Below are 72089 nucleotides of genomic sequence, written 5' to 3'. Positions count from 1 at the left end.
ATTGAATTTCAGTCAGAGGGAGCATTTCCTCTCAGAACAAAACACCAATTTAAGAAAAAATCAAAAGCAAGAATGTTATGAATTTGGCTCTGAGACATAATTTAGAATGGAATAATAAATGAGGGGAGAGAGAGAGAGATGTATATATATATTTGTCAGTGGTCAGGTTTGATATACAACAATGCTTTATTTAGTGTGAAGAAATCACGAGCATACACGTGGCCAGTTTGAGAATTAATAATAGCTAGCACCCAAGGCACATCACGGCTCGGCTGCGTGTGTGTCTGGGCAATGTGTTAATAATGTAGGAGAAAATGAGACTTCATCTCAAAGTTGCCACCTGAAAGAAATAATCTGCCGCTTGTTTGTTGTGATTTTGACTTCATGACACAGAAAAAAAGCAACACTAACATCTGTTAATCATTAAATAACTACCTATTGGTGATGGAAGGCATGTTTTTTTGGCCTGAGGAGTGTGTGTGTGTGTGTGTGTGTGTGTGTGTGTGTGTGTGTGTGTGTGTGTGCGTGCGTGCGTGCGTGCGTTGTGTGGTTATTTGTCAAATTCACATCCTAAGTAGAAGCACAAATGAAGCCTTAAAACAGACAGGGAAGTGGAGTAACTCGAGCAAACCAGTGTCAAACGTATCACTTGTCTTTTGAACCAATGTTACATACACAACTTGTCAATATTGTGCTTACATGGTGCATCTTATTTGAATACAATTGGTAAGTTACAAAAAAAATTTTAACCAATACATGCACAACGCAGAGACAATGCAGAGCATAGGGTGGCTCAATAGTGGCCCAGAAGTCTTTTTTTGCCCTTGGGCCCCTTAAGGGGTAATTCTAGCCCTGATCCCATTAGAGTTCTTTTCTTCACAACCTGTCCAATATAAGTCCAATATTAAGTGGCCCGGTGTAACCGTTCCAGAAAATAATATCAGGCTCTCATTAGCTTGGCGGGGCAGTTGCATAACAACCATTGTTGTGATATGTTTGACTGCCAAATCAAAAGTCATTTAAAAATACCTAAAACTGGCCTAGAGCTACATGGAGTATTAAACTAGGGTAGGGAGCTTCAGAACAAAAATATATAAAAACATTGTGGCACTATCATATAGGAACTCTATGTAGACACTCACATTGTTTGGAGGCCCATGAAATTGAACGAGTAGATTCGGTATGACCGGACTCTATAATCTCAAATCTTTCCTTATTCTTTTGTTCTGTGATAATGACCACCTATTCTATTATTCACCTACTGAATGCAACAATCACACTGTGAGTGACAGAGAGATACAACTATGTCTTTATATCTGGGTTTATCCTAATATCCTGCTCCCTGCTCTCTCTCTCTCTCTCTCTCTCTCTCTCTCTCTCTCTCTCTCTCTCTCTCTCTCTCTCTCTCTCTCTCTCTCGTTCCATTCGCCCTGCCTTCAAGACTGACAAAATGTCAGACCCTCCCAAGTGAGTGGAGACATTTCATGGTTTTTAACAGCTCTTTCTCCGCCTTGCTCCACACCTACCTTTCCTCCGGACAAGTGAGTTGGAGTTCAGCACAAAAGAGGGGAGAAACAGGGAGCGAAAGAGACATAGATATAACTCTATTACTTACCCTGTGCAGCTTTGTGTATCTCTGTTTAAGGAACACTTCTCAGGTGTGGAGAAAAAAGTTGCATGTATTTATATGTAAGTCGGATTGTGTATTTAGTTGGGTTTTTGCAACAGACGACCAGCAACCAAATATTGCAACACCTCCCCCTGCTGGATCTACTGCAGTGAGATGAACAGATGAATAATGGAGGCGCTCTCTCTATCTCTCTATCTCTCACTATCTCTACCTATCTTATTCTTTCAGTCTCCTACTTTCTTACCCTCTTAAGCTTTCTCTCTCTTCTTAGTCTAATCTATTTTATTTATATTTTTCTTTTTCTTCAAGGGTTTGATGCTTTGAGTGTTTTAAAGAGCAAATGTCTATCTATCTATCTATCTATCTATCTATCTATCTATCTATCAAGAATGCCAGATGACACAATGAGAGGTGGATGAAGAGGGAAAATTGCCTGAGGTTGGAACAAATGTCAACATTAACAAATTACATCAGCATTAGCAGTGTGTGTGTGTGTGTGTGTGTGTGTGTGTGTGTGTGTGTCTGTGTGAGAGATAGAGAGAGAGTGGAGGGGTTACATACAAAAAAAGTTTTAGGATTTTGAAATATGTGGCAGTGGGTAGTCAACCACACAATTGTACTGTGTGTGTGTGTGTGTGTGTAAGGCATTTGGGCCCATGTGCAGTATACACAGCATACACATGTTTTTATGAGCGAGAGAGAGAGAGTCTGAAGCGCAACCTTATGTAATATGAAATGGTTGCCCATAGACAACAATAGTACATCTGTATTTTATTACTTGTTTTTTCAATCTTTCCCTCTATTGCCCATCTTAAAATCTCTGAATTTCTGAATAACTTCAAACAGAGCAATTGCCCAGGAAAGCTGATGAAAGCAACAAAAAAAAAGTATACAAGCAATGACACGCCACCATGGGTAAAAAAAAAAAAAAAAGTATTGGTTCTCTTTCGTAATCCTGGTGTCTTATCCAACACAGTAACATACTTGACTATTGTACAATATTCCATTTACACATTAAGAAACAATGTGTCATCAAATCTCATTTGCATAAAAACAGGTTTCATGTAATCAGTGATTGAACATTGTATTATTACTATTAATAATGCAGCTGTTTTTAAAATTGTGGGGGCAAGTCTCAAATCTATGAGGGCAAGTAAAGTCAAAGGTCTTTAAACCAATTGCAATATATAATTTCAGGTCGTTTGACCGTTAAAATGAGATGCAATTTACACGTTCCTTTCAAAGCTGTAGCAAGTAATGTTTTAACACAGCCAATACCAGTATCTGCAACAGGCAATGGTGGCTGGGGGAGATAATTAGCTCTAAAAACATCATAAAAAAATACAGTAATAACATTATATAATATCCTATTGATAAATGTATTTAAATACAGTAAACACATATTAAACTGCAATAAAAGGAGGGCAAAGCTGTATAGAGCATTTTCAAATGCATTATAAAACACAGCAAATGTTTCTCTTACAAACTGACTTTCTAAAAGACATTATGAGCATTGAACAACACATCAGATCATGAGGTCATCTGCCATTGTATTTCAATAAAATGCATTTATACATATACAATATTTATATATTTAAAAAATATATATAAATTTGCCTTGTTAGATTCACGTTTAAGGCATACAGGAAAATAATAAATAAAGTTCTTGTTCAAAACATGAGACTTAAGTATTTTTCCTTTCAAGTCTCATATCAAGTCGAGTCTTTAGTCAGTCAAGTGTCAAGTAACTCATGTCTCACAGCAATAAAGTCTAAGGCAGGTCTCAAGCCTATGTAGTTATGTTTGTCACATTTAGCCTTGTCATATCCCTGATAACAAGCTGCAGTGTTTTCCCTGCACACCATATCTTTTGACTGCATTTGTAACAACTATTTGGCCTGTTTAGAAGCAGGAGCTGGAGGAGAGCACCATATGTTTTGATTTGCTTCTAGTCTGATCAGGATCCATTTGCCTTCCCCACCAGCTTTTAACCTGCTAACTGTTGATGGATGCCTTTTCCTCCAATACATCCCTAGGGAGGTGATGTGAGATATGTGTCGATTCAGTGTACACAGTCTATCAAGGCTTGATTTATGGTTCAACACACTGCAAAATGTGCTGCCTAACACACAGAGACCAGCAGATTGAGAGCCAAAACATACATCTAAAGATAAAAGGCTCTGAGCAGGCCCAGGTTGGTGAAGAGGCTTTTTTGACATTGTGTGGCATTATGTGAAAATATAACAAAAATTTAAGCGAAGAAGCATGTCCTCCTCAAATCTGTATTTCTTGAGATGATCCCCCTCATAATTGCATTGCAAAAGTATGATGTATCTTATCTAGGGCTGTCAAAATAACGTGTTAATTTTGATTAATTAATCTGGGAAAAAATAACATATTGAACTTTGACCCAGAGCCATTCTAGCCACCATTTGACTGTAAAAAAGGAGGGAGACGAGAATGCACTGCCTGGATCATTAATTGGAACATTTACTTATAAAAATCTTCTTCCTGAATAGGGTTGGGTACCGAAATCCGGTGCTAATATGGCACAGGTGCCTTCACGACCTGTATCTACCAGACCGAATAGCAACGCAGATTTTGGCGCCTCATTTCGGTGCCACTGATATGTCTGTGCTTCTCTCTGATGCTCTGAAACAGACGTTACAGGCAACAGAAACTACTACTCAATTACGTACACAATAACGTTAGCCTACTGCTAGCTAGTAGCTGGATTAAACACGGTTAAAATGCTGACAGCTAACGCTAAACGGTGTAAAGTTTGTCTGTATTTTACTGTAGAGGATTCAACACCGGGATGTAACAGTCTGCAGCTGCCGTTGTCGGAAAAACACAGACGGTGCGTTCATTGAAACTGGTAACCTACAGTCTCGTGGTGCATTCAAAGTTGTTGTTAAATGCCCTTTTCCTATCTGGTGGTTGTTTTTCTCATTCAACAGCAATTTACTAGTGAAATAAGTTATTGTTATAGTTATTACATTATTATCAAATCATTTAATTGTGACCATATGGCCTAGCAATAAACAAGCTGTTCTTTAATGTTGCCGACTGTTTAGTGCCCTTCTTTTTTTTCCTTTTTTTTTACTTTCTTAAAAAGTATCGGTTAAGGCACCGGGCAAAAATTATGTATGCGATTAATTTAGATTCATTAATCACAGAGTATGTAATTAATTACATACATTTTTTGAATCGATTGACAGCCCTAATCTTATCTATACATCCAATCAATGTTTCACCCTGTGCTTCCTCAGTCACTCCATGTTATCCTGTAAATTCTTTATTGATTTATGCTCTTGAGACTGCAAAGGCCCTGGTCTCAAGAGGAAATCATATTTTGTACCTGTACAAGCCAATACATTTATTAAGGTTACAGCCAGCACTGTGTCATACCTTCAGGAAGTTAGTTTTGCAGGGTAATCCCAGTGGAGAACAGGGCAAACCTCTTTTTGAAAGTCCATAGTGCATTTATCTGGAATAAGAAAATGTGATAGGAAGTTTAAAAAAAATGTTATGCTCTTGTGATTAAATTCAATATAACTTGTGCCCTTTGAATGACTGTTTTCCCTCCCAGAATAGATGGTTTCAAAAAGGCATGTCATGGTAACAAGATATGATTGAATGGCAATGTGTGGCTGAGCAGAAGTGAGCTTCGTAGCCTTTTGAAGCTTGTTAGTTATATGCATAGCAACTATTGGTTTTGACAAAGAACAGTCTGAAAGGTCTTGGAAAGAGGAGGGAAATTGGGAGAGATTGGAACAGGCGGAGAGTAAGAAAAATAAAAAGAAGGAGAGTAAAAGAATATTACAAGAGAAAAATGAACACAAGAGAGCCCTTCTGAATCCCTAAAGGGGGGAACAGTGTTGAGATTCAACAGGGCACAAGATTTAGACGAACCATAACCAGGTGATGCTTGTGCTGACCATGGTAAATGTGGGTTTACACTGTGATTTATAGCAGTGAAAATGAAACATAGCTCATGTGTGCATGAAGCACATATGAGCATAGTATGTACACACAGAAAACACTCAATATAGAAAATAAAATAACACTGGCCAAAGTGAGGCTCTAAATCTATTATGTTCGTCAGCTTTATATGTACCTGTGGGCAAATGTGCCTGGGTCAATACTGAACATGTCTACTGGAGGGCTTTAAAGGACATTAAAACAAGACAGCTGACAGCACACACATTCGGATAATACCCTGTAAAGACAAACAAAAAAAGTTCCAAATAGCCTCACACTGAACCATACAAACACATTGTCCACATTGGATCCAAGACTATTTATGCTTTGACCTTCAAGAATTGGGCAGTGTTTACTGACTGCATAGCCAACTAGCTTACTGCAGCAAAACTGAAGCCAGGGCCATTGTTCGGAATAAAAGAATTCAAAACCGCAAACAAGTCAAATTTGTTCCGCATAAATCCAGTTGTATTACTACAAAGAGTGGATTGTATGCTGCAGATATGGTCACTGAATCCACAAGCACCACATCACTGCTGTACAAACGTTGAAAGTGCAATGTAAATAGAAGTTGTGCACACAACTTTAATGAGTTTACCTATTTAGTTGTTGCAACTTCAAATATTCTGCATGCCACAGTTATCAAATGCAATTATTAAAGTTTCATTAGTTCATAAGAGCAACACTATTTGTGTTTTAGCAGTGGTCCAAAAATAACAAGGAGCAAGGGGAAGTTGAAATGGTGTTGAGAAAACTAGTTAATTCCACGCTAAAGCCCTCACTTGCAATTTAATGGAACAGGATGCATTTGGTGATATAAGCCAAATAAATTACCTCAATGTTGTCTGGTATTAAATATAACCACAGATTGCAACAAGCCTAAGATGACTTTCGATATATATATATCATGTATTCCATGAAAAAGGATTTTGAAAAAGGAAGCAATTTGCGGATGACAAAGCAGCTTTTGTCTTATTAAAATCTGGCATACATATTTAGAGGTAGTGGAGGGTGTAGTTTGTGATCTGAAAAAGGCAGATGTGTTAATTTAAACATCTAAATAATGATAAAAAGGGGATGAGAAGAGCAGGTTGAGGGAAATCTATGAAGGAAGGTGAGATGAAAGTGAAAGAGAATAGTCAAAAGGGCAAAGCTGATTAGAGTATAATCAACCTTTAAGAATAATTACAATATATTTTAAAAATAGCTTCTTTGAGTGTTTTACTTTCATGTACTTTACAGTGGTATCATACTATACAAGTGGTTAGATGCTCTCCTACACCCATGCTCTCTGTTCTCAAGCCCCTGATTGTTTCTGGGCTTTTCTGTGCCCCTCTCTTTACTCATTGTCATATTTTTCTCCTTTTTCTCTCTACCGCCTTCTCCCATATCACTATATTCCACAATCCCTAACTTCTTCTACTTTGCTGTAGTCTGAAATTACCCTTGTTTTTCCCCTTGTGCACCTTCCCATCCTCCCATCCCCTTTCCATCCAGCTCCTTTTCTCCTATTCTCTCAATTCACCTTTAGTTACTTGCCCTCTGTTTGCCGTACCTCATTTCAGTCTTGCTACAAGTTCACTTCTTCTGCAGAGCAGAGCAACAAAACATCAACTACTGTCAGAACTGATGGGATGGTTGAATAAGAGAACAATGGTTGAGTGGTCATGCTGACCCTGGGTGTCAACTTTAAAACAATAAGAAAGTCGTGGAGTGAAAAAACAAATGTGGAGACAAGGTAAACATTGCTCTCATCCTTGAAGCTACATTTAAATGTGAATGGCAGAAAGGGAGAAAACAAAAGAAAATGTTTGTGTCTAATGAGAGCTGTGGGAGGAAAGACAATATGCTGATGATATCATGATGGCCTCGAAAATATGTCCCATTCTCACCCATACCATCACCCAGTTTTTCCTCTGGACTGACAAGTCCTGCCTACGGCTGCTTCCACCATCATTAGCTGATGCCCAGTATTCTGCAGCCTTCAAACAAGACTTAACGACTAGCTCGTTTAGATAAACCTGTCACTGTGGTGGCTCTGCAAATGTCATGTTGTATGACTAACATTATCTTTATTGCAAAAGAACAGCTCGTGGGCAAAAGTCTGCATCGCTCTGCTTCGACGAGCTGGCCTGGACACGTTTAGCAAGTCATTTTCTGTGTTCTCTGCAACATTATGGCTCCAAATGGTAACATCCCCCAAGAGGGACTTAATTTTTTGTGGTATTTGCATCTAAGAACATTTGCGGTTGATACTGTCGTTATAAGGGGCTGCTTTGTGTCTTAGTAATTTGTGTAAATCTAATGCAGTGCGACAGAGCCCCTTAGGGAAACTGTGGCATCGTCCAATGAGGTTGAAATGAACAAAGCACAGTTTTGAGTTCAGGTTGGGGTTGAATGTCATGGACAGAAAACATGGATGTGATGACTTCACTTCCACTTTCTTTAGTCATATAGTTTTTTATTTTTTTTAACACCAGCTAAAAGTTTGCCATCCCTGTAATGGTAAATTGTTCTCACTGCAACAATGCAAATATGTTTTTATTTGGTTACCATATGTCCTAGTATTTAGATGAATTATAAGAAGTTTTCAGACCATTTGCTTAAGTATTCACTAAACCATATTTTTATTTGGATCAAGTGACTAGTAATGTCAAAGGAGTCACTTATAGTGACAAACCCACAGAGAATGATCAATTCTGCTTGTAATTTACATAATTGTTTAGATTTTACGACCCCTAACTTTACTGTTCTGGGTGACTCTTACCGCTCTCATCAATCCAAATTCCATCCTCAGTCGCCAGATGTTTTTAGTGAAAAGGGTTTGATAAAACCCCTGCCTGCGACCTGCCCATCATAGCTGGTAGTGGATCATTTAGGCACTAAAGAACCACATATTTCCCTCAAGAATTGGTGGAGACCAAAACAGAACTGAAAGCAGAGTAAATATTGAGGTTGCATTGGGTAGACGGAAAAAAACACCACAACATTATAAGGTGAACATATGTTAATGTTGTTTTTTTTTTAGCTTTTTTGGCTGCCCCCAAGTGGCCAAAAAACAAAGAAACAAATTTATTACGTATTGCTGTTTACGGTAACAGTAGTAATACCACAGTGTAAAAAATAGTAGTCCTACAGTATTCTCAAACTGTTAAAGTATATACACTGTTATGTATACAGTAAATTGTACTTGAAGAAGTACATGTAGCATAACACTGGAGTCTATGAAATACCTCATAATTGTACTTAAAGGGATACTTCACCGATTTAGCATTAAGCTTTGTATCAGTAGAAACCCGGTAGTATTTTTGAATGACCGTGCTTCCCCCCTCATGTCCCCCTGAGTCGAGAGATCTCTGTATTGTGGGTCTGGAAAAAAGCCTCTGATGACGCAAACATCTTTGTTTTCCGTCATCGGAGGCATAAAGGACACTTTATTACAGACGGAATACTCGACACACTACATGAACTTCGGCCGCCTGCTATGGAGACCAGCGGTGTTGCTTGATGCCTCTGGCCGGTAAAGGGACATCATCAGCGGGGAACGTGTAACGAGTGCTGGTGGAAAGCTGCTGCTCTGTCGCTGGGTAAGACTAGGGTAGGTGGCCTGTGTTAACACGGACTGCCTGGTGCAGAAATGGGTTGCTTGTATCCAACTAACTGCTAACTGCTGGTGGAGTTCGTGACTGTTAAACGCCGACCATTCTACATTCCACGCAAATTTACAGCTGTGTTTATACTCGGTGTTTACAGCCCACCAAGCGCTAATGCTAGTATGTGTTAGCTGAACTTTACGGAGCATATAATGTGTGTGCACTAAATGTAGCCTGTTTCGTATGTCGTTTTTATATAATGTCGTTTTTATATATTTTAAATGTGTAACACTAGAGCCACGGTGAAACGTTTCATGTATATGGTTGAAATGATAATAAAACACACTTGAGTTGAGTTGACTGTCTCACTTTCTGTCTGTCTGTAAATAGTAGGCGTTAAGAGTAGACGCAAAAACAGCGAAGCAAGTGCATTCTGGGATTTGGTGTCTTTATCCACATGAGCGAAAAACACATTTTCTGGCTTTTCTCGGCCTAGAAGCCACCAATTTCTAAAAAAAAAATCACATTTCTACTACATAAGTGACCCAATTTAAAGATATATTCATCTTTCCAACGATGAAATATCCCTTTAAGTACAGTACGTAGTTAATTTACTTTGTTACATCAATCTCTGTAAAGGACGGAAAACTGCCAAGGCTACCTGCTTATACCAGCCTGTCTCACTGAGTCATCATAAAAAGGTTGGCACTTTGTGTCATAATACTACCTCACATTACCTCCTAACATTTTGCTGTTATAGACCAGGCATTTAAATCTATATTATATCCCTTTCACACCTAGGGCTCAACCAGGGTTGAACCACTTGTTTACTGTGTGTTTGAATGGGTTAACCTCAGGGTAGGACAAGGGTCGATTTCAATGTGAATTGCACAAGACAAGGGTCGCTAACAGCCGAGGTGGGACAAATAATGTGATTGGTTGGAAATGAGAGGTGGCACAGTCGTCATAGGTCACCGCACACTTTGAAAACACAACAACAACAACATAGATTTTTCCTACTTAAGGCCTACTTCCTTGTCCAGTTGCTGCAATGAAATGCAGAGGGGAAATCAGTCTGCAGAAAATGATCTGAAGTGTTTCATAGTTACAGTCGTGAAAAAATTAGGACACCCATGCTAAAGTTGACTAAAAAGAGGAATACAAAAATCATCTTTTGGAAATTGATCTTAATGCCTTAATTAAAAAAATTAGGAAAAATCCAACCTTTAAGGACACCAGTTTTGTTTGTGAATGAATAATGTATCGTAAATAAATAAATGTTCTTTCTTAAAATACAGGGGGCATAAGTAAGTACACCTCATGTTTATTTTTAAAGGCCAGTTATTTCATGGATCCAGGATACTATGCATCCTGATAAAGTTCCCTTGGCCTTTGGAATTAAAATAGCCCCACATCATCACATACCCTTCACCATACCTAGAGATTGGCATGGTTTTATTTCAGTTAGCCTAATAGCTGGTTTGATTTGCATTGAGAGATGATTTTATGGAACGTACCCCATGCCAATCTTTAGGTATACCTATACCTATAACTAACATATAGCTATAGTCCCAGTTTACTGCAGAGAACACAAATTGTGTGCTAAGAATGGCAAATAAAAAGCACATGGAAGAGTAATATACATGATCCTTTATTGTTAAAGAATAGAAAAATAAATAAATCATCTAAAAAGATCTAGTGGTCTCTGACCAGTCAGCCATTGTTAGAACCATTATAGAAACACACATAGTACCTTATATACTGCCCTTCATCACTGACTTCATTTAAAACACATTTGAAACTTTATCAGTCTTTTCTAATTATACTATATATATATATATATATATATATATATATATATATATATATATATATATATATATAATATAACAACTGCCATACTATATTCACCAATATTCTAACAATATAAACAGCAGTCTTCATACAGCAATATAACAGCACCAACAACTTTAATAATTTTTAAAATAATGGTCACAATGTTAAAATAATAACAGTATTTAACAGAACAGCAATAACTACATGTGTTATGTAATGCAGGCTAATAACAATAGGGTAAAACCACTGCTGAGTGAACAGAAAAGGCCCCAGGATGGCTGTTGGCCTGGTCAGGAGCAGGCTAACTGCACAGAATAAATCTCCATGGTAACTTAGGTGCTTCTGCTTTCGTGAAACTGAGTCAATGCTTAAGTCATCCAGGATAACTGGGAAATGCTGGCTTAATATGCTATCTAGGTTTTGTGAAATAGCCCTTAGGGATATACCCATGTTGACTGGCTTGGTTTGAATTTCCAAAAGAAGGGTTGAACACTGGCCAAGGTCCAAGCCCTGCTCATTTGTGTGAAAGAGGTATTAGTTTCTATTTAGGAAGAGACAATGGATGGAATTCACAATGGCAGCCTTGAAGAGGTCAATTCAAAAATGACTCCTTAAGCACTGTTGAGGGAAAATAAATGACAGAATTGATTTTTTATAAAACAACTAACCTGGGAAAAAAAAGATTTAATAGGGTATAGGGAGTTTCTATTGTACATACACAGTTTGCGGCCATGTTTAAATGGAGAATAATGGTAAACATAAACGCAATGCTGTCTCTTGGGCACAAAACCTTTATAACAGTAGCATATACTTTCAGGGGGTTTAAAGGTGTGGGTAAAGTAATTATCTTTTACTCCAATTACGTTTCCCTAGCTGTTAACACATTAATTTATTCATTTCAATGAAGGAGAAAAGCAAATCACAGATCCTGATACCTGGCCAAGTAATCTGTGGAGTCTTCCAAAAGATAATTGGGGAAAGAGAGACAGCAGGCAATGGAAGCGACACCGAAGCAAAGGGACAAAAAATTGACCAAGAAGGGAGAGAACTAATAGTAATCTCAAGAGATGTGAGTCCGTGTTGTGCCTACTGCTTAAGAATTTAGAGGCTGGAGAATCTGCTGTGGCAAAAGGTACTTTGGGTGTGTGTGAGAAAGACAGAGTGACTCCTCGTTTCCCTTTGGTATCTATGGTCAAATACTCTGAGAGTAGTAATAAGCTAAATGAAGCACTATGTTCCCTCTCTTCATTAAATAAATTCAGTTAAGAATGTCAATGTAATTTTGGCCGTAAATACTCACGGTGGTTCTTAAAAGGAGATACTTACTGTAGCGGGAACTCCCACAGAAGAGGATTTGAGTACTTTAATTGAGTCTGTATTAGGGCTGTCAGCATTAACACGTTAATCTCGATGCGATTAAGGGCCGAGCATATTGCGTTAATTTTTTTTAATCGCATGCCACCATTTATTAATTTATTTTACACTTCACTTGGCTTTGCGTCGTTCCTAACAGGCTACTATTTTGACCCTTTGCCGCACCTTTACTTATCATCAAGCTGCCATACTTCCTCGTAACACATCACTACTGCAGGCATGATGGAGAAAGACAGCAGCAACACAATTCTCCGGATGGCTCAGTAGACAAGTCGAAAGCCATATGCACATTGTGTAAAGCCGAATTAAAATATCACCGAAGCACGTCAAGCTTGAGCTACCACCTACGAGCTAAGCATAGTACAGTTAACGTGACTCAGTTTGATGCTAGTGATCTCAGGCAAAGCACCACCCTGGAGAGTGCTAGTTGCCGACCTGTGGATGAAACCAAATCCCCCAAAAATTACTACAGCTCTTGCGAAATGGGTGGCAACTAACTGCAGACCTGTCAGCATTGTAGAAGACTCTGGTCTTAAAGATGTACTATGGTTGGCATGTTCTGACCCGTCTTATACATTTCCGTCGAGGGGGACTGCAGCCCCACGCACACACAGCCTGTACGACACGGAGAACGCAGCCCAACTGGAACTGCTGCAAAGTGCAAACGCTGTCTCATTAACCGGTGATCACTGGAAGTCAGTGAGTAATCAAAATTATTTAGGAGTTACTGCACACTATATTGACTCTAGATTCAAATGTGTGACTAGATTCACACATTTTTCTTTTGTTTACAGTAAATAAATAAATAAATAATAAATACAAATCTTAAAGTCAAGTTCATAAAGTAACTTTCTTTGCATTCATTTGATTCCCAATCAAGATACACTGGTAAGAATTGCTTTCCATAGTTAATATGTACTTAAAAACAGTTCTGAAATTTTAATCATGTGATAAAACATGCGATTAATCGCGATTAACTATAGAAATTCAGCGATTAATCGTGATTAAGAAAAAATGTATCATTTGACAGCCCTAGTCTGTATAGATATTGTCACCCAGATAGCGTCACAGCCGTGCAAGATTCAGTCACAAAACTTTACAGGTGTAGTTGAAGACAAAATTAAGGCAGAGTTCGAAGATGGGTGTGGTCCGAGCAAGGGCGCTGGAAGTAGGGTGGTAGGGAGTAATGATAGGGAACATTGCTTCCACTCTTTACCCCCCTGGCCCGATATGGCGTCAAAGCTGGTGTTATCCCATCCGAAGAGGGTTCAGCTTTGATTCACCACCACAGTCACAATATATCCCAATAGCCACTGAGAGTCAGTGCACAGTGGTTCTGAGTTGGATTATGTTGTGTTAAGAAGGGTGATAACTGTTAAACATTTTTATGATTTGCCTTTATTTTGACATAGCTATAAGCTCTTATGTATAATGAAGGTATTGGTTGAATTTTCATTCATTCCTGCAAAAACATGATTCATGAACAGACTGTTCAATGCAGCTTTAAATGGAGTTCCCAGGGAAACCAGGAGACAAGGACTGTCTTTTCTTAAAAGGGGAAGCAGGGTTTGTACTTGTGACAATAGCCAACCACACAATGCTTTTGTTAAATTCAAATGTGTGTCTAAAACGCAGATCAAGAGAAAAACACAGTATATGCATTTGAGGCAGAAACAATTGGAGTACAATTCATCATGCGCCTAAGACTGAGTGGGACATGTCCCCATGCTCCTCCCCGCCCCCCCAAAAAAAAAAAAAAAAAGAAACAAAGTGACAGTCAGAGATAGAGAAGGATGGGGAGAACCGGACAGACAGAAAGAGAAAAAGCCTCTTCTCTCTACTCTTCTGCCAGCGAGAAGCAGCTCTATTACATGACAGTCTCACATGCTTTTAAGGAAGAAGCACACGTTCCCCTGCACCTGAAATCTCATGGCGGGGTGGGAGAAGTTGGGGAGAGCAGGGGTGGCATGAGAAGGAGAGTGAGGAACAAAATACAGATGTCAGTTGACAGATTGTTGGACTGCCATTTTTGGAGGTTTGAAGACAGACATCAGCCAATCACTGTAACTCACACTGATTACAGCTGATACCGCTACTTTACTGTCAGTAATAATAATAATAATAATAATAATAATAAAGCTTCAACATGTTCTACCTTTGCTTTTATCAATGCTTTGTATTGAGTAGAAGTCTTTGGTTATAAGTTTAGGGGGTTAAAGAAAATTTTGTTTCAAGTTGTTGATTGTCAAATGCGTAATTACAGAGAGCAGTTGTTGGCAAAGGAAATCTTAGATCTCAGGCTCCTTCCAACAATGCTCGTTAGATTCTAGGATATAAAATACTGCAAAGTGAGGATTAAATATAACATAAATAAAATATAAAACAAGCAGCGTTGGACGGGCGCTCGCACCTCCTTGCACGTTGGGGTTACTGGCGGACGCCACTCCTTGCGGCCGTGCATTTGCGCGGCACTCAGACACTGCAAATCATCGCCAATGAAAAGGGAACTCTCTGCTGAGTTCAATGATATCTCACACAACACTCTAGGTCATACAGTTCTTTAGCTGTGAAAGGGGGCATGGCTAAAGCATAGGGGGCGGAGCACAGGGGGTGGGCCAAACCATGACCAATGAAAATGGAACTCTCTGCTGAGTTCACTGATACCTCACACAAGACTCTAATTTAAATGGTTCAAACGCCATAAAAGGGGGCGTGGCCTGAGAACATGGGCATGGTTAAAGTATAGAAGCCGGCTCAGTATCACATGTAGACCACACATTATAAGTTTCATGTAAATCGGATGATGTTTGTCATATAAGGTGGATTTTCTGCTGCCATTTTGCAATTTTGGCTAACAGATGTCCTCAGGCCTGGATCCTTGTCAATCGTGAGAAATTTCGGGCAGATATGACAATGTACACTAAAGTTACAACAACTTCTTCATTCATCGATAAATGCTGGCCGCCACTCTGACACCGTTGGACGAAAACTCAAGCTTTTAATAACTTTTGATTGTTGAGGTCTTGAAATGGCACAACATGAATTTGAAGTCGATCGGATGAAATCTCTAGGAGGAGTTTGTTACCTCGGAGATACCTTGGAGTACACATCTCCAACACCCTCATCTGGCGCCACAACACCTTGACCACATCAACGCCTTTATTTCCTGAGGAAGCTGAAGAAGGCAAGGCTGGATATCAACATCCTCAGCTCCTTCTACAGGTGCGTGGTGGAGAGCACCCTGTCCTCCTACATCACTGTGTGGTACAGCAGCTGCGCAGTGGCAGAGAAGGAGATGCTGCAGAGGGTGGTAAGGTCTGCACAACGAACCATCGGATGAGACCTACCAGCCCTCTCAGACCTGCATCATGAGAGACTCCACCCACCCTGTACACGGACTGTTTTCCCACCTCCCCTCAGGCAGATGGCTGCGTTGCATCCAGGCAAGGACCACCAGGCTGAAGAACAGCTTCTACCCGGATGAGGTCTGACTGATGAACTCCTCCACACTGCCATGCCTTTGAGTCATCTCAAGAAATAGCACTGCACTTTACTTTACTTGCTGCTATTCTGAAACTGTCTTTGTTAATTATTTTAACTGGTGATGGCGCAGTGGATCTCACACATGCCTTTGTTTTGGGAAATCTGGGTTTGATTCCCACTGCGATACATCAACCTATGTGTCCCTGAGCAAGACACTTAAGCCCTAGTTGCTCCAAAAAGCATGCAACCTCTGATATATAGCAATTGTAAGTCGCTTTGGATAAAAGTGTCAGCTAAATGACATGTAATGTAATAATTTTATTTAGGGCCCGAGCACGAAAAGTGCAAAGGAACCTATTGTTTTTGTAAGGATTATTATTATTCCACGACGTCACTCGCATTTTTGAGGGGTTTATCATGCTGGAAAACTCTTGCACACATGTCAGATGTGGCAAAAACTACAAAGTTCTGTAGTGATTGGACTTGAGCGTTGCCAGTGGGCTCCATAGACCCCCCTAACGAGCTTCGGAATTCTGAAAAAAAATGAGAAGTTAAAATACCAAATTTTACATAGGTCTCATCTTGAAGTCCATGGAGCATTTTTTTTTAAAACTTTTCCACCTGACAGGAAGTTGGCCATCTTGGTTTTTGTGCAAAATTTGTAATTTTATGAACTGGTGTTTTAGGACTTTAGGATGCACGAAAACTCTCTAAGTTGTGCAGCCATGTGCAGAATAGGAAATTCTTTGATCTGAGTTCACATTTAGGCTTGAGAGTGGTATGGTTGCTCTATAGTGCGCCCTAATTGGTTTTAGCACTCGGGCACATTTTTTACGGCCTCAATATATACGAAAATTCACAAAAATTGGCGCCCACATTAACACCTGGGAGCTTTGCAAGACTGTACAGCGATTTGGCCCATATCTGTAAGCGGGCTCCATAGCGCTCCCTAATGTGTGGAAAGCCTTAACTTGGACATAGTTGCTCCAGTATTCACCAGATTTACTACACATATTGCTCTAATCATTGCGGACATAATTCCAATTTACCTTCATTAGCTCCGCCCCAATCAGAAGGCGGCCATTTTTAATTTATTAATTTTTCATGTATTTTACATTCTTTCAAACTCCTCCTAGACAGTGAATCCGATCTTCAACAAACATTGCAGGTACTATCTATGGATTCTCATGACAAAAACCTATCAAAGGAATTTGATAGTTGAAAATATGCAAATGTTTGGGGGGACCAACTTCCTGTAGGTGGCTGTCGAAACAGGAAGTTGCGTATCTTGGCCACAATTATTCCGATGATCACGAAACTTGACTCAGTTATTCCTCATAGGAGGTTGAACATCCATGGCAAAGTTTGAGTGAATCGGCCATTTATTACTTAGCCACATCGCGATACATGGGAAACCTACTTTGTCTAACTCCTCCTGGGCCGTGAGTCCAATCTGCACGAAAACTTGCGTATAGACTCGGTGTATGGTCGTGACAAAAACTTATCAAAAGAATTTTGATAGCTAACACAATGTGCAAGTTATAGAGGACCAACTTCCTGTAGGTGGCTGTCGAAACAGGAACAAAAGTTATTCCGATTTACATGAAACTTGGTCTACAAACTGGTCTACATGTGATATTGAGCCGCCCCCTATACTCTAGCCACGCCCATTTACACAGACCACACCCACACCACTAAGGTAGACTCTCATTGAACTCAGCAAAGAGTTCGTTTTTAATTGGTGATGGTTTGCCCCGCCCCATATGCTTAAGCCACGCCCCTTTTAATAACCACAGCGGTGCTTTTAGTGGGCAATGTGGACCAAAAATCATATCTCTGTGTTTTTGGCTGAATGGCGATAGACTATATATCTCATTATTTTCTGCAATGTGGGCTAAATGTTCAGTTTTAAGTCAAAGCCACATATAGATGTCACAACCACTTTTATTAAAACAGACTGTGATAAAATGCAAAGACAGGGTTTCCTGTTTGAAAACATGCAGCTGCAACACATGTAAATAAATATAATTAAATAAATAGCACATATTAAATACAAACAGACCTCTGAGAATGATCCAGTTGATTTTCAACAACAACAAACTGATTGAAAGAGAAGAGAGAGAGCTCACAGAGCAGAGTGGGAGTGTGCAATAGACTGAGGTGTATGATACAAAAACTTTCTTTGATCATGAAACTGACTGTTTCTGTACAATTTTCTGGTTCATCCGTGAAGTGTATGAACTACACTGCAGACTGAGTTTCTATACTCACAAGGCTCATTATGAGCGGGCCCAGCTCGAGTTGAATGTGCTTCGGCAGGTCATCGGCGTTAAATACATCTTCTGTATGAAATGTCTGTGTTGTCACTGCGCTGCATCCTTACGAACTATGATAATCTGGTCACACCTCTCGCCCGCGTCTAGGCGCCATCTCAATCGTTCTTACTCATAGAACTAAAGTAACATCCAGTTACTTCTGTTGCTGTGGCAGCCGCCAACAGAACATTACTAGTGGAAACACTGGTACAAATACAGGTTTATTCTCCTGCTTAACAAAATATACAGCTGTGCAAATAACAATTAAACAATTAAACGTATAGGCAAATGTCAGCAGTGCCTGCGATGTGTCTCCCTCCATGTTGCAGGAGAGCATGCGAGCAAGTGGGGGCAGGGTTGCCCTGAGAGTGTGAGAGAGGAGCGATGCAAACACAGACACAGCTTTACCGAAGAAATAGGTTATGTAACACAACATCAAACTGTATCGATATAAACGGTAGGCTTATTGTTTCTTCGCATATCTTGAATCTTTGAAAATACATCGATATACCTTAAAAAGTTGACATACCGCCCAGCCCGTCAACTAGGACGGCAAGGACAATGTTATTTCCATCCATAGAGCCAGAAAACAACAACAACAACAAAGGACAACCAGAATGTATGTTAAATTTGGATAAAACACTTGCATCATCCCTTTGCAGTCTGACTTATCAGCTACTCTAAGGTACTCATCGTTTACTGTTGGAATACAAGGCTTCATGTCAGAGCTGCTTCTAATTTGAGTCCTAATACTATAAACCCTATGTTTGGGTTCTGGGCCCTCTGAATGTTCCTAATATCTCAAATGGCTCTGCTGTTTTGTGTAAATGCAGCTATTGACTTATGCATATACCATATGTTGCTTAAAAAGGCCTGATTATTATTTTGTTATATTCCATCATCTATCCAGTGAAATGTTTCCTGCAAAGCTCTTATTGAAATGTACACACATTACATATTGCAAACTGTGTGTAAAGTGACACGCATTTTTAAATTGACACATCTTTAAAAACATGTGCCACATTATTCATACTTTTACTACCTGTGATGTAAACAGTGCACAAAAACGTATAGTTTATGCTTCGACAGAGATGCGCACCTGAAAATATCTAGACATTACCTGGTGGAGCTTTATGTGAGAATGCATATGTCTGAATCAGTTAGATTGGACATGAAACGGTCTTTACCCTGCTAGCTCCCTAGTACAAAGTCTGTGTATTCTCGAAATGAGCCCAAAGTGTAATTATTAACAGCAAGCGAGTGGGTGATGACGTTTCTGTCGGCGTGAACAAACATCCGAGGGTGAAGAAGAAGGGTGATTTGATCAAAGGCAGCAACGAAAATGTCTAACTGGAGAGATAACAAGATTCTTCTGTAGTTAAGGGCAGAAGCCGAAATTGTCAGACAAATTCAAGGAATGGTATGAGAATCGGTTGTTAATGACCAAATTACGAACTAGCTTCACGATGCAGTTTAATTCGTTTCTGCCAAAACCAAACAGTGTTTCCAGTAAGTGAGAACACATCTGACACAGACAATCTCCTGTTGAGAGAGCACAAGGACAGAGATATAGGCCACGACTTTCATTTGTTTTCTTTTTATTTAAAGACTAATGCAGAGAATCAGATTCTACAGGGCCATATCATAACCAAAAGAAACAAAAGAAAACATTTACAGAAGGTTCACCATTTAATCTACATCCATCAGAACCCTTTGTCAGTATCACTGGACTACCAACACATTCCTGTGTACTGTATGCGGGTATTTGTGTTTGTGTGCGTTTTGAAAGTGTGTGTTTGTCGATGTCCATATGTTTACAGTCTCACTCTAATTTCTCTTACCTTAATCAACTTTTGTGCTTTAGAAAAGTAGTTTTTTTTTACATTTCAGTGAAAATCAGAACATATTTTGCTTGATAAAAATACAAGAAAAACTCCAGTAGGTATCTAGGAATAACCAAAGACTCAATGTTGAAAAGCAAGTGCTGCTGAGAACTGCAATGGACCTTGCATCAAACATAATGAAGTACATGACTGATGTGCCTACACATGTGATATTTACATGAATGCTCTGCATATGAATGTGAAGGTAAAAGTTGGAAGCTCATGATTGCACTGTGCCTCATATTTCACATTCTCTTTCTGGAGCATTAAATGTAGCAAAACCAGACCTGGCTCAAAAATATTTAAAAATGGTCTATAGCATTTGTTTAACCCTGCTTGCAGTACAAGATAGGGGCTTAGCAAAGGTTTTCCGAACATAAAAGTTTGCAAAATTCACTTTTACTCTGTCAAAGTCAAAACTCTCTGGCGCTCCCTGTAATATCATTGAACTTTGGAAAGCAAAACATAAACATAACAATCCTTTTAGCAAAGTAACATTTTCACCTGCCTCCATCTTCGTAATGACAAACAGGCTTAAGAAATGAACAGAAATATTATTAATACGTTGATCTTGTTACAGTTTTGCTCCTGTCTTTTTTCAGTTCAATCACTTTATTGCATGTCTCTGGAGAAAAAGTGCAATCAACAATGAAAGCCATTTTCCCTTCAACCACCGACAAATCCAAAGCGCAAACAAAAGAGATAATCCACTGTTTTCTTTGATGTCACCCTGTTATAGCCATGGTTGAAAGAAAAAAAAGCTAGCGGGTGCACAGCTGATATAAAAGCTAAGCTTCTTTTAGTTCTTTTTTCTTTATAATAGCTTGTAAATCTGAAACACAATGGTCAGGGAGAGAAGGTCAATGATGTGGTTCAAAGCTGTCCTTGCATAGCACGAAGCTGACTACATAAACGTAATGTATTGTTCTTCTAAATGTGCAAAATGCATAACAATAGGTTGATAATACAAATAATATTCATCATCATCTTAGCTAATATCTTCATTAATTTTACATATGTATATATATTTTTTCTTCATGATAATAAACATACATACAATAGTTTAGAATTCAGATATCTTTATACAACTCTTCACCCTGAACTTTGCAGTTCCTTGACCCTCTGCTTGTAGGTTAAGTGGCTGTTAACAGTAGACCGCTTGCGTATGCCTGAAAGATGTCTGCCATTAGGGGATAGGTTCAACATTGGTCATAATGATAATGCAAATAATAACAATAGCAACAACCACCGATCTCTTTTCATTGCCCTCTGGTGATAGCGTGATCTCTTCACCCCAGCGCACAAACACAGAATTCTGCAGGGTTCTTACATGCTTTTTAACCTGTTCAGTGCTCTGTAAAACATATTCAAAAAAGCACACCCATAACCCGTAATGCAATACAAAGCACACCCACTCCCCGACAAGAAATGTGGAGATTTTGTGAAAGAAGATTAGAGTGGGAGCCAAAGGCTTCAGAACCCAAGTTGAACACAGAATGCGATGCCTGCCATCTTTGATCTAAATAAATTAATAATAAATAAATAATTTCTAGATTTCCATGTATATCGATGAAACTACAAGTAGAGAGGGGTTAAATGTAAAGCTACAATGGATATCACCCCCAGACTGAGTGTCAGGTTCAGGTCCTAAGAAAAGCCCTTGCTAATTAATATTGCTACATAAACATAATTTAAAATGGACTGTTCAGAAACCTAAACGTGCCACATCAGAGAAGAAGCATGTCCTTTAAATGTTTTTTTTTTTTTTAATATATATATAGGTTAAAAGAAAAACGAGCAAGCAATGTTCAAGACAAAAACAAAAGCATTCTTTTCACATTTGCGTTAGTTTCTGTTGGTTTTTCTCGGAAGAGGGATTGACATCATGCTACAAAAATATATTCATCTTCATCACTATCGTGGAACTACAAGACAAGTCCTCTGTGCGAAACACAGCGCCGGCTAAAGCAAGATTACAGTGCCACTTCAACTGAACGTCTCCTTTCTCTCTTTGTCTTTTTCTGTCTCTGTCCCTGTCTCTCGCTGTTGCTCACCAACAAGCAGCAACAAATGAGTCCAAACGGGCATGTGATACTGAAGGCAGTGTAGCTGGTACTTTCTGAGTGTTATGTCTCAATTTTCAACTGAAAGGAGATGGGGACTATGACAAACAGGGTCAGGGGACACAGTGGGATGGAAAATATAGACGCGCCATCAATCAACAAAGCAGTAGCCATCACAGCTTTAACTCTGGTTATGAAAAAGGCACTTCTCCTCCTTCTCAATGTGCCCCACCCGTCTTTAAGCGATGCCAACTGCACTTTGCTATAAATGGCGTTTCGGCAAATGAGGCCCAACCATAAATAAAACAAACAAAAGAAGTAAATAATGTGTTTTAATTCTAAATGTCAAATGCACTCCAGGTTTCGAGATGATTTTTTACATTCTCATAACTAGCCAATCTCAGATTACACCTTTGATGTTGTTGTTGCTGTTGTTGCCGTCAGTGTGTACACAAACACACAGTTGAATAATATTTTACTTCAGTGTGAAAGCAGCTTTGAATGGAACGCGAACTCTGCGAGAAACAGTCACTTAAGCGTGAATTAGACCAGTATATACTCTTTTTGAAGAAAGTGTCATGAACAGAAACGAAAAATAAATTAAATTAAAAAAAGTTTACTTTTCCATGTATTCAATAAACATACCCTTTAGTTACACTTTGCAAAGCCTAAACATAATATTGACATCTCTAACACTTGATAATATTTACAACGCTGTGGAAGGAAAAGGAAGGAAATTAATAGTTTCAATGCTGAGCACAGAGATGATTGAATTTTTGTATTTTTTTTACCTAAATAAATGGTGTGTCCACTGAGACATGTTTTATTGCTATTGCAGAAACCCTAACATATTTTGAAGAATGACATAATTAATCTCATAAAACATCTACAGAGAATTGAAGATATTTTGACAGAGAATGAGCGTAGCATTTTTGCTGCTGATAACAAATAAACTAAGCTATCAGTCAATGTTAATCTGTATTTTCAATAAATAAACCTAAATAAAAAGATGCCCTGCCCATGCATATACACAAGTGCCTTTTTTTTTTTTTTTTTACTGTTTCTGTGATTCCATGTTTAAATAAAATAGTACAAATTAGAAAATAAGAAAACAAACCAAAGCCCCTTAACAAGAGTGGGCTATGTGCAGTTGTAGAATAGCATTCTCTTGGCTATATAGTTATAGTAGCATTTTCTTAGTAGCATCACCCGAGACCTGAACAACACCCTTTCAAAAGTCTGTATCATTATCTGTCTTTTTTTCCCTCTATTTTGTTTTTTTCAAAATCTTCAAACTTTAGGTAAACATAGAAGCAATGTAACAACTGGGAATTCAAACCAGCATGGACACCATGTTTGTCTGAAAATAAAAATAAACACCTGTTTTTGAAGAAATAAGAAAGGAAATTAAAAAGAATACAGGTATAATTGTAAAGGAATGAAACACAGATTAGTGTGGATTCATCCCCTGCAATTTGGGCTTCTTATTCAAGTAGGTCGCCCAGTAGACCAAGTTAAAGGTTCCAAAGAGCAGAGGGAAGGCTATTCTGGCAATCCTGTCTATCTTGCTCACACTGTTAAAGGTCTTCTTGGCCTCTGGAGGCTTGGGCTTTGGCTCCTCCTTGGGCTCAGTTGGGGGTGGTGGGGCGCTTTTGGCAATAGTGGCCAATCCAGGGTCCCTGGCAATATTGGGGGCGAAGGCTGTAGCAGTGGCAGCTGGGTAGGCTGTAGTGTTGTTCTTCTTGAGGAGGGACTCCTTCTTCTTCTTTTGCTGATTTTGTTTGTTGGGGAAAAGTAAAAAGGATATAGTTAAGATTCTTAAAAGAAGAAGAAAGCATTTTATATATTGGCACAATTACTCCTTCAGCAGACTGGTGAGTATTTAGTAAAAATATGGATATTACATAAGTTAAGAAATAATAATTGCTCACATCTACATATTTCCATGTAGAAGCATTTAACTCAGCAATCTAAAAATTTATATTGGGCTCTATTCTCTTTTTTTCCCCGTCAAAAGCAGCTGGAGATTACAGAGTACAATGTTGCTAACTGCCACACAGAGACAAGTGGAGCAGAAAGCACAAGATGAACACTAAACTATTAATGTTCATGTCATGTTACTCAAATTGCATTTTCTATAAGATGAGCTGGCGACAACAACTACATGTTCCTGGCCTGGCTCCCTCAACAGTTACTGTATGTGCCGACTGTCCTGGTGCAAAAATGAATGACTCTTTGAAATGGAAGTCCATATCATTTCTAGCAGGGCTGTAGTACTTGAGTCCGGACTTGTCTCGGACTCGGCCATTAGACTCGCCAAATATTGTAGTTGGACTCGACCGAGTCCAGTACTATATGCTTTTATTCTAAAGTAACTTCCTCCTTCAAAACAAAACCATTGATGAAGCGCGCTAGTTCAGAAAACAGGTATTAGTTTAATTCAAAATCCATCTAGAACAGGCATCGAGATTGGTCGCCTGGTATACACCTGGCTGCATTATATACCTCAGTCATCAGGTATCAATCATTTTCATTTTGGCCACAGACACAATGTCATTGATGAATTATTCAGGACAAGTAATAAGTTCAAGAATGGGAACATTTCCATTTTATATTTTAAGTAAATAATATAAATACATTCTTTCTACAATCTTGACTTTCTCTCATTTGGACTCGGTCTTGACTTGGACTCAAACCTTTTTGGACTCGGTCTTGACTTGGACTTGAAGCTCTTTGGAACTGGTCTTGACTTGGTCTCGACTAGTCCTAGTCTTGGACTCGACAAAGGTGGACTTGACTACAGCCCTGATTTCTGGAATTATATACTTGGTGTACTGGTGTACTTGGTGTACTGGGTCTGATGATGTTTTTTTCTTCGTCTTCTAGATTTGCTCTCATTTTGCCAGAAGGCACTTTTTGAATTTAGTTTTGGTAAAAACAAGGACAGACATTGTAACTGAGGAATGGGGATAATAAATGCAGTTATGTGCCAAATCATTGCCTAACAAACCATACTGTCAAAGCATCTGTCTATTATCTCTATTTTTTATGCAGATCCGTTAGGAGTATAAGTAATATAAAGAAATGCTTCAAATACCTTCTCTGGCACCACACTTTTTCCATCCCAGGCATAACCCCTCTTGGTGAAGTAGTTGACTGTGGCAAACTCAATGAGGGCCGAGAAGACGAAGGCATAGCAGACAGCAATGAACCAGTCCATAGCTGTGGCATAAGCCACTTTAGGGAGAGAGTTCCTGGCGCTGATACTGAGTGTGGTCATGGTCAGGACAGTGGTCACTCCTGCAGGGAGACGAGACAAGATGGATATGTGAAATATGATCAAATGTGAGACAACTCAATTGTTATGATTGCTCATTTGTGTACCATAAATGTATGAGAAGAAAATTAATTTCATAAATAAGACTTTTCCAGAAGTGGCATGAGTGTAAATTTATGGTTGATATAATCCAACATCATGCAGAAACCAGTATATATGGACTATATTTGCTCAAATTGAGCAATCTTAAAGTACCATCATATAGGGACTTTGCAGGGCAAGATGTTTTTTTTCTTAAATCAAATGAGCAAGCAGTTCATTTACATTAATCTATGTGAGCAGCTGATACAGTCTTGCAGTTTGTGCTTTTAATAGACTCAGAGAGGTAGAGATTTCCACGGATGCAGCTGGAAGATGCAGTTGGCCTTAGAGCTACTGCTGCTGATTAATACCAGGCGAAATAGGCTTTCTTTATAAACCTGACCCCCACACCAATGCACAAGCCGTAATGAAGCAATGAAAAAAAGCATAAATTAATACAGCATGTTTTTAACAAAAGTACCTAATATTAAGGAGGACATGACAACCTTGGAAAAGCAAATCGCTAAACTTCGACATCAGCTATTAAAAGCTAAGATGAGACACGGTTGAGAGACTGAGAGGAACTGGGTCAGGGGATATCTGACGATGCGGTGCTCATAGCAGAACAGGCTACTGCAGATGTTTACACGCCAGATAACATCAGCCCAAGCAGCAAACAATCCACAAATTCAGCCTGGGCTATGAAGGGAGCTGAAGAACAGCTGGTTTGTACAGGAATTATAAAATATGCAGAGAGGACCCTCCCACACATGTGGAGAGAGGTGTTTATGTAAAAACACATGTGTAAATGATACCCCCACGTACACACTTCCATGTTTAAAAGATCCAAAGACATTTCCATCCACTCTCTCTATTAATCTATACTACATGTAGTTGCTTCATGTTGACTCCAAAATGCAGAAATAAAAAAAGAAGACATCTAATAAAACTGCAAATACTGTTAATTGGTCCTTAACTTAATATGAGTTATAAGACAGTTATGAAGACATTTGTAATATTAAAGGGTCTGTACTCATATACTGAAAGAAAAGCTGTCTGGGATTGCCTCCACGCGGCTCTTAGAGACTGTTCCCCAATACATGAAATACAGGGTTCACCAATAAAGGGTTGGTGAATGGGAAATGAAAAAAATGGTTTACACCAGTTGATACTATAATATTTGCTCTACAAAATCACCAAATATCGCATCAAAAATAACTGTTAAGTTCAATCAACTCCTTTCTTACACAGTCTAAAGAGAAAGTTAGTGTTTGTATTGGATTGCATAATATTGTACAGTGTTTCCGTTATTGTGTCAACCACCTACAAGCTGCAAAAGCAGCTAGTACTGAATTATCACATCTCCTGAAATTTTACTTCAGAATTACTTCCTCCTTGGTTATGATGAAGTGTTGAGTGATGAATCACTGACTCCTCATCCTCCCACTCTCTTTGCACATGCTTTTGGCATTACTGAGTTGGTGCTGTGACATGAAGCATAAAGGCTGATTGTTATGTTCTCATTAGTCAGAGCCAAATAAATGATTGGTCATTAGCCATAACTGAACAAGACACCTCTGATGGATTTACTGGATCGGCATAGTAGGTACACAGAGTGTGTGGTCATACATTTCTGGTATTCATTATGGCTCCAAAGGGCATAAAGAAGAAGTAGGTCGGAGTTATTTATTCTGATCTAATTTATTTTCTAAATGTGTTTCTGAGCTTTTCATTGCAAGTTCTTTTATCAGATTTCCCAGATAGATATTTTGTTTATTTAGATTATAAAGGAAATACAGGAATAATCAAGAGTAACACATGCCTCATCATCACCCCTGGCATATTTGCACTTTACATGAGCAAAACTGAGATTTTAAGCATGAAAGCCATTTTTATGCTACAGTAAGTGTATTAATACATTTATGTAATGTTACAAAATCCACACATGGCTATGTTCTGCACTGCACCCACTGCTAAGTAGGGCATTGAATGGTTTGTTGATATATTGTTATAGGAATGCATGGCAGCAGGAGATATGAAAATACTGAATGATGCTTAGTCATGTATTCATACCAGATTTTCATACCTTCAATCTCAACCCAGAATTATGTTAATATGCATCTAATTTGTATTAGCTAAATAACAATTTGGTGGAATGCATATTGCATTTTTAAGGAACATTAAAATTTTCGCTGACCACATTTGTCATTTGTTTTCCCTCAGTTAATACAAAACAAAAACACACAGACACTACAAAAAAACTAAATCAGGTGCTGGACCGATAACAGTGGTGTTAGTTATAATAAATATAAAGTGAATGCTTAAAGAATGAGATAAGGCGTAAACCCCAATGTCAAAGTCCAAAGCTTTGTACAACCTCTTCCCTGCAACATTTCACTAAGCTATAAAAACTTCTTGCATTGGAATAAAATGCTGCTAGTTTGCTGCTGCAAATTAGTTACATGTTGTAGAATCAACACATACCTTGCATCACATAATGCTGTAATTTGACTGGAAGCACCATCTTGGTGTCACAGTTTAAATCTTGCAATTTCCACCAAGGTGTCACTGCTTATGAGGTAAGTGCCAGAACATTCTCCATTGGAAAACAGCCAGTGCAAAGTGATTTTGCCAGCAATCATGTGTGCTGATGGCCTCAGCATGTGCTGGAGCACAAAAGCATGGCACCTCACATCCTTTGCTTCTGTACTAAGAGCTACAGAGGTAAGATGGCGTAAAGGAAGATGAATAAAGGGATATCTGTTAAGGAAAACAACTAGATAACCCAAATACATGTGCAAGTTGAGAAATAAGGGGGTATAGTAGGAAGGCATGAAGGCGTGTAAGGGAAGGTGAATGGAAGGATGGCAACCGAGTGGTGTCAATCTGTCAGGTATTTTTTTTGCCAGTAAATCAGTTAATTTTCTGGTGGAGGAGGAAAGCAGCACCACTGGGTATTACACAATTCCTCTCAAAAGCGCACCAAGGCTTGGAATCATATATACTTTACTTTGACAAGTTCTGTTGTCATGGAAACATGTCTTCCAACTCCTCCAATGTCTTAATACCACAAGAGAAAAAGAAAAGCATTGCATATAACGCTGCATGAATCGTTAAGTGTTGGTTTACTGTGTTGGTTTACTGTGTTGGTTTGCTTTGTTGCTTGCACACACTGATGTGTGTGTGTGTGTGTGTGTGTGTGTGTGTGTGTGTGTGTGTGTGTGTGTGTGTGTGTGTGTGTGTGTGTGTGTGTGTGTGTGTGTGTGTGTGTGTGTATGTGTGTGTGTGTGTGTATGTGTGTGTGTGTGGTTGAGCTAACAAGGTGGACAGGTATATGTTCCCAACCTCCAGGAACAACGGTTCCCCTTTGTGTCTGTTTAGTGTTAGGCCTACTTAGGAATAATTTAGAGCAATAGTAAGTTGATTCATTAGAACATGACTCCAGAGCTAGTTTTAAATGACTCCATTTGACATGTTGTTACTAATAGACTTGAGGCTTTGAAGGCTGTTAATGAACAAAGGCAATGATCTGGAAAGTTCTAACTGGATTAATAGTGGTGCAACTCAATTCTTGAGAGTCCACTCAATTTAGCTCAGTGTGAACACGCACTGATACTTGATTTGTATGATACATATCTTCTAACAAGGTGTTTGCCTCTGTTTGCACACTCACTTTCAAATACGCACATACACACATACAGAGCAATGGGGGAAAAATGTCAAGATATACAGAAAGATGGTGCGAGAAAGCAAATTTGGGGGAAACAAAATTAGAGATTTAAGGTGATGAATTACAAGGTGACAGACTATTTCAAGGTGGGGAGGCTTTCACTGCTGCCTCAGGCAAGGAAAGGTTGGACATGACTACACGCAGGCAGGCAGTCCATATGTGCATTTTTGGAGAATGTGGGGCAGATAATGTCCATTTGGTTAATAGGTTTCTGACACAGCAAGGTAAACCTTATATAATTTTGATTTAATGTCTATCAGGGTAACCAGTGTAATAGACAGTTAATGCTTTACTCCCTTTAAGAAGCTGTGGATTAAAAAATAAATTGCTCCAGGCATGGCAAAAAATAAATTATTATGCGTTTTGAGCTCAACTTTGTTTGTCACTTAAGGTCAAACAATTTTTCTGCATAAGGTGCAAAGTATGTTTGCACTGTTGGTTCAAACTGTAGCACTTGATTGACAACTCTTGAGTGAAAGGCTTCAGCTAATCTGACCAATATCAAGCCATTCAGTAAAATATACTGCTCAGCCATTGGATCGCAGCCAAGCCACAGATCTCAAATCTCTGTGGGGAAGAGTGAGCCTTCAGGAAAATGGCTGTGCGCTCGCTCTCTCTCTCTCTCTCTCTCTCTCTCTCTCTCTCTCTCTCTCTCTCTCTCTCTCTCTCTCTCTCTCTCTCTCTCTCTCTCTCTTTTTCTCTCTCTCGCTCTTTCTCTCTCTCTCTCTCTCTCTTTCTCTCTCTCTCGCTCTTTCTCTCTCTCTCTCTCTCTCTCTCTCTCTCTCTCTTTCTCTCTCTCTTTCTCTCTCTCTCTGTCCCTCTCTATGCTCCCTGGTTCCAAGCAGAATTTTGCCTCTGACAACATTGTGACTGAGTAGGCAACCAATCAAACATGACAATCAAAATGTATGACGAGGTCAAAAGTACATTGTAAAGTAGGATGCCTGCTCATTCAAAGAATAGGCTATGTATTCCTTTATGTGTGACTTAAACCATGCATACAAGCCGGGTATACAAGAGGGCTCATAATAAAGTTGTTAATGAACTGTTTTACAAACTGTTAATTGGCACGCACAACTACACCTGAAAAGGACAGTACAGACAATACTTGTTTTATGCTATAGCCTGTAAGAAAGCTTTTATAGAACACCTCCAGTGACTACAATATTAAAAATAATTGTGTTTCTGGACTGTATTTACTGGCACTCTGTTTTTTTTCCAATCAAGAACGTTTGACATGCTTTGACTGCACTGCAAGTCATACGGAGGACGTGAGGGTGGAAGGGTAGGCGTGCAACCACAGGACTTTGACATTAGAAACAAACACTTATTGTAGGTTATAGAAATATACTAAAGAGATATTGAAATATTGAATGTCAGTGTCACATCTTTAAGTCAGTTTTGACTTTTTTCAATATTTAACCATGACCACAATCTTTCTCTGTCCCAAACTTTAACCAAGTGATTTAAGGTGCCTAAACATAATGATAAAAACAGTGATAGTTTTTTAGTTGTTCGTAGTTAATAACAATGAAATAAGTCTGGTTTTTAAACAAACAAATGATATGCTTATGCAAATACGTTGAAAATATACATATTTTTAGAAGATAGGGTGGTTGCATGCATATCACAGACCATCTTAGCCACAGCTAAGTATTGTTTTACATACATACTTAGAGAAATCGTATACTAATACATTAGTGAAGGTACCTCTGTTATGTTATGTTACTGTATATTTGTAAGGATTGTTAATGAATGAACATGATTTTTGTGTAGTTGTCAAACAGCTTTTATATTCCATCAACCAGTCCCAGGAGTGAGGCTGTCTTTGTTGGATGTCTATCAACATCTCCACTGTGCTGCGGCTACTTACTTATTCATGTCTTATCAATAACTGAAGCCTCAGGGGGGCCTGACTCAGAAACACATTCCATTCAGGCATCACTTTGTCATCTCTGATTTACATAAATGAAGAACTATTGACATGTTGATTGGCAGGTGAGTTAAATGACTGTGCCAACACCACAGCTATGAGAACTTTACGCACAGAACGCACACACGTGCGCGCACACACACACACACAGACACACACAGACACACACACACACACACACACACACACACACACACACACACACACACACACACACACACACACATGCAATGCCTACAATGTTGCACCCACTGGCACACAACCAGCATGCACAGCATATAGCGAACAAACACATGCATTTACACATACTGTACACACTGTCACATACACAACTAGACTCCAATACACACACACACACACACACACACACACACACAGACACACACAGACACACACACACACACACACACACACACACACACACAAAGTGTTATTCCTTAATGAGCAGATACATTAAACAGCATCATGGGAGAACCAATAAATACCCAGCCAATCGCTTAAAGAGGAGAGAAGAAGGAAGATAATCTTCTGAGCACTGCTGTCCCTAACAGCTTAGAGAAAGAGAGGATGTAAGAGAGAGCACATTATCAGCACCATCAGTTTCCTTTTGGTTTTCATTAGGACTGCAAATAAATACATTGCCAACAGTTTTTCACTACACCAAACTGGCTATAAACTAATCAGCCTCTTAATCGGCACAATGATAAATAAGATAACTTTACCCACTGCTGTGTTTTTAAATTGCCTATTCATCTACAGGGAAAGCTTTAGGAAAACAGATTTAGTGCAGAGGCCATGCTTCATAGTCACAATGTAATTTAAACAGTGTTTTCAGTGCTGCATTTTTTTATGTTAATGTCTTTCAGGGCCAGATTTGGACATCTGTGTTGGAAACATAAACCTGATCACATCTGTAGTAATATGAGAACACACAAAATATTACAGTAGTTATTTGTTTATTCTTAGTATCGGTGTACCTTTTGATACATTGTGAGCCTGTTCCGAAATTAAAACAAAGAGAAGTCAATCTTTGAATAGGTGACTGCAGGAGGAATGTCTAAAGTGCATTTTCACAATTTAGTTATTTCCACCGCAGTAAATATAATCATAAAAACACCATAGGTGTTTAAGATTTGTTCTTTTACTCTAAGAGCCCTTTTTAGACATGGAGTGTGTAGCATTGCTGGCTTCATCTATGTGTGTTATGTGAGTAAAATAATGGCTTTTGTCATTCATACATATGTACGTAAATGTTCAGCTTTGTTCAGACATGACAGGACTATAACAAAAAGAGTCATAATGCTTGCATAATGTTTTGCAGCTGGTGCGTAAGAGGCAGTGGTGGTACAACTGGAGAACAGCAGCAAATTGAAAAGTCACAATACCGTATATCTGAAGAAGAGCATTTTCTGTTTTCTCACAGGCTGCATCAATAATTTAAAACTTATTTTACCTTTGAAGATTTAATTAATGACCATTGCAACATGAGTGACACAATCCCTACTTTTCACAGTGAATCCCCTTAATAAACATTCCTATTAATTTCATAATTTATTAAATAATTGTGTTGCCTACATTATTAAAGAATTACAAGACCAATCCAAATGACGATATAGGTTATTTTTTCCTACCCTCTAATACCACCCATAGGAGGGTCTCATAAATTAGGGCCCCTAGCGGTGGCCCACGGGACTGTGTTCCGTCCTCACATCTAAACCAGAGAACTAAACAGTTGCGGTTTTATACACATTGCTGTTGATATGTTGTGACGGTCACAGTTTGGTTAAGTTTAGGCAGCAAAACTTAATTAGAAAAAGATGGTGGTTTGTGTTAAAATTAAGGCTGTCAATCGATTACATTTTGTACTCTTTAGTTTTCCCCGGGATACGAACTCTGCTCCAAGGCTTGAAAGTCCTGTGTTTTAATCCTATGTTTTAATGCCCACCCATCCAACCCGACCACCTCCCTAGACGGCCAGCCGCGTTCTTATACATCAGCCGTCAATGTGGTGCATACAGCAAAAAATAATGTGGAATGCTTATGAATTAGAGTGCTTAACTTTTCATAGCTTTTTGAACGAATGTTCACGAGAACTGGCTGGATTAATCACATGAGTGTCCTTAAAGCAACACCAAAGGTTATTTTGTACCTTAAAATAATGTTTCCAAAATCGTTTCAGTGGTACATCAACTGGTAACAGGGTGAAGGGCGCTTCTGCATTTGCTTTGCGGCCCTCTATCGGCTATAAACGCACTATGCAAGTTTGCCAGATTGGGTAGCGGATCTGTAGTTCGAATGAGACATAATGAGACATTACGACAGCGGTAATGGACAATTACGCTTCCAACCTGTAGGGGGACTGAAGAGGAAAAGTGCATTGATGTTGCTTTAACTTGTGATTAATTGCAAATTAATCACATAATTATCTGTTCTAAATGTACTTTAAAAGTGATATTTTTTCAAGTTTTTAATGCTCAAGTGGTATTTGAGACTGACTACTCCGTTGGTAACTCAATTCACATCAACAGTACATGCAAATTATTTTATTCTTGTGGAAAACCATCTGGAAGGGCTTTGGAACTCACCTAGCCATTCAAAAGACCCTTTTCTTTATCCATTTCTGCACAAGGAGCTTTGTTTCTGCTAGCCATCAACTCCTGTTCATGGATGTATTATAAGACCGGTAAGACCCGCTCCCGTTCTGCCGTTCCCCTTAATTGCTGCTTGAACAAAAGACTTATGGGGGCATTTTTCATGGGAGGACAGTCGCATGGATTATTAAACCAATGTTATTTTCTTTGTGCATAAGAGGAAATAATGAAGTGATACTTTTATGACAGTACTCTTAATAAGGCAGAACAGTATGTGCATTTACTATATATCTGTGTATTTAACCTTGTTCTACGGTAGCCTTTACATTTAAGTGACTGCATTTAATTTAGACTTGTGCATCACATCATACTCATTGAGTGTTTAAAGCACCATTTACAAGCCCAGCTCTCAAAATAATCAGTGTATACAGCAATATACACAGCAAACATGGCAAGCAGTGAGACCTTAACCTCTGTTTAACATAATCAACATATTATTCCTGAGTTTACACTGAATATTACCAGGTAGCCTGTTATTTAGATTGAATACACACACTGAGTGTACTCTTTCATCCTAGTAACACTAGACACATGTACAAGGTTTGATATACCACATAAATCCCTGACTTGATGATAGTCAAAGGATTAAGATGGCAATGAAAGATCCTGATTGTCCGCTATGTCTTTTTAATGATTCATTTACAGCGATATTGACATTGTAACCTCTTTGAAGAACAGTCTCATTAATCTGCTGTCTCAGATCATGCATATTAATCACATGAATGACCTACCTAGTATACTGGGATGCTGTGCTGCTCTGCGTCTTGGTAAAAGCGCGTACATGTGTTTATTCAACTGTGTGCGTGTGTGTGCTCATGTGTGCACACGCTGCATGCATGCACACGCTGCATGCATGTAATCTCATGAAGCAGAACCTGCAATGGTAGCATGAGCGACACACACATGCCCTAGATAGTTGTTTGAATCTAATCTAGGCCATCCTCATTTCCCCTCAACACGTGACAAGCACTGCAGGTAGCTGGCTGTGACACATGAAGACACTCACAACTCACACAAACAGACACCAAAACATTGCAGGAAGAGTAGGAAAATCTGCTGGAGACTGCAGAGCTGCAAAATCTGGTGCCTGTATAATGTTTCTGTGAAAGCTCTTTTAGTAGTAGGCCAGGGGAGACACTGACATCCATGAGAAGGAGAGAGAGAGAGAGAGAGAGAGAGAGAGAGAAGAAAAAGTAGAAAAAAGAGTGAAGGGTGAGGTAACTCAAGGACATTCTGCCTGCTGCTGTTCTTTGCTGCTACAGAGCATGCTGCAGACTAGCAAGAGCTTTCCTTTTGGGTGGTATTATGTAAGACCTTAGTGTGACAGACAGACAGATACACCCCAGATACACACACACAATACACAGACACGCACACAAACACTCCAGTACACATGCCTAGACACATGCGCACAACACACATTGGCCAATTGGTGCGCACACAGACACACACGCACACACACACACTGATGAACCCTTACATCACACGCAGGCACACACACACATACACTTGTAGGCAACCATTCAGAGCACGTAAATCTAAATTCACAGTGAGCCTTGTGCTTGAATTTCTACTGCAGCCAGACACAACTGATTAAAGCTCATGTTCACCTCATTGGTGCGGAGACAGAATAGAAGAGAATAGAGTGGAAATATTGTACAATGGCGTTTAGACTTTTTAAACAATTGTTATCCTTTAAGGGAATAGTTTGATATTTTGGCAAATACACTTATTAGCTTTCTGCCGAGAATTAGATGAGAAGATTGATACCACTCTGTCATCACTGTGAGGTTGCCAGGCAACCAGCAGAGACACCAGGAAGACACTGTGCCCGGCCACTGTTCATTAATGTTGTCTTTTGTTCATTTCTGTTTGTGTACAGAATAAACAAACAAGATAACACGATTTGAACTTTGGACAGAGACTGATTTTATGCTATGCTAAAAAGCAAATACACACATTTCCCTGAAATGTTGAACCATTCCTTAAATGAACAATTTTTGTCAAGTAAAGCTATCACACTATTTTCTTTGCCTTGTTATCAGACAGTCATCAAACTCAATCAACATACTGCAGTACCATGAAGCAATAGATCGAGGACCACGATCCTTTTATTTTAGAAGCGGAATCCCTTCCACTGAGGCCTCGTCTTGTATTACATTAAGATGTGTTATTCACACTAATAAATACTGACAGCAAAGACATTTTTTTTCAATCTTTGCGCAAAGAAGTCAAGCTGCACTCCAGGGTCATTGCCAGCTGTGTGTGGAAAAGCTGTCTCACAATTGCTTCTATTTAGTAAAAAAAAAAAAAAGTTTAATTTTAAAATTATAGTTGTTTATCTTTGGGCCAAAATCCAAATACACTTGTTATATATATATATGTCGTTATTTAGAAGGGAAGTGAATGATAATGCAATAAGTTATGTATTTTCTCTGAAATATCTTTTGAACAATCAATTGAATAATGTAATAATGTCTTGTTCTGATTTAATAAATTGCTGCCCAGTGTAATGCCACCTCATTATGTTTACCAGTAATAATTACTTAATTATGGGTTAAAAATACTTTTAAATCATTGTGTAATATTTTTTTTAAAACCATGTAATACTTACTACGGATTATATTTTAGATTACAGATTATATAACTCAACTATTTATATCATTAAGAAACTATGTTATTACATTAGGGCTGTCCTCGGTTGAAGTTAACCTAAAATTCACTCAAACAATTTTGACGACAAATCTATAAAACCGTAGCCTGGCTATCACCAGACCAAGCTCAATCTTTTAAGATTAAACATTAGTCTGGGGAGTCTGCTCTGTATTTTCTACTGCACAAGAGGCGTGATCAATGGGCATAGTTCAAATGACTCTGTTTGCAATTGGATAGTCCTTCAAGCAATCAGACCAACAATCCGGGTGACGTAGCAGCGACAGCGGCATCAACGGGTTGCTGCGCTTCGGTGGCCGTTATGTTGAATGTAAACAAGAATCTGCTTGGTCGCTTCTTTATCGTCATCGTGTTAAACCCGCCAATAGCGTGCCAGGTGGATAAGCCAGTTTGGGATTGGTCCCCACAAAATTGTAACGGAAGCAGGATAGATAAACATACAGGTTTCCAGCCTGAGGAATCAAATCACCGGCAGTTGATCAGGCTGGGTTTACCCAGTCTAGTAAAACTGAGTTTCTCCACAAAGAATCATGCAAAAACACCACTTTAAATATTGTGTTTACCAGAGATGTAGTCATACGTTACTTTGAAGTAAGTCTTTCATCATGAGCAAAGCATAATAAATGACTAATAAACTAAAGAAATCTTAGTCGACTACATGACCGATTAGTCGATTAATAGATTAAGAGGGAGCAGCCCTGAACTATTTTAAAAACTGTAGTAATAGTAAAGTCCCTACATAATGTCATTTTGTGACATAATAAGATTATGAGGCTGTATTATGTATTTTTTGTTTTCCATTTGGAGGGACATTTTTGTATTTCATGTTATCCTGCCTTGCTCAATGTCATATCATTTTGAGTGAGTGCCTGATCATCAGTGCCATCATATCTTCCACATATATTTTCCAAGAAGAGATTTGAAACCTGGTGACGGGCTCATTTCTGAACCCACAGATGTTTAGGCGAGAGGAGAGCACACTACTCACCAAAGACAGTCCTGGCAGGGACGGACTCTCTGTTGAGCCAGAAAGACACTTGGGAGAGGATGACTGTCATGATGCAGGGTAGATATGTCTGAATCACAAAATAACCAATTTTCCTCTTCAGGTGGAAGTGGGTTGTCATCACAACATATTGTCCTGTGGTGAGCAGACAAAAGAAATGAAGTCAGAAAAGATAAACATTACACTTCAAAATATAGATTTAGGACATCTATTATAACTTTCCGTTTCGACTAAGTACCTTTGTTTCTAATCGGTTTGCTGTGTTTTGGCCTTCAGTTTTATTGTAGTTGAGATTCATTGGCATAGTTATGGGTGTCATTTGTCAACAAACACAATACTCAGGCATGATCCATTTCATCAGTGCAGTTGGACCGAGTTGCAGAGAGAATATGACCGTCACAGAAACAGCAGTAGGGTTTAATCTGGTTATAACAATATGTTGATTTTGAGGCTTTCCAGAGACATAAATAACTGGAACAAATAAAAAGAACTGAATGGATTTATATGTCGACATAGCTTATTTAATCAAGCTTGGTAGATGCAGTCACTTGGGAGCTTGCTGCTAAAGCCAAGCATCGTTTGGGACCTATAGGCTTTCTTAAGCATTACCTTCTGTCTGCATCTAGCGTCACTGCAAACAGCTCACCCATTTTATGCTGTCACTAATTTTTGCCAGTATCAATGGAGAAAAGAGGAGGTAGAAAAAAGAAATAATGGCCAGTAGGGAAATTATGAATCTAGGGCATGGCCTGTCATTAGTAAAGCGACAAACTGATGCCAATGAAGATGCAGATGAACTGATGCAGCTGTGTCGAAATGTGCAGTTTCAGACTAGTAGTTTGTTAAGTGATGAATGATGAACAAGACTGAGTGAGTGAGATGAAAAGCACTATGTAACTCTTAATGCACTGAGCTTTAATCTTTTGACAGGGTAATGCAGTGTGAACATTAAACATGTCAATTTTTACTTCACAGTAAACTGTATCATTCAGAGCATGTTGTAACCTAACTGAAACCTACCTGTGCTGGACTGCACCACACCAGAATCCACACTCTGCCCCATCAGATCGTACTGGTTTAATCTGGACCCATCCTCTGCCACCACCACGGATTGGGCAGCCCCTCTGGTCCACACATACACCACCTCTGCTTGGGTGTAGGCATCTGGCAATGAAGAACAGAGTAAAAAGTTATAAATTATTTTGCTGCTGGCTGGCTGTTGGCATGTTGGCTTGTAGGTTATACTTTTGGAGCTGCAAGGGATGCCAGTTGAAAAAAAAGAAAAATATGAAATGAGGTCTTCCACTAAAATCCTCTAGTTCTAGTTTTACCTCATCTCATTTGGTCCCATCTTGTCTAGTCTGCTCTCATCTCAATTCTGCCTGTCTTGTTTCGTTTATTTATTCATGCTATTTTCTTTCACCTTGTTAGAGTGTCCGCTAACATTGTCTCTAGTTTTATCTATTCTTTTTAAGCTCATCCTGTCTCATAATTTGCTGTCTCTTTTCAAACACTGTTTGGTTTAATGATGTGATGTCGTATCACATCATGTCATCCTTCAACTTATAAGAAAACAAACAAACACCCCAACAGGACACCATGACTTTAAAACAGCCAAGTCAGTCTTCTCTTCCCTCCGGCCACCCAACCTGTCAAAGCTGCAGTATGGCTCGACCACTGCAGAGGAAAGGATGGCTCGACTGCAGACTGCAGCATAAGGAAGAGCGCTCATCACTGAAATATTTAGGGAGTGAGTTCAATTTAAAGGGGGTTGAGGCTCGGTCCTCTCACTCACGCTGTGCAGCTGTCTAAAGAATGGCACAGAGACAGTGTGACGTTCACTTCTCTATCTCTTTCCCTTTTGCTGTATTTTTGCTTGCTCCCCCCATGTTCTTCCATCTAGTTTTTCTCTCCTTTTCTATCCTTGTCTCCAATCTCCATCATTGTTGTTATGTCTACTCAAGGATGATCAAGGTAGGGGGAGCTGTCAGCGGTGAGCAGCTGGTGTGATGCTCTGGAAATGTTACAAAGAGTGCTGCTTTAGATAAATACAGGTCTGTGTGCTGCATGCCTGCCAGGGTCTTGCAGGGTCTTGCAGGGCCTGGCAGGGTTGAATGTGGGGGGCGGGGGGGACAAGAGGGTCCTTGGCAGACAGTTCCTCTGGGAGAACAGCTGTTACCACACTGTCATCCCTTATCAGGGACTGGCGCTGGGGTCGCGCTTCCAGTTGGATGAGACAGTGACAGCGTGTCAGAGAGAGGCATGTGTGTGTCTGTGTTGTGTGCGTTAATGTGCATGTATGTAAGGTTGTGTTTGAGTGCAGAGGCCACCTACAGCTGCCAAACTTCAGTGGACAAGCATGGGCATCCATAGGGAAGTCTTCCAGGTGCATGGGACATTCTGCTCTTACTGTAAGCCTAGAGAGATTCATACAGACATTGATAGTGAATTAGTCCAATAAAAAGCAGTACAGTAGCAAGAAAAATAAGAAAAAACTGCATTATGACAAAGTCAGGATGAAGGAACACATGGTGTCAATGCTTGAAGAGGGGTGAGGAAGAGGCCTGGAGGAATTAAGGCACAAGAATGACAGTTCAGTACAGTGAGGCACCAGGAACATGTGGTGTACTGTTTTGTCTAGTCTCTCAGCACCAAACACTGTCAAATTGCAGCTACTTTCCCCCAAACCAACAGAAATGCTCCAGTTCCCTGAGCTGTGGGTTTCTATTTCCTGACAGCTTGGTGAAAAACAGCATGTCAGGCCACCCGTGACACACTAATCTCCCATCCATCCCTCATCTCTCTCATCTGTGACAGCAATATGTGCTCCACCTCTACCTCCCCCTGCTAGTAAACATGCTAAAACAAATGTTTTACAATCATTGCCTTATAGACATCTCACATTAGCATCACTCTGCAGTGTGCATCGAGGTTTTTACCGTCTGTAAGGCTTTTATTTACCCGTGTTCTGCTGAAGGCTACCGAGGTGCCGCGGCTGGTTCTAAACTCAGCTCAGCTGGTCATACACCTTATCTTCCTGCTCGCAACTGTCAGGGTGCATCCCCAAAGTGATAAATCATGACAGAATAAAACTATTTTATTTTTCCTGGTGAACACTACAATGGAAAAATGACAAATTGTGAAGAAAATGTATGTGCTCCACAGAACTTATAAATGGCTGACCATGTAAAATAAATAGATAACTATATCAAGATAGAAATAGAAATGTATGAGTGTAGTGAATTATCTTTGTGTAAAAATAACCATAAATGTAACAATAAAGTGGATGACTGTTTGTATACAATATAGTGTAGAAGCACTGTGCAATGTATTCCTTTTGGTAACAAATTGTATTATTTAAAACAAAGACCAAAACCTTCATTACCATGAACATGGTCACTGTTATTTATGATGAGACAAACCCTTCTCGTACTGTAAATACTTGCAGCAAATGTGTTGCAAAAAACTAAATTGCCCAGCTGTTAAAGGAAATTATAAAGAAAGTATTTGTGACCCGTATTTAAAGATTTATGGAAAAATGGTCTTGGGGCTGAGTGCCACAGACACACAAGAAAGTCACAAAGTATTGAGAGACAGGCTAACTATGTTGTTGGTATGGGCTGTTTGTTGAAAACTATGGAATAAGGCCAGCATTATCGTTTGAGCTCAACTGTTTTAGTTTGTTTATAAAATTCAATCAATCAATTTATCAATCATCCTCTTTTCAAATCAAATAATATAGATTCAGTTCAGCTCAAAAACATTTTAGTCTCTGGCTATTTCTAAAATCCTTTATTGCACTGATGAAGTAGAACATGGTCAGCCTACCTCATGGTGTACAGCAGTGTGCCTTCCTCTGTAATCCGCAGCAGCTTGTTTGGCATGGTCATATTGTGAGCCACCGACTTCTTGCCATTGTGGAAGAAGGTATCGGGAGTCCAGATCTTGCTGGCCATCAGGTTGTTAAGACGCAGCACGGCCATTGGGCCTTTAAATTTCAACCTTTCATCCTTCCAGCTCTGTCTGAAGAACACATCAATGGTGTACTCCTGAAGGTGGATGGTGAGAGGTAGAGAAAAATAAAAGTAAAAAAGGAGACAAAAAAAGAAAATCTCCAACCTTGTAGCTGTTTGCTTTCTACCTCCATCCAATACAGCTTGATTGGGGAAGATGCTGTGTAACCCAACCTTATCTTTCCATTTTACCCTTTTTCATGTTCTCACTTTTTTCTTTTTCTCTTCCTTGTGTCACTTTGACTTTATTATGTTAGTCTTAGCCTAGTCTCCCTGCTGGTAACTGTCTCTTCATGTTAAAGGCTTTGGCAAATACAGGGAGGATCTAGTGGATAGAGGTGCATGGTTTTCTGGCTGGTATCTTTTCTAAAAGAATGCCTCCATTGTTAAATACCATAATTGTTCTCAATTTCACAAAGTAATATGTGGTTGCCTTTTCCATTTTCTTTCATTTAATTTTTTACATAATTATGGTCTAGTCAGTTTAATGCGCTATATGCAAATAAGACATGACATTTGTTATTTGGTCATTTGGTATTGCATTGTTAGGTAACTGCCAAAAATGATCGTTGTTAGCATTTATTTTGGGGAAACTTCTTTGCTCAGTAATCTAAATTACATTAGACACAAAAAGGAAGCACTGGACACAATATTATGAGGACATTTCATTTTGAAGGCAGCTAATGACTATAGCTGAGAGCAGATTCTAATGGTTCCACATGACTGCCCGGCAGAGTAAAGGGAGCCTATAAAAATTACAGCGCAGCCTGTTTTTTGTTCTCTTCTTCCCCCATTTCCACTTGGCCCACGTAAGATAATTAGTATGAGCTGAAACAGAGCTTCAAGGTAATAGAGGAGGATGGGGAAAGGCTGGAGATGGAGAAAATGTTCTTCAGCTCTTCCTTCTGGCCTTAACACAGTAGCGAAATAGTCTTGGCCTGCATGTCAGCCAGTGTAATTAACTGAGATTATGTCAAATGGAGTACAACACTTCACATGCAGATAACAGGAGTCTTTTTTTTTTTCACGTAGTAAAAGGCGGTGAGACATTTGAATGAGATTAATTGGTTTCCGTTTTTTTTTATTTTTTTTTATTTTTTTAGGTAGCATATTGAAGAAGACTAAACAAACCATACAAGTGATGACTCATATTTTGATGTTGCATTTTAATTTTATATTGAAATGTATTTTATTTCTTGCCGCCTACTATCGAATCATCTCATCATAATAATGTTAATAGCTATGTATGCTGCAATTTAATTACATATCAGAAGTGAAAAAGAGATCAGCACCTTCGGTCCTTAAACCTCAATATCCACACATTTCTTTGCTCCAGATTTTTCAGTCAAGACAGATCAGCATGGTTTTAGTTCTGAAATATGAATACTCTATCTACAAGCTCAACAAACAGAATGTTAGAGGCTATTTTCAATATTCCAAAACAAATAAACAGAGTTTGGGGTCACAGTTCACAGCATATTTCAACATCCACATTAACGTAACATGCAGTCATATTTAGGAGTAGGGGTGACATATATGTAGAGTGGAATTACAAACCATGCACTAGAAAACAACATTTTACATTTTACACATGTGACAGTCTCAGGAGTTAATAGAATAAATCCTCAAATTAATAAAAAATGTATACCTTGTGCCCAGAGAGGCTAAGAGACAGGGGTGAGGGTGGAGGGATAGGGGCAGGGGGAAACTAGTGACATTTACAGAGGCAAAAAGAGTCTCACCATGTCATGGTCCGAAACTGGCCCAATACTAGTCACGAAAATGTCAGTCTTGACTTCAGTTACACGCTCTGTTGAAGCAGGAAATTGCCAGAGTGAGTGACTATCAGTGGTATTCATTAGCCCCTAACTACCTGTTAATACAAGACCACCTGGCTATAGCCTCTGATCCATTCAAACCATTCAACATTACTTTTAGTACATACACACACACACACACACACACACACACACACACACACACACACACACACACACACACACACACACACACACACACACACACACACACATACACAAACAAACACAAATTGGGGAAAAAAACAACCATAAAAAAGCCCATTTTGGATGTCGATAACCATTTTTGCTGGTATTGGTTTCAGTGTCAGCTCCATTACCCGGACAGTGGTTCTGTCTCTTAATAAATTTGTGCATTGCTGTATTACTGAAAATCTGCCACTCTGGTCCCATAATACTGATAGCCACAATGGGTCCACTGGGGATTCAATTGGAGGGGCTGGCAGAGGCGATGTGTGTTTGGGTGTGAGGGTGTGTTCCTTGTGATTCTGAAACTGAAATATAACTATGATTTATGAATGATACCCATCATAATTCAAAATGTATTCCCCTCGGCTGCTGAACTTCCAGCAGTCCTGGTTTTATTCACTTGTCTGTTTGATGCCTGCTGCATCACACTGTGCGATCCTTAGTGTCCTTCACACACCAATTCTCACATTATTCTCACAATTCTCACATTTTCTCCTTACTCTGTTTCTTTCTCTATTTCTCTCATTTTCCATTTGTTAAGTTGTCTCTCAGTCTCCCTGCCATTTTGTTTCTCTCTCTAACAATGGACAGTTGACAATAGAGTGAAGAGCAGCACACACAATAACATGTAATTCACTGTGTTACATTAGAAGTGCTGGCTTTATGAGAGTTCGCCGTTTCACAAGAGCAGCAGGTGAGGAATGAGTCTCAAGTTATTTCTTTAGTTATCACACAAAATCTGACACTGAAAGCAAATCCACCTCCATAAGATTTAGTCATAGGGATGTTACTATGTGTGGTTATGTGGAAAGTAAGATATTTGTAGTCTTTGGATTATATTTGCAAAAAAAAAAACAGTCACCATGAGGGACAAAAGACATTCAATGACTTGAGTTTACTGACCTCCCAGTCCTGGCCTAAGGCGATTGTCATAGCCATCCAGAAGGCTGTCTAAGATCTTGGTGAACACTGTAGTGTTATCTTTCTGTTCATCTGTCATGCCGTTCTGCCCAGAACTGGCAAAGCAAAGAAGAAGATTTGAAGTCATCACAGCTAGAGTTTAAAACCACAGTCAAAACTGCCGAAAGAGTAAGAACAAACTCTAAATATGAATCAAATATCAAAGAAAAAAAAGGAGGATTCTCTGCTCTGTAGTTAGCAAGACAGTTCTGTTGAAGTACATGGGCAACAAAGAATGCATTGTTAATCGTATTGTGAAAAAAATGGAGATGTACTGGAAAGGAAAATATCTCACAAGGTCAAATTATCCTGTCTTATCCCTATGGAAAGTGTGCAAGTGTTAAAGTTATTTTCATCAGCGAAATGTAAAACTGGGCATGCAGATCCCACATGTGTGTGCACACACATCCACACGTAGGCACAATCTCACAACGAGAGAGAATAGAGAAATCATAATACATTATTTATACGTTAATATGGTCTTTTAGACCACAAATGCCTTGCTGAATGTGCTCTTTGAACAACATGAAACAAAATGCTTACAACAATACCTAAAACAATCACAATCAGTAATTGTAAGAGCAGAGTTTGTTGCATCTCCACACATAAATATTTCAACACCATAATCAGGAATACAGCCCCTAATTACATTGTGTATCATAAAGGCAGGATGGGACAGGAATATTTAGAGAGTATGTTTGTGGATGTGTGTGTTTGCATAGCTGAATCAATCAATGCATGCATGTACTGTGGGCTCAGGGTCTACACACATATACAAACTTGTGTTCATATTCATGCATATGTTTGCGTGTTAGTGCTGATAATAATCAGATAAAACTCTCTCACAATGTATTGTATGCCTCTGAGCAATCATCCTCTCCCTCTTTCTATGCCAATAGCGTTTAGTTTGATTGCATGCTAAATAAACAGCAAGTGTTTGGAAACAGGCTCCGAGAGCTGAACGGCTCCAAGGAGAGGGAGAGGTCATTTAGATTATTTAGCAAGGACCTGCATAGAGTGGTGTCTGGAGAAACATGCGGGGAAAGCTCCAAAGAAAGGACAAAGAAGAGAAAAAAGGTGAAGATAATGGAGGAGGAGGGGGGGATAAAAGTGAGGTTGGAAAAGGGTGAGGAAATTGTTAAGTGAAATGGGGGGGGGCTTTTTAGAGGGACACAGCTCACATTCAAAGCTGTGGGATTGAGGCAGATCCTACAGCTTTGAGCGTGAGCTGCTAAACATTTTTGCTTTCTAAATAAGGATGCCGCATCTGCATCACACATGGATTTGTATAAAAAGGTTAATGTGCATCTCTCTGCCACCAATTTCCCTTAATTCGCAGGCATCCTTCTATCTGCCAAAAAAGAAGAACTCTCTGAAAACTAAAGCCAGCATTTAAACTGTAAAAACTGTAATGAGCAATTTTATTTTGATTCAGTCTTGGAGGTAACAACTTTGAAATTCTCAAATTCAAAACAATAATTGAGCTAATTTGTTCAGGTCTGGGAAGCCAATTATGTATAAATACAGGAAGCATAAGTTGCACCCACAGGACGTCAGGGGGTGAGGGTTAGGTAAAATTAGGAGGGTAAAATAAAACACAACCGCCTCTTCCCTGCTTAATTAATATTCCTACTTTCTACATTAATTTAGGCATTTCCAATTTGCCAAACCAGAGTAAGACACCAAAACAGTTTTTGGTTTGCCCAAAGGTTACAGTCCTCTTGTTATAGTCTCCATCAACAGAGAAAACAAGCCAGGATGTCCCTTAGCTCTTTCAAGTTCACCAATAATTAAGGAGGAAATACAAGGGAAAATATCCATCCTTACAAGTCGCTAATAATCCATGGGAACAATTTTTTTTTGTTAGAATGAAAAAATAAGTGCACTTTTTGACCTTGCATTTTTAGTTTGCTGTATATGACAAGTCAAATTTGTCATCTCAACCAAGTAGAAACCACTTTTTTAATTTTTTAATATTAGGAATGGAACATATCTTTTTTTTAAGATAGACATTTTCTTTTTTTACATTTTACAGTGTATATGGGAAAACATGGGTGGTGAGGGGGGTAGGGTTGTATGTCAAGACAATGGAGACAAAAAGGTGCTTGGGAAGGATACACATGTTTATCAGCCAGGGGCCCCTTCCTCATAAAACATTGTACACCATCCCCATCTACAGGTCATCTGAACAGCAACAGTGCCGTTCACACTCACTCTGCCAATGTCGTTTTTTCACTCTCTCTCCCCTTCTCCATTTTACTGTACGTCTCTCTCTCTCTGTTGCTCTCTCTCTCTCCTTGTCTCTCTCGTCACTTAGCTATCTAATTATGAGACAATTTCTTTCGTTGGCAACATACTGTAGCAGAGTGCTAGGTCTTTCTGAATACCGTGTCTTGTTGAAATCCCTGAACTTGTGTGTGTGTGTGTGTGTGTGTGTGTGTGTGTGTGTGTGTATGATTTTGTATTTGAAAAGGGGGATTGGATTATACAGTAAATCTTTGGGTGATAATTGCTTTGCAGTTTGCAGTGACAGTTCCTCAGTAAAGTAATCAGTACTTCATCAGTTACTTTTAGCATTTCCTCTAATGTGCTCAACATACAGCACATCAAACCCAGTAAATCAAACCCGCCATTTGCCAGTCAGTGCATTTCAAACCTTAGCTACGTAGCCATCATTAATCAGTTAGATCAAATCAGTGTGCAGTAATGACGTATTGCAGTGCATCGTGCATTTAAAATAGGACACATTCCATATGTGTTCTGCATGTGCTCAAGGCGTGTTAGATGAAAGATGTACTGTATACTGTATCGATGTGTGTTTTTGTGGTGTAGCTGTTGTCACTGAGAGAGAAGCAAGCTGGACTATCTCAAGACATCACCATTGAAGTCAACTGCCTGTGACAGTTCTATGGAATTATTTTACGATGCAAAAAAAGCCTGATCTCTTGAGTCTCTCCAGGATTCTCCAGAAGAACCACAATAGGGTGAGAGCTTATATGATCTCATGCAGTTGCAACAGCTAATGAGTTGAATGTTTAACTGGTCTGTGTGTTTATTTACTCTAGGGTTCAATGTCAAAGGAGTGGAGCAGGATTATGATGTTTTGAGGCATGCTACACATGAATGGCTGCCCAGCATTTGAATCGTGTGGGAATTAATGCAGTGGCAGACACATGACAGTGGATCAAGTCAGTCATTTTATTCAATCATTATCTTTCTTTTCTCATTTAGTTTGTCTGATTCTGGTTAGGTGACATCACACACCTCAGTGTTGACATTGAGAAGTGTGTCTGTATATCACCCCTACTATCCCTGCAGTCACTGTCACAAACGTGCACAAATCTGTGCCAAATATCCCGATGCAACACACATCATCTACTGCATACAGCCTAGGAATGAACTGAGAATGTAGATGTTGTCCCACAAGGCTAGTAAACCAAAGAAAGTGTAATACTATGGTAACGTGGATAGTGGCTATTTTGGCTCCTTATGTAATATTTCTATGTTTCACTTCTTATTGCCTCTATGCAATTATAAGCATAAAGGTGTCCTAAGGGGATGCCCCAGTTACAACCACATTAAATATTCTCTGTAAGGGTGTAAACCAAGGAAGGCAAGGAAGACATAATTTCAGCTCAGCAGGTGTACCACTGTTTACCCCTTCACTGGCTGACTGCCTGATTTACTGACATATTTACTGGCCAGTTGACCATTCGGCAAGCACTGAGCACCAGCATTAAACGGTAATTGTTCTCTTCAACAAAAACAGCATTCAATATTTTGCCCAATGCATTTTGGTCTTCACAATTTGTCCTTCAAATATCACTTTGTGCAATTGTAGCATTCCATTAATATCTTGATCATATAGGCAATATTTAGATCTACAATAATGAACGTTTGTCTCAAAGTCTCCGTAAGGCTTGAAAAGAAAGTCATATAAAGAGTGTGCATGATATTTTTGACTTTCACATATGTAGAATTATCCAATGAGCCAATGTAATACACAGGTACATACACTATGCATTTGTAAGTTTATGTTTGTTGTTACCTTTTCCCACCCAGTACGCTGTTGGCGACAAGCAAGCAAGCCCACAGACACAGAGAGGCCGTCCTGCTCCGTCGACACATAGTTGCAATATGAGGACCTTTCACTGCTGGAGGTCAAAGAGAGAGAGAATGAAGATCATTGCCAAGTCATATGAGCCAATGTTTCACTATTAAGCCAACATGTCACCACCTCAGGTATAAACAAACATGTAGATGTAAAACAGCCAAAGTGGATGTTTGTTCCTAAAGACATTATGTATTTGGTCCTGCTTAACATTTCTTACAGATTCACTGACAGCCAATGCTTTAAACCAAATGGTCCTGCCACATGCATTGGGCCATTGCATGCCACTTGACACAGGCACCCCTCAAAGATTTTACATCATCATTTTAAATGATGTGTCACATTGACAGAGGCATATTCTGCACCCTAAGTATGTGGGAGAAGAAATTGAAATAGGTGCTCAGCATTTCGATAATCAGAGGGGGGAACCAGTGTAAATACGACTTTCATAACTGACACTCAATACACACGCATTTCATATGGCTGCATCTGTAGCGCATAATACTTAAGACGAAATAACAAGGCAACACATCATCGACCACATAACACGCTGTGAGCTTGTAGCACCTGTACACAGCCTCCTCTAATACCCTGCAATGTGAAACGCACAATACCGCAATAGCAAACCAAATCCCCCTAAAATATGAGCATTTGCTTCCTCCTTAATCATTAAGCTATGATGTCAGCCGGGTCATAAAAGTATGTAAGCAATTAGCCTGCGCTACTGTTCATGCAAAACACAATGCTCAGATTCACGGTCCATTTTTGAAGGCATCGACGTTGTCCATGAGAGGACCAATTACTTACTTGTAGAAAAGCGCTAAAACAGTATTTCACACACGACCGCAAAATCCTGCCACTAAAACACAGCACATATCGAAGACAATACCCCTACTTGCGTGTGATGTTCCACGGTGCACTGTGAGCGGATGGGAGTCAGAGGACGTACATTGCTCTGCTAAAATGAAATAAAATAAAATAAATCCGTTGGTTGACAAGGATTTGACAAAGCGGGGATGATGCAGATTAACGACTGGAGGAGAAAATCCCGCACAAGCACACTTTCTAAGTTATTTAGAGGAAATGTCACCCTCTCCCCTACAATACATGGATGTAGTTGAGATGGGTAGACATTTAGCATTCAACTGGCATCCCTGTAAGGTTGGTCTAAATACATGCATGGCATGATCCACTTCGTGCGTGGCGGAGTAATTAAGCAAATGTGCGTTGAATGTGCTGTTCTATTCGGAGCGCTGTCCGTGGTGCTGAAGCCAAGCTGTCTCTCGTTAAAACCACCAAACGGCTCTCGTTTGCCATAAAATACCCCTTAAACGGTCCTAATTTCGACGGCAAACTCCCCCTTCTCCCCAATAAAACTCGTCTTCGATTCTAGCAGTGTCAAGCAACACAAACCATTCCTCTAAATCCGAGTGTTACTCCCCTCTCCCCTTCTTTTGCCTGATAAAAATGCGAGAAAAATGGAGAAAAATCACTTACAGCAGATGAGTCGGTGTGTATTCGGTGTCCGCTGGCTATATCCTCAAACTTTTGAGAATATCTTTTCTAACCGGACTGAATGAGAAAAATCCTCTGTGATCTCAGATCTGACGAATTTTAGCTTGAGGCTGGAGAAGCGGCTGCTGACGATATGCGCAGGTCTCTCTCACTGTTCATTGGTGGTGCTGTAGTGAGTTGAACTCTCTCAGTCTGTCAGCAACAAAAGAAATGTTCTACTAAACTAACACATCTGGTCTATGTACTGAGGTCTCTATCCAAAATAAATGATTTAGTTCATCAATCGTGCCTGCAAATAAAGTGCATAGCAAACAAGCGCAGACCATTTAATTTTGGAATAGGCTGTACCAACCTAATATAAAGACTAGCCCGCCCATTTTGTATGCAGCACAATTTAACTTCCACTGCTGTCGCCCTAATCTCTTATCAGTGGCTGCTAAATAAAAATCCTCTTACATTTTCAACTAGGATCCCTTGATTTTTACCCCATCGCGCTTTCTCTGTCTCGCTACCTGACTCCTACGTGATGATTCCTAAGGAGATCAAATTGACATGCATCAAAAGATCGTCTCGCGACCAAGACAGCTAGGGCATCTTATGGAAAAGAGTAGCAGTCATAAAACGGACAGTGAGTACTTACGATGAAGCAAAACAAGAGAAAAGAATGAAACACGAATGGATTACACGGTTCGGATACGCGCGCACACAAGCAAGGGAAGACACCTCCAACATTTTAAGAAAATCGTGTTCCCTCACCAGCTTTGCACTGATGAGACAAGCCTCTCTCCACAATAAATCCTCCTCGAATCACTCACCGTCTCCTAAAAGCCTGCGTTTCGCATCGAGATAACAGCACTGCCTCTGTTTACAGCCAGATATTCTGCTGCTACAGCCGCGCCACTCCAGACTGAGCTCAGAACGGCGAGGAGCGCTGAGCTGCGTGCATCTGCAAGGGAGGAAAAAAATTGGGCTATGATACCCAGCGTATATTTTTGTAGTCATCTGCGTATTTCAAGTTAAACTACAAATCAGAAGACATTTTCATTACCAAGAACTACAGCAGGAGGCATGTGAGGAAAAGGGCATTCTTATGGGCAGTTTATAACACATCAGTGTAATTCATTGTTACATAGCCTCCTATGAATCCCAGCTGTTGATTTTAGAATGCTTTTGACCAAGAGGCAACTCATTTTTCGCCTTCGCCTGACTGGGGGTTTATTTTCAACAGAGCAGGCAGAGTGAGCTGGCCGTGTAGTCACGTCAGTCTGGTCTGCAGCAACGCTGCAACGTTTCCTCTAAGTGTGCGTGTTTGTGTGTAGGCCTATGTGTGTGTTGCCTCCTCACGCGGTTAAAGTAGTGCATGTGCGTGATTAGTTATGAGGGACGTCATGGCCTTATATTTGCCTCTGTATTCGTTGTGTTCAATGGCAGTATCTATCTATCTATCTATCTATCTATCTATCTATCTATCTATCTATCTATCTATCTATCTATCTATTTTTCTATCTAGTAAAAATGTTCGCTCTTTTAGGATATACATTTTGCATGAACATACTTTTCAAACCTTCTAAATACAACTAAGTTAAAATAATTAAAAATAAATGACAATCAGCCTAATTAATCCAAATATTTGGACATGGACTTCTTCTCCCCTCTGCTTTTGCTCTACTCATATTTCGTCCCCATAACCTGATGATGCAGGTGCACGCGCATATTTAATAATGACAACAAGAAAAACCTCCACAACCGCACCGAGCTTCTTCCGTAGAATGCATGCTGTTGTAATGCAAGTGGAGTATTATTTCAAGCTGCTTCCCTTCTCTCAAAGCCAAAACCCACTGCTGCATGTGACTCGATTTGCCTGTATGCGCGCGCGTGCATGTGCGGGCATGCATAACCAACACGTGCCCGCGTGCGTGTTGTGTTGGCGCGCACGCAGGAGACTGATAGTAGAGAGGAGAAAAAGTATGAATCTCATCTCTCCACCCGCCTCCTCACATTTAAATAACCCTTCCATTCTGCCAGAAAGGATAATTTCTTCATGGACAACAGAAGACAGCTTCTCCAAAACACTGCTAGTGATCAATTACAGTAAGAGAATATTCGCTGTCACCGCTCAAACAAATAAGGACCAGCAAAGGCGACTTGCCTACTCACAGCTCCATCTCTGGGCCGGTGATGGGAACAGATAGCGAAGCGAGGTGTGTGTGTGTGTGTGTGTGTGTGTGTGTGTGTGTGTGTGTGTGTGTGTGTGTGTGTGTGTGTGTGTGTGTGTGTGCGTGCGTGCGTAGGACTAAACGGAGAGAGATGGATGGCGGTAATTTAGGTGAGAAATGTGCAGGTTACGGAGAAATAATCACTCGCTGTGAACAGTGCTTTTGAATTTTAAGAGAAGGGATATTGACAGACTACGCCCCCCCCTTCCATCTCTGTGCATCCATCATGGGGCCCTATGTGGTGATAATTTGTTTTGTTTCACACAAACTTAAAGTACCAACTGTGGTGAATTGATATTCAGAAACAATATGTGGCAGAGTCAGCTTGTAGTAACCTTTGTGTGTTTGCACTTACCATTCATGTCACTGTGTTTTGTGTTGTGCATGTGCCCATGTGTGTTTGTGAATGTGTATAGGGCCTATGTTTTGCAGGTGCACAATCAATCTTGAACTTGTGTGTTTTTAGTATTTATCCGTTTGACCTTTTAAAGTGAAGTCATTCATGCTGTAGTTTATCACTGTGTTTTCATGTGTGTATGGAAGTGCACAACCATTTGCTCCTTGGGGTGTCCTATGGAGCCTTTGTTCAGCACTTACTGTAAAGGACCGGGATTGTTGACTCTCAAAGGAAAAGTGGCCCTTTGAGCACTCATGACCCTGATGGTTTTGCTGACCTCTTTTATTGGATAACACCTGCCTTTTAATGACTGTCACAATCTTAAAATCCACAGAGTAGAGTCCTGCTCCCTGAGCACACAGACAACAGCAGATTAAGTCTTAGTTTCAGTTTAATTTTAAGTAGTATCAATCACAATTAAAAGTGATAAAAGCAGGAGTGGGGCTTTTTCCGCTTTTCATTTTCTTTGGACTGGACCAGAGCACTCTTGACTAGGTCAATGTCTTCATTTGGCATGTGATGTCAGTCAATTGAAGATTCCTGAGGCTCTGTGAGTCTCTCCGCTCGTGTACAGCGTACTTTAGGTCCTATTAGGTCAGAGCTGCTCCTCGATGAAGAGAATGCTCAAGATCACTCTTAGTCCAGTAGGCAACAGCAGGCAGGGCTCCCATCTGGCCTCCAACTGAGGCTGTAGCAGGAGAGAGAGAGAGAGAGAAAGATTAACCAAAGTGCAGTACTTCAGTTCAATTACTGCAGTAAAGCTTGATTTGTGCTTGCCTTTTTCGCCCTTTGGGCTTGTGCATTTAACTGTGCCAGCGGAATGAAACAATGCCACTGCTCTGGCTCTTGAACCCGGACTTGGTCTTTGCTGCTTATTTTCCACCTGCCGAGCTCCTGGTTTCATCTGTTAACTCTCATCCATCCAATCTGGATGGAACAGGCTAATTAAGACTTTCCACAGGTGTGATGTAACCATGGAAATATTTTCAGTGAGGTGCTACCCACATTTGGGACCAAGTGGAAGAGAAACACTCACAGCAAACGCACACACACACACACACACACACACACACACACACACACACACACACACACACACACACAGCCAAACCATAACTTCTACTTGCCTAACTACTTGCCCCTGTAAATACTACTTGCCTAACTACAGTGTTGTAGTTGAGTCACCAACTGTTGAGTCCGAGTCAAGTCACGAGTCCAGAGAATAGCGACTCAAGTCTATGTAATGAAATACTGTTAATGTAATTCTGCAATTCTGTCCGCTGCTATGAATAACAGACTTGCTACGGACGCAGTTCTGATCATAGACTCTGGTGGAACATTTTTAAATCAATGAAATTGTTTTTTAAATTTATATTTTGAGTCAAATCATTACTGTAATTTCTCAGGGTGACTGAATCACCATGTCAGGGTTTTATTTGGCAATAATGACCTGCCTGCTCTATATTATCCCTTATCCCTTACATATACCATTGCTTTTCTGTACACTAAGACACCCAATTGACTACTTTGTCATACTTCTTGTATTTGAATTGTGTGTGTGTGTGTGTGTGTGTGTGTGTGTGTGTGTGTGTGTGTGTGTGTGTGTGTGTGTGTGTGTGTGTGTGTGTGTGTGTGCATGTGTGTATGCACTATAGATGCATGTGTTTAAATGCTTTTGACTTGCAAAAGGCTTTTACTTTCTAATATTTTCACATAGTTACTCATTTTCAAATTATTTTATCAGCTGTGGATACCTCAACATTCCAAATCTTGCTAAGAATCATGCTTTTCATACTGGTGATGTATAACCAAATGCTACATGTAGAGGAATAGCAGACATTAGACCCCAAGGGGACTAAGAAAGACATACTTTTTAAATAGTTTTGAACTGCTCTGCTATGTCTTGAGACAATTCAACCTCTCCATAGCTTCACAGTGACACAGTCAGTAATTTTTAACCAAAATGTTATACTGCCTTTTCATCTTATACAAACCAGTGTTTTCCCACTCACTGTGTATGTACCATGTGCAGTTACAGATCATCTCAGTGGACATGACTCATTATTCCATTAACTAGCTCCTATGACAATATGAACATGAATATATGCTGCTAGTGGATATACAGTACATGTACATGGTCAACAAATTTAAAAGGTAGCTGTTTATTGGTGTATTTTGGTGCAGCACACAAAAGAGATGCAAAATGTCAACAAAGAAAACCAAAATGTGCCGCAAAGAGACTACAATGAGACGCAAAACAACTTCAAAGGGACACAATATGATCACCAAGAGATGCAAAATGACTACGCAGAGACACAAAATGAGATACAAAATGAGACACAATCGAGACGCAAAGAGACACAAAATTAGACATAAATGAGAAGCAAAGTGACAAAATGACTACAAACACTGCAGCTGTTTTGTGTCCTCCTGCGCTGTGGATTTATACCTCTTGTGGATATGTTGGGGCTTCTCCCAATCACTAGAATACAGCTTCTTGAAGCCATCCTCTAGTGGCCATTAGAGGAAGTGCTTCTGTGGACACTTATGCATTGGCTTCAGCATTCAGTTATGGTGGTTGCTGCATACTGTGATGAACTGACGTCCTCTTTATACTTGTTGGCATCACTCAGATTCCTCTGCTGTAGAAAATGTATTTAAATTCCACTGAATTATTTTTTTTACTCTCTTCCTGCTGGCATTCTCTCTCAATTTCTCCATCTCATCATTATTGGTTTACATCTATACTGGCTCTTCTTTTCCCTTCCCTCTCAAAAACATTGACGTCTGCTCGTGAATCCGCTCTAAACACACAACTAGCGCTGTGGATGCGAGCGAGTAGGGCAGCTGAGCGGAGGCAGACCGCACAGCAGCAGCAGCAGCAGCAGCAGCAGCAGCAGTGCTCTCATTCGTCAGTTTACATAACACTGATTATAACCCTGAGATTTAGCCAACCGACGTGCAACAGTTTAGTTTGGCCTGGGCATTACAATGTCACTGACCATCTGCTCAAATGCTTAGTTGCTTTCCTTTAAATACTTTTCCAGGACACTAGTGAAACTGTATGCTAGTGCCACTCAAACATCAGAGAGCAATGATGTTGCTTCACTTGTTTTTGCTCAAATGAAATCTTGATTCTGTTTTTCTAATGTTCTTCTTGTTGCATTCCTTATGTAACTAATGTATCATTATCAATACAACTAAATAAGGAAATGAATGATTAGAAAGGCCAGTGAACTGTATAAAAGGCATGTTAATTCAAAAAAGCAGTTATATGACGGTCTCCATAATAAGCATTTTATCTTCTGTATTGTTAAAGATATTAGAGTCTTGAATTTTTTATTTAGATATTGGGATAAAGAAAGTTTGCATCTTATGTGTAGCTACAATACAGGAAAATCTTCAATATTTCACTCTCAAACAATGCAATGTACACATCTGTTGTTCTTGGATATTAAAATAACTTAATTTTCAATAAAAGGTGGAAAATAAATTTGCAAACCAGATTTGCCAAGAGCAATCCTTCTGACAGTGAATGTTTGACATAACTTAAGGGACACATTTTCTATAAAGGGACAGATCACTATTTTCAAATCATTTTTATGTCAAAGTTCATTTGCAGGACAGATATTCAATATATCAGAAGTTCTATGAGCTGAGGAGACAAACGCAACCACTTCTCTGAATATAATGGACCTGAAATTACCAGGATTGTCTTTGATGTCATCAAGTAAAATATCCTAAATTTGAGTAAATAGTAAACATTGGGGGACATTTAAATGTACAGCCCTGCAGACTGATCACAGACTGATTGACTTATTGATGACAGATATATAAACATGCTGATTGAGAATGGTAAAGAACTCTATTTTAGTATACTTGTTCCTTCTTGTATCTAACGGTGGTTTGAGCTAGTGATGAAAGACACATTTTTATGATTATATATTCATTTATAATTATATTTAGCAAACTTTTATAATGCTTGCTCCTCCTATCTGTGTAGGCGTAGGTATGTTAACACAGATGTTTGAATGTGTCTTGCTAAACTGCAGTATTATTCATTTCATATTTTCTACACTGCACAACAGGTATTATTGAGTAATAATAGTTATGACAGTGCCAGCTACATATTCATTCCATTGAGCAGGACATTTTTATTATATTCTGACAGGCCCTGCATTTTGTTACAAAGGTTTCTTGGCAGCACACCTTAAGACCAGGGAATGTTATCCCAGCCAGCTCTGGGATACAACCAGACAGAACTGCAGATCTTGAAAAATGCTATTCTGGGATCAACCTATGAGGTGTTCATTTCTGTACATTTTCCTAATGTTAGCTAGTGACCATTTGTCTTCCCAAGGTCTATAAGAAAATGTGGAAACTGATCCAGTCAACAGTAAACGTACACTTTATCTACCTTTTTATGTCTCTCCATGACATAAGTCGACTGTAGACACCAGTGTTTATAAAATCAAGTCTTCATGTCATGAGTTGTATGTTTTGTTTAAAAATAAAATGAAAAATATTAATTAAAAAACTATATAAATAAATTAAATAAAATGGTTACAAGTGTCACAACAGTAAGGTTAGCGCTTCTGCCACATTGCTTCTCTGAGAACTGCGAATCTGTCAGTAGTCGTTAGTGTTATGAAGATCAACAAAATGCTATAGTCGAGGAGGCCTCTACATCTGTAATTAAGACTCAACCTCCTGTGCGATGCACCTCGCTTCCATGGTGTCCTCCCTTTGTCTGATATTTCCTCTGAGTGCAGTTTACAATTTAGCATTCTGACATTAATGGATCATAAACTCTCTTTCCTCTCCAGATGCGATGGAGAAATTGCAGTGTAGCACCATTAATCTAACTATGACAATTATATGGAATGACAGTTCCTCTCAAACATCCCACTGAACCCGAAATAAAGACAGAGCGAGAGAGCTAGATAGATAGAGAGAGTGGAGAGAGAGAGAGAGAGAGAGTTGTTCTCTGATTGTTAGAACTAGGTAATGGAACACTGAAAAGGTGACATTATCAACATGTGGGCTGAGATATTCAGTGAGACTGTTGCTGCCTCTATTTCTGGAGGTGTAGGAGTATTTGTGTATGCATGTCTATGTGTGTGTGTGTGTGTGTGTGTGTGTGTGTGTGTGTGTGTGCTTGTGTGTGCATTTATGTGTCTGTGTGATTGAGAGAGAAATGGACGGTGTTGTGTGCGTGTGAAAGAAAGAAAGTGAGAATAAAAAAACAGAAATGGAGGGAGGGAATGGAAGAAAAATAATTATTTTTCACACATCTCGTACCTCATTAGAGCTTATCATTCAGTCAATCGGCAAAACTGTGAATTTGTATAAAAGTGCTATACTTGGTTGCAGCCACACACAAAAAAAATGCTCTTCAATTCCCACCATGCAGCCAAGACTGAGGATATTTTTTTCTGACTCGGATCATTATGATTAATGCCTTAAGAGTTGTTCTTAGCATATCTCAAGGTGTCAAATAGTAAGACTTGCAGAACAATGGCCTGCACACCTATATCAAATGAAGAGAGCATACACTGCAGAAAAATCAATTCTTAAAATGAATGTATCTGTCTTTTTGAAGATTGCTGTACTGTGGTAAATTTCTTTGAAACAAGCACATATGTCCACCCCCATCGACTCTATGGTTAAAATGTGTAGAAAGTGATGGTGCTTTTGCTGTTGTGTTTCAGTGTAATTTGAAAGTACGCCTGCCAATAGGTCTCTGAAAAAAAAAGAAACTTGCTTATATGGAATAACTTGAGAGAAACAGTTTTACATTACTGATATATTTAAATCTAGTCTGTGTAACATGAAATCAGTTGTATATGCTCCATTAATAAAACTTTAGTATTAAAGTAACTGGTAACGTAGAAAATTGTTTATATGAACTGCCTAAAACTGTAATAATTAATAAAGCAAATAGTATAATGACTGTTATAGGAACACTTTTTAAGGCAATTTATGTTATTATTGTCTTATGTTGAGCAGTGGTTACCAAACTCGGCCTGAAAAACATGTAGACAGGTTAAGTTAACCAAAGAAGGTAGAGACAGAAAAAGAAAAAGAAGCAGAGCAAGAGAGTCACACATCGGTATATGGAAAGAGTTACAGTTAACCACAGTCCCCAGAAAATAACCACCAGACAAAACTTCAGACATCTTATTATCTGGCTTCTATTTTGCCATACTTCAGACATTGTCACTCCCATGTCTTGGTCCTGGCGTGAGCAAAGCAAACAGACACAGACCTGATCAGAGTATTGCAGGAACAGGAGTGAAAAACTGTGATTTTAGGACTTTTAGGACTCAGCTGCTGCCGCTCAGCAGGGACGTCGTTAGGCCTATTTTAAGGGGGCTGAAGCTACCCCAAAATGTTCCTAAGCCCCCCCAAATAATAATAAGAAAAATAATAATTTTTTTTTTTTTTTTTACAGTGCACTCTATCACTCACTACGTGGAATCAATCTTCCTTCACCATTCATCTGTTAGTGTCGTCGTGCACTGCAGTCATGTTTTCGCCGATTTATGACTCAAAATGCAACTGTAGCAAGTATCTCACTATCATTAACATTATCCAAATTCATAATTAGAAACAACAAATAATATATCCAGCTACAAAAAAGCCGGAAAGTCGAAAGTTAGACAGAAGTACAAAGTGTAAATGGCTATGAAGATGATACACCGTCTGGTCTCTTTTCATTGGTTTAAACTGGCAGCTTTCAGAATGCTGCAGACCGGTGTGTTGCAAGTAGCTGCAGGATTTATCTTGTCTCGTCGCAAATCTTTGGTCTGGACTTGCTACCACACACAGAGTGAGTGATACAGAGTGAAATTGTAAGTTGTTGTTAATGACTTTTACTTGCTTCACTTCAGCTACATTTACTTGAGGTAAAGATAAAGGAATATTTTAGTTGGCTATAGAAAACAATAGTCTAGCTAGTGTAAAGGTATCCGAAGCTCTCTATTCTTTACCATTAATATATCCTGCTATCTCTATAGTATTAAAACAATATCAGTCCCTAAATATCATAGTGTCACTGTTAATGCTATTGTACCAGTATATCCTTCAGTTCATTGAACAAATGGATACTGGAAGATATTTTAGGAGAGAGAGAGAGAGAGAGAGAGAGAGGCACCAAGGCATAGGCTAAACTAAATTATTTCATGATATTTATTATATATGGTTGATTCTGACCAACTTAACTTTCTGCATTCTTTTGCTGTAATAAATTCAACAAGTATATAGATGTTGCCTAAATGTAGACTATATATGAGCATACATACATACATACATACATACATACATACATACTAGACCTTTTATTCATCTGGCCAGGTTATTCATCAGGTTATTTAATTCAGACATGCTTTACATCCTTGTCAACCATATTGCAACGCGCTAGTTCAGCGTATCATGCCTGGCTGGAGTAGTGTGTTTTTCTTTAGGAGTGGGAAGGGCAGACAGCATGTTGCCTGTTTCATCATTTGGGCTGCCTTGTTGAGTGCAGCGGCACTGAGAACATTATATTTCACATAATTGAAGCTCTTTTTAAAAAAAATGAAATAGGATTAGTCCAACGAATCGTTCGGTTTGTAATGCACACCTAACCGAAAGCCTCATACCAAACGGTTCAATACCAATACGTGTATTGTTACACCCCTAGTAATTAAATAGTCTTATTTTGACCTGTAACTTATCTAATAGAGAGAGGAATTAGGTATGGTATTACTTTACCACACATTTACACGGGCAGATAGATAGCGGTTAAGTCTTAGCCTAAAGAAGAACTCAGCAGGAGCACAGTCTAAAGTAAATCCCCCCCCCATGCTGCTTTGATGTATCTAAAAGCTAACTTTAGAGTTTGTAAGTAAGATTTTGCAAGGGAAAGTTTTGCATAGCCTCGGGGCTAAGCCCCCCCTGTCTTTCAATCCTAGTGACGTCCCTGCCACTCAGAATATGTTAAAGGGAGTAAAAGAGAAACAAAATAGACAAAGAGAGAGAGAGGGTAAGAGAGAGAGTAAGAATAATGGCAAAACAAGTGTCTGCTTGTGTGTCTGCCTCTCAGCTGCTCTTGGCCTTTAGCAGCCCTACTTACATATTGTTAAAGAGCAAACTGTGTGAAGGTAAGGGAGAAAAAAACCATAGACGACAAAGATTTTTACATAAAGTTATGATAAACCACAAATAGCAGGATCATTATTTATTATGTGATATACTAATCGATTTTGACACCCATTTTTCCCATTAAAACAGCAGTTCCTTTCAGTTTCATTATAATGCTACACTACTACTACTACTACTACTACTAATGTTCAAAAAGCAAACTAACTGCCCTCTCCTGAAAGTGATGCAGTTACTCACAGCCACTGTTGCTTTATTTAATAAAGCATTACAAAAGCCCCACCTCCACCCTAACATCCACCTGTAGGCTCTAAATTTACATTTCACTAAATGGAAGTTATTTTTGTCACTCCCCTTTCCCTGCTGTGGTGATTCCTTGTGGGAAGTGATGAGGTCAGAGACTAGATGGGAAATATCAACGCTGTACATATTCTTCATTCACATAATAATCCATTCCATGTGTGTTTGCCGACTGAACTGTCTTGATTGGTTATCTACTGCAATTATAACAAAATTACTTGTGATAGGCATTAGTTGGTTAGATGTTAGTCTCTAAAAGTCACAATGAGGGAGCCTGAACTGAGCTCCATCAATAGCAATCTGGGCCACTAATTGTAATTATGAAATAACTAATGATACTGGACTGGACTCTCCCTCATGGTTTGGGAAGTCTGAGATGTCTCATTGGATGGTCAACAAACTTACCAGGGATTCCATTTTACCTTGAAACAAGCCATTAACAAATAGCTGGTGCAAAGTTGTGAAGTCCAATCACTAACAAAACCAAAAGCAGTAGTGTTAATACAACATCTGAGAGCACCACCAGACCCCATCCATGAATCCATAACAAAGAGTGCATCCTGTGATTAAGGGAAAATGAAAACCACACTTAGACTTTTGCTTTTGGCTGACGCTCTAAGCCCCTGTTGACAAAAACCTTAAAGATCAGCATGAGCACCATCGCCTCCTGTCAGAAAGAGCTGCCTTCATCCATGACCTTCAGACATGCAACTGTTTTGAAGTGCAGAAAATAGTAGTGTTTTGAATAACAGCTTACGGGATGTACTGTATATTGTTGAGGTACACTACAGTACCTCTAATTGTGGAGAGATCAATAACTAGTGAAAAAGTGTTCCATATAAAGTAAAAAATCAAATAAGGTTTTGAGATGTTCATACACCCATCACCGGAATATGAATAACAGCTTTTGCTCCCTAACTGGAATTTATTAGAAAGCCAGGGCCAGTTGCCTACCCAGAATCACAATATACTGTACGAACATCCAGTCTCCTTACAAATGCTTTTGCTTATGCCAGTCATTTAGAGGCATTAACAATACTGTTTAATAAACACTAAAATAGACTTTCTTACTGCTGTAATAGTCTTGTAAACAAGATTGTTTGTGTGTTTGCTGTTCTGTAAGAAATATGCAAGGAAACAAGTTATGCTGCTGTGACATACTGTAAAAATGCAGTGCTGCACAATGAACACCACATAAACACCATGGACACAAAAACTGGTAGGGCCCTCTAGCTTTGTGCTAGGTGGTATCATCCATGCTTTGCCGGTCACATCCAAGGTCAAATGCTTGATGTTGGTGTGATGTGGACTTAAATTGACAGCATTGACTGTGTGACATTGTGTGGGCGTGTGTTTGTGTGTAAACAGGCATGAGAAACATTTGAAAAGTGAGAATAAAAAGACAAATGTGTAAAATAACCCTTACAAGTTTTTATTTAACACAGAAACTGTATCAGAATTGTAAATTAAATTCAGATCAGATGTCATATATCTGTAAACAGTGCTTACACGGTGTGTTTAGGCTACATTAGCTTGTCCCAATTGCTTTTTCAACCCCCACCAACCCTCCATTCGGCCTCTATAGCTTGTTGACCATGATTGATGAAACGCGCTAGACCACATTGGTGAGGGAGAGGTGACCACTGGAGCTTACAGAGGTAATAAGGTGTGATGGTGGTTGAGATGGCTGCAGTGGATGTATTAGTGCCACATACAGTAGAATGTAGGTTCACATTCTCTTAAGTATCAATCCTATTATGGAAAAAGTGCTCTGGCTGAAAAGACCATACAGGTAAAGGCAGTTTGAGAGTCAGTCATGTGGCTTTAATGTGTTCAGAGAGCTTGTCCCTCTTTGATGATGTGAATAAAAGAATTAGTCTGCAGGTTCTCAATGCATGAAGAAAAAAATCCTAGCTCTTGCTGTTCAAAATAAGGAGCAATATGTAAAATATGGGACAGGAGGCTCTTACTGCAATGGTATTACTGAAACATCAGCCCAAGCAAATCCTTTAAAGCCATTCTTCATCAAGATTCTGTATAACTGGCCATGCTATTTTTGTTGGGTGTTTGTGTGTCTGTGACACTTTGAGTTTCTTGTGGACCACATTTTGTAACATGTAGTCAAGCTAAAACAGCAAGATATTAGGTAGACAATCACATTTTTGTAGCTGTACTTAAATTAAAAATCAAGTATCAAGACTGAGGGTTCAAATTTATATTTGCCATAGACACTTATGTTGACAATATTTACAGCATAAGCAAGATGAAGCAGCTTCAATACTGCAGCAAAGTATCCCATGGTAAAGGATTGTTGCATGAAGGTATACTGACATTCTATGGAGGAGTTGTTTGTCTATATTGTTGTCTTTCTGAGGACCAAATCTTGCATTTAAAGTAACATCAGGGAGAACCACCAAAGTGAGGACATTGTTCAGGCTAAGGTCATCCTCAGGAAGGGTAGGTATTAGTATCAGTTTCAAGATTCTCAACTAATTCTGTTTTTTTATTGCAAGTAAATGTATGGTTAGGGGTAAGGTTAATTATAGGTTATTATAGTCTGTGTGTGTGTGTGTGTGTGTGTGTGTATGTATGTGTGTGTGGGTGTGTGTGTTTGTTTGTATGTATGTATGCGCACATGTTCATTCCTTTACTTTCGAAACATCGCTAATAATAAAACAAAAGTTTACTTTTTTTTATTTGTTTTGCTGTGGAATATGACTTACTGCTGTTTTGTTCTTTCATTACTTTCTGTATTTTAGGTATGTAAATAAATGCTCCATGCCTGCACACTTACACACATCATGAGTTTCATACATACAACTATCAAATGCTCAGGCTAAAATAACATCATGAACATTGCAGCTTTACAGGCAAACCAAACACATCACATAATATGAGCTCCATATCATCAACCACTGAACAGCAAGTTAAATACTCACCGACCGCCACAGGTTGCCGTCATTGTGACTCCTAACTATTTACCAGAAGAACCAGTAGTCAGGACCACTATTAAACTTATGTTGTGACTGCTATTAAACCTATGTTGCATAATGCACAATTTGAGGGTTCCAACATTCTTGTGTCTTACAGTTTCAAACAGTTATCAAGACACTGTAACATTGGTTTGAAACTGCAAGACCTTGTACCTGGTTGCTTGTGTGGGAATGAAGGTCTCTTCATATTCTGACCCAGAATTTTAATAAAACATAATACCATTTTGCCTGGCATGTTGTATAGCTGTTTCTTTGAGTAAAGTAGTTAGGGATAGTTGCAGACAGCAAAATGGGGATCTGTGGGTTTTCTATAATTAGTTAACTATTAAAAGGGATATTTGGATCCAGACTACATCTTAATTCACAAAGGTTTTTAACCTTATACATATGCAACATTTATTATTGTGGCTAAACCTATGACTGCAATTGGTTTCAAGAATTGGTTGGTTGGATTTATTGGTTTGACTGGAGGCAATACTTTTGACAAACATGGATGTTAAATATTCGAACATACTTATGTTTAAGCATCTGTTTTTTTATACACATTTTCCCATTTTTTGTACAAAAAATGCTGAATCTGGTGGGGGGTTTTTTTAATCATGAGGGATCTAAATTTTAATACACTAATGTGTATTACCCTTTTTGAGAGGGTGATTGACTCACCATATATCACATCGGCCCTGCAGCCAACAGTGTAATCCTCCTCAGTTGTGTCCTCTGTGTCCTGTGTGCTTCCTACACCTGTGGCATTTCTCAAGCTATGATTTGGAATTGTCATATTAATGCTTTTCCTGACCTCCAGGGCCAAGACATCAATCTCTGAAGAGGGAATAGATTTGTGTTGGACACCTGGAGCCATTCACTCTGCTAAGATGACCTATCCACTTTATGGCACATGTGTCAAAGTGGGTGGTAAATTCCAGGACATGGAGGGTTAGTTAAACTTCCCAGTTCATGGCCAATGCTTTTGTGAGGCAGTGTTTGTAGGATATTTCACCGCTTTATGGTTATAATTTGCTCGGTCTTTGGTTTCTGACTTTCAATTTTTCCAGCAGAGGAAGGTTTTAAGACCACAGCCAAAAACTAAACCGTGGGTTTTTTCTACTTCCAACCCCCCTAACATTGCTGTAAGGTAGGAATTAACCCTTATTTATTTACATGTTGGCATGCAGCTGATGCTCTCAGAGCTCTTTAAAATGGACAGTGTCAGTGGAAAGTTCAGTGTCTTGCTCAATGACAGAGTGAACACATCAGCTGCTGAGACAGCAGATTGGAGTTTGAGCTCTACAAACATTTCCTGGAGACAGAGCTGCTCCGGAGGTTAAATCTCAATCAACAGAACCAAATAATTAATGTTTTCCTGGTATGACCTTTGTCCCAATCCCATACTACAAGGTAATTCAAAACAGGTTTTGAGTATGCCGTGTGGTCACACCTATGAGTAACAAACTTAAGTATATTCAAAAAAGTCAGTACACTTACTAAAACATGTGTTGACATTACTGTTGATGTAAGCTATTGTCCCAAAATGCAATGCACAAATAAAATGGATAAGCCACTCAAAGCTGGAATTACAGTGGATAAATCTAATTCCTGGTTCTGGTATGGTGCATGCCACTAGAGAGACTAGTTGGTGTTGCTGCAGTGTTATGATATCACCAAAACAATGTGGCATGGATAGAGAGAACTAAAGCTTTGGTAAGCAGCAATGGATGTCCATTTGTTTTAGGAGAGCTGGATACCATGTTCCAAGATGGTGCCCATTCATTCCAATTTAGGGTATTTACTGAACCTCTTAGTGCATACACATTAGAGTCCTTCTCTGGCTGAAAATGGTTACTTCAGAGTGTTTGTAAAAATGTATTAATGATTTTACAGTTGTTTTTTTTGTAATGATTGTGTATGGGGGGAAAAGTATATTTGTGCCAGTGTGAATCACATAACCTACTCCAAAACCCAGCACTGTCCCTTTAGGCTTGTGAGCAGCTATCATTAAAGTGGCACAGACAGACCAAAGACTGAAAAATCATTGATAAAACAAATCCTTGCACTTCATTTTTGTACGTTTATGTTTCTTCGTAGCTTCTTTTGGACCATTAAGTTCATCTCTAAAAATGTTTTGACTAGAATTACCATTTATGCTGAATACATCAAACCTGTGACCTTTATGTTACCAGGTGGTTAAATTGCCTGGAAGTAATCATTTTCAAGGGATCTATTGTTGGCTGAGCTTTTGTGGATGACAGCTATGCTTCCAAGGGCTATGGGAAGAGGAATGTTTTCTTTTGTTTGGGTGGGAGTGTCAGGCCTAAAGTGATATAATGCTGATATGAAATATGTTAACTCAACATTGACCTGGAGGTTCTCCTTGGATCAGGTATTTACTAGAGCACTGTCAGCATATTGGACCAGGCTATAAATTGGTTGATGTAGAATACGGCTGCACAAGTCTTTATGTGTATTTCTATGGGAAGCAATCTCTGACAAGCAGGCTATCCATGCTGGGAAGACAGAATAGAGGGGTTGGACTTCATGAGGCAAAGCATCATCATCATCATAGTTGTTTACAATTGAATGCACTACATCTGTTTACTCATTTTTTGTCACATCTCTCTGCCCTTATCAGTTTCTGTTATAATTTACTTGCCTCCATCTTCACTCTCACTTCTGTCTTCAGCACACTGACCATGTTCAGATGCCTCCCTTTATTTATTTTCTCTTGCAACCTCCCTCTTTTCTTATTTATAACCTTCATCCATCCATCCATACACCCATCCAGCTATCATCCATCCATCCATCCATGTATTCACCCATAGACATTCATCTGTCCATCCAGTCAATCCTTTATCTTCCAGTGTCCATTATATTCGCCCCTCATCCCTTATCTTGTGTTCACCTGTGCTGTTATGTCTCTCATCCTCCTGCTTCCTCCTTCACCCCCCATGCTAATTTATCTTCTTCCACTTCACTCTTTGCTCAGCCCTCCGCCTTACTATTCTTCCCTTGTCTAGTCTTCTTCGCACCATTTTTCAGTCCCTTCCTGCTTTCTTTCTTTTCATTTCAGAGGGCTATGCTTTTTCATTCCTTCTGCCCCACAAAAAGACAGATTTTATAGCTTCTTTTCTCCATTTTGGTTTTTGGTCTCTTGCCACTCTTACAACTACTTTCCCATAGTGTCTCTTCCTCTTCTCCTCCCTCCCCACCCTTAACTTGCCTTGCCTTGATCCTTTTCCCCACATGCCTCATTGCAGACTGTATTTTTCCTTCGCCTTCCCTTCTCCCACATCTGTTACTTACATCCTTCTCTTTGACTGTGTTTTTCTCTCCTTTTCTGCCCTAAAATTTCTGCTCCTTCCTTTGGTCACTTTTCCCCGCAAATCATTTCACCTTTAACATTTACCCATGTCTTCGGTCCCCTTCGGTCTTCGGTCTTCATCCCCTCATTGCTCCCTTCCCTTACCTTTTTCCACTACCAGCCCCTTATGTACTTTATATAATGAACATGTACCGTACTGTACTTCATCCTTATTCTCTTCTCCTCCCTCTCCCCTGCTGTCCTTTTTATTCAATCCGACATGCCCCCTAGTGTGCATCTCATTTGGGGAAGTTAGATTATTTACAGATGTTAGTTACATGTAGTATTAGTAGAGCAGCAAATTTTAAGCCTGCAAATAAAGTATACAAAAAAACAAGACAATAGCTAGGGCAAGCACAGATTTCTGTGGTCATCTTTGGGCAATCTTTTTCACCTTTTTTTTTAACCTTGTTGGGGAATGACTTATACATTAACATATTAAAGAGCTTTTTTGTGAAACTGGTGTTGATGATTGTAAAAAACTATCACAAAATGCTTATGCCTGCATATCAAGCCATATTATGCCATAGCCTGTTACGCAAGGGAAAATATGACACAAGCAATGAGAAAAAGAAAAAATAGCTGCTCAATTAATGTGAAAAATATTAATCTTGTTCATACTGTAAAGTCAACAGGGATTATTTAGGTTTTGCTTTCAGCTTGGTCATGCAAAACCACCCACCAGTGGGTAACACACAGCTTGTACATTAGTTTGAGTGCATAGTCTGCAGCAAGTAGGTATCAGTGATGTTATTGATTGAGCTTAATTCATTGACTTACACTACAGTAACATTCTTTGTGCAAATACTTCAATCACATGAAGTCTACAAAGTCCTTTGAGTTATTGCTAATCAGAAGCATATTATGAAGTTGTTTCCATAGGTGACAGTCAATAAGAAATTGGTATAAATGTAAAAACTGTAAAAAACGAGTATCATCAGTATATCACATCCTCATACCTAAACAACCTTTTAGGTCGATTTCCAAAGACACCAAAAATGACACATACGACTGTTGTATTTACTGCCACATGATGGCGGTTTAATCATGTGACCGTTCTATTTAACGCAACAGGCACAGTTGTAAACATGTAGTTGTGAAACAGAACTAGTGAAGTTTAGGCATAAAAAATACTTAGGGTTAGTAAAACATCAGGGATTGGCTTAAAATGAGTCAAGTAAAACTACTAAAATGAGGATGTAATGTGATGTCAATAAAGTCATTGCGTCATTGACAAAAACTTTTTTAATTTAACTTTAAATTGACAGTTGACTTTTGGTTTCACACGTGACAGGAACTCTTGTCCCCCGTGAAAGTCCTGTGTTTATTTGACCCATCCACCGCCCCAACCTGTCGCCTAACAAGAAACATAATTGTGGGTCATTGTGAGCTGCTTGCATAATCAACCCATAAGGTCAATTTCTGGGTGAGGTTGGGCTAGGAAAAAACAAAAAACAAAACCATTGAACCTAAACATTACCATTTCAACCCTTATACCTTCCATTCAAGCATATATGTACGTAGTCAATGGTAAGGTCCTCTGGGGCAGGTTTGTGTATTATACTTCGGGCTATTATAAAGATTTATCTTCCTGATTAAAAATACAACATTGCGTTGTGTATGATCCTTGCCACTGCATGACATGAATCTTTAAACATGACTCACAAATAAATACATGTATATAGTTTAATTTATCAAATGAGGCACAGTCACTTCTTAAAACAGTTGGGCACTAGATTTTGTCAACTGTTTCTCAAAAAGACGTAAATTGTACGTTTTAATGGTGACTATTTCCATTTGAGGATTAATATGTGCTTGCTGGATTGCCAGACTAATCCTTTAAGAGCCATAATACTTTTGTAAACAAAGACTTATGGTGCTGCAGTCGTAGGAGACACTTAAATTGCTGTGCTTTAAATATTACAACACTGAGAACCGCACTGTTTTGTGCCACTTCTAAACCTGATTTGCAGCAGCCTTAATGGTGAAGAATTGTCAAACACAAATTTGATCATCTTAAAAGTACAATATGTAACTTTTCTGCATTAAAATGTCTAAAAACGACCATACCTGTGTTATATATTTTTATGAGTTGTGTAGTTACACTATCCCAAATGTTTCCACCAAATGTCAAACTCAGAGAAATCTGTTATTTTATTTTCAGACACGTCACGTTTCATTTAGTCGCCTGTCAGTGGCGTCATATAACCTTTCAACATCTAGTTACTAGTAACTTCCGTCAAAACACGGCAACCAAATATGGTCAGGAGTAATTGTAAATCATACAATGTCACAGAAAAAATACTTGTAACCGTAATACTGCTTTTTTTGCCACACAGCATCATTTTGTGCTTGATTACATGCCACTTTGCAATACAGCAGAGAAGAATTACTTATTGATACATATCAATATCGATCCAGCTTAACGTTACTACAATGTATGTGCTGGTTGACAAGTAGCTAACGTTAATGCTCATGCTTGCTGGATAACATTATAGGGTTACAACATTGTTCTATTTCGTATAGGCTTCGCCCTCTAAGCCATGCTATGGGTTTATCCCTTCGCGCATGTGCAGTCATAAAGATTTTCTTTCCCGCCCTTGCGTACTGCTCATGCTTCAACTACGTCCGCAAAAACTGTATATAAACAGAGCGGACCCGTTTCTCTGCTCCCACTTTTTCTTCAAGCAAGCAGTATGAAGAAGATTATGAAGACCTCCGGCTCCAGCTGCGTCCGCTTCTGCCCCTCCTGCGAGACCGGCTACATCTTTTCGCCGGACCTCCACCCCCGCTGCGAGACCTGCCTCGGCGCCTCTCATGCCGGCAAGGCTCTCACCTCTGACGCCTCCTGCCCGTTCTGCTTACTTTCACATCCAAATCATTCCCAGGCACAGGAAATTCCTGCGCATCTTTTTCCAAGGGGCTCATTTCCAGTACAACCAGCTACCGTTTGGTTACTCACTGGCCCCCAGCACTTTTTCCAAGTGCATGGAGACGGCACTTCAGCCGTTGCGGAAAAAAGGCATCAGAGTCCTGTTTTATCTGGACGATTTGCTCATCCTGGCTCCCTCTCGGGAAACGGCGGCGCTGTACACTGTGGCAGTTCTGCAGCACCTGCAGACACACTCATTGGTTCCCACACAATCGATAGTGCATCTGGGCGTAGTGCTAAACTCGATTGTTATGAGGGCCGGCTGTCAACGCCAAGGCAAGACGCGCTGATCTCTCTCCTGTCTCGCGCCACGCGCAAAGGTGTCAGCGCTGTCAGTCATGCGCCTTCTGGGCATGATGTCCGCGGCCTGCATGGTAGTACCCCTGGGGCTTCTTCACATGACAACAATCCAGAGGTGGTTCCTCCGTCAGCGCGTCGACCCCATATGCCACAAGTGGCTAATGCTGACCATCCCTCCTTCTCTGCAGTCAGACCTGTCATATTGGGGGAACCCCCGGACCTTGTCAGCTGGGGTTCCCCTGGGCAAGGTGACGTCATACGTGACAGTGTACACGGATGCGTCCCTCACTGGCTGGGGAGAGATGTGCGAATCACAGGTGGCGGGAGGGGAATGGCCACCTCCCCCTCTCCCACACATAAACTGCCTGGAGCTGTCCACGGTGCTGAAGGTTTTAAAGCACTTCGCCCCAGTGGTAGCGGGGAGGCATGTTGTCGTACAAACTGACAATGTTACAGCAGCAGTGTTCATAAATCGCCAGGGCGGCGTACGTTCGGCCCGGCTATTGGAAATAGCCAGGAGCCTCCTGCTGTGGGCGCACAATCATCTGCTGTCCCTCAAGGCTGTTTACATCCCCGGGATACTAAACCGGGTGGAAGACCTAATGTCGAGGGGAGGGCCCTCTCACAACGAGTGGAAATTGAATCCCACTATCGTTCAGAAGCTGTGGAGCAGGTTCGGGAAGCGGAGGTGGATCTGTTCGCCTCACGAAAAAACACACAATCCACCCCTCGGCATGGATGCTTTCTCCCACCATCCCTGGCCCAGAACCCTCCTGTATGCTTTTCCCCCGGTCCCTATGATCCTCGTCTCCTGGAACGCATCCAGGAGGAGAATCTGTCGGTCATCCTGGTTCCCGACGCTGGTCCAGCTGCTGGCGGGCCCCCCTGGCAATTGCCGTGGTGCGAGGACGCCCTGTCACAGCTGGACGGCGCGATATCCCACCCCCCGGTGATAACCCAGCGACTGTGGGGGCTGGCTGCTGAACGGGAACGCTTGCAGAGGTTAAGCTTGCCTCCTGCCGTGGTGCACACTATTCAGAGCGAGAGCCCCCTCTACAACAGCGTGTTACGCAGCGCGTTGGTCTGCTTTCCAGCTGGTGCACCAGGTGGCGGGAGGGGAAATGGCCACCTCCCCCTCTCCCACACATAAACTGCCTGGAGCTGTCCACGGTGCTGAAGGTTTTAAAGCACTTCGCCCCAGTGGTAGCGGGGAGGCATGTTGTCGTACAAACTGACAATGTTACAGCAGCAGTGTTCATAAATCGCCAGGGGCGGCGTACGTTCGGCCCGGCTATTGGAAATAGCCAGGAGCCTCCTGCTGTGGGCGCACAATCATC

The 72089-nt window shown here is 39.7% G+C and overlaps 1 protein-coding gene across 1 annotated transcript; it reads right to left on the bottom strand.

Annotated features, from left to right (window-relative positions):
* Positions 1-23611: 23611 nt before the first annotated feature.
* gabra1 (gamma-aminobutyric acid type A receptor subunit alpha1) lies at positions 23612-48619 on the bottom strand. The gene is made up of 9 exons (XM_078266380.1): positions 48540-48619; positions 44435-44547; positions 43268-43335; positions 41341-41561; positions 39847-39929; positions 38533-38676; positions 37495-37647; positions 25259-25461; positions 23612-23932 (listed from the first exon to the last, which is right to left on the bottom strand). The coding sequence occupies exons 1-9, from the start codon at positions 48617-48619 to the stop codon at positions 23612-23614; spliced, it is 1386 nt and encodes a 461-aa protein (XP_078122506.1).
* Positions 48620-72089: the final 23470 nt, after the last annotated feature.

The sequence above is a fragment of the Sander vitreus genome, chromosome 13 (genome assembly GCF_031162955.1).
Source record: "Sander vitreus isolate 19-12246 chromosome 13, sanVit1, whole genome shotgun sequence".
Lineage (NCBI taxonomy): Eukaryota > Metazoa > Chordata > Actinopteri > Perciformes > Percidae > Sander > Sander vitreus.
The sequence above is the reverse complement of the archived record's forward strand: the minus strand, read 5'-3'. Positions and strand labels throughout refer to the sequence as shown.

Bases quoted from the DNA above. Each gene is read 5' to 3' on its own strand.
- gabra1 (XM_078266380.1), bottom strand. From the start codon at position 48,619: ATGTGTCGACGGAGCAGGACGGCCTCTCTGTGTCTGTGGGCTTGCTTG. The intron at 41,562-43,267 runs GTGAGACTCTTT...ATCCACCTTCAG, and splicing joins CAGTTTCGGACCATGACATG to GAGTACACCATTGATGTGTT. The intron at 25,462-37,494 runs GTGAGTAGTGTG...GTCTCCCTGCAG, and splicing joins CCCTGCCAGGACTGTCTTTG to GAGTGACCACTGTCCTGACC.